This window comes from Panthera uncia, assembly GCF_023721935.1.
Source record: "Panthera uncia isolate 11264 chromosome A3 unlocalized genomic scaffold, Puncia_PCG_1.0 HiC_scaffold_11, whole genome shotgun sequence".
Lineage (NCBI taxonomy): Eukaryota > Metazoa > Chordata > Mammalia > Carnivora > Felidae > Panthera > Panthera uncia.
Window position 1 is genome coordinate 32729710 of NW_026057578.1, and position 72089 is coordinate 32801798.

Here is a 72089-nt window from a genome sequence, read left to right on the forward strand (position 1 = left end):
TACTCTAAAAATTGGGCAGCTTCCTATCAAACCCTCATTGCCAGCTTTTCTTAATAAGTTGGTAGATTTTGCAGAAGTGGACCAGCATCCCTGGGAGAAATTTAGGTTGCTGAACCTTATTTTTAATTTTTTAATGTTTATTTTTGAGACAGAGAGAGAGAAAGAGAGAGCACAAAGGGGGAAGGGCAGTGGGGTGGGGGGCGGGACACAGATTCTGAAGCAAGCTCCAGGCTCTGAGTTGTCAGCACAGAGCCCAATGTGGGGATCTCCATGAACCGTGAGATCATGACCTGAGCTGAAGCTGGATGCTTAATCGACTGAGCCACCCAGGCGCCCCTGCTGTACTTTTTAGGTGGTTCATGTTCTCTACTATAGTCTCAGCCCTTCAATATTAATGGCTTATTCTGTTCATGTTCAGTTCAATTTCCTGCCTGATACCTAATGACAGTTGATTTTGTTGACAGGGATTAGTTTGTTAAAATGTGTGGTGTGTAGTGTATCATAATCACATATTATATTATGGACACACTCATACTTTTAGGGAATCCATACAGGGTTCTGCATAGAGAATCTACACCAGAGTTCTATAAGATTCCAATTAAGACTTAAGTAAACAAATTGCAGTGTTGCCCAACAATTTCAATGACCTACACAGGAAAAGGCAGGCACAGTGGCCTCAGTTATTGTTATTTTTTAATTTTTATTTTTTACTAATACTTGTTTGGTTCAGTATACCACTGAAGTAATCTGAACATGGAGTTCCCTTTGAAACCAATGGATGATCCAAGGACAGATGAATTTATGTGTGAAATGGGCCAGTTTTTCTCTGTGTAAGTGGTATTACCAAATAATGTTTTCTGTTCCCAAATAATTGCTACCCAATTAAGCATCAAGCTGACAATAGCCATTTGGCTGTCATTTGCTTTCCAGAATCATCTGGCACTGTGTTTGTTCATTGTGTCTGGGTGTTCCTGTCACCCTGACATCAATGCCAGCCCTAAAGTTGCACAACACAAATTGAGGAAGTAAAAGAACCTCTACTTAAATTAGTCCATTCAGATTTCTCCTTAACCATTCTGGCTTTTTGTTAGGATTTTCCATGGCCTGGGATCTCTTTGCTTGGACTTGACCACTGACCAGGATTGTATGACTGCCCTGAAAAATAAATGTAGTTTCTCTATCAGTAGCCACATTATAGGCTATCAAGAGTTCTTAACCTTTTTTGGTGCCATGGCCCCATGCCATTGGTTAAAGCCTATGTAACTATCTTAGGATAATTTTTTAATGAGTGAAATGAAGTACAAAGAATTACAAAGGAAACAATTATACTGAAATGTAGTCATCAGGATAGTAAAATGTGATATATATGCTTATTTATGAGTTCATTGAATATAAGCATTTTAAATATATTATCATAACTATCATAATTTCAAGGTCTGGGTGTGCTGAAGTAATGCTGAGATAGCTGCAGCAACCTTTCTATGGTTTGACAGAATCAGGGGTCCTCTTAATATGCACTTTGCTACCTATGTTAAAATAATTGAAGGATGTGCTTAAGTTTCAGTTAGATTCTAGTGAAAATAAGGCTGTAATTTTTTTTCTATTCAGGTTCGTAGAAACCTTAAATTCCTTTCACAGACCCTTTTGAGGTCCATGAACCCCAGGTTAACAATAGTCCAGTCTAGGCTAATGCTGTAAAAATTAAACACATCTGCTGTACAAGTTCATTTTGGTGAGAACAGAAGACGGATGTGGGGTAATTTTGGAAAACAGCTCAATCCACTGAGCCATGTAGGGGATTAAAACATATGTTAAATATATTAAACTATATTATTAAACTATAATATTGAGCATCCTGTTATCTATATAGGCAAGACAAAGAACTACTTAAACCTGTCATTTCCCAGTTAGTTGACTGATCTTCCTTCCACTGAACTGGCCAATGTCTTGGTCTCAAAGAAATAGAAGCCTGGCTTCCTAAATAGGGCTCACCGACTGGCTTACAGAATAAGCGTTAACCTAGCAACAGGTTGAACAAGGCTCCATCTGTCCAGCAAGCAGTCTTCATGTGTTCACAAACAGCTGACACACTGTAGTGACATCGATGTACATTAGTGCTCTTCACCTGATTTGGGAGGCAATTATGAACAGGAACTGCAGTTGGTCATTCCCTCTAGCCTTGCTTGCCCTTCACAAATCTGCCATGTCTGAGCTTTCTCTTAGCTACTTCCAGACGAATCATGACAGACATGGGATAAGGTGAAGCGGCAGGGAGAACCCTGGTAGGAGAGCAGTATGTTTATGTTTTGTTTTGTTTTGTTTTGTTTTGTTTTGAGAGAGCACTCATGAGCGAGTGGGGACAGGCAGAGAGAAAGAGAATTCCACACTGTCAGCGTGGAGCCTGACATGGGGCTTGATCCCACAAACTGGGAGATCATGACCTGAGCTGAAACCAAGTCAGGCGTTCAACCAACTGAGCCACCCATGTGTCCCAGAGAGCAGTACTTTTTATTTTGCTTATGACCCATACAAATAAATTGTATACTATTTAATAGCCCATAAAAGAATTAGAAACCCTTATGGAAAAGAAGAAACCTAAATAGGTGTTTTTGAGTAAGATTCTTTCAAACAAAACATTTTTAGAACAGTTACTCACCATATCGCAGCATTCAATAAATGTTTATTTTTTTTTTTCAATAATAACAACAACTTGTTAAAATGCTGTCCAACCAATCTGAAAGCTGAGCCCAGGAGGAAGGGGATGCTTGTCATTGCCTTCTCTCCTTTCCAGCCACCACAAATATTATGCTCTTGCTATTTTGTTTAACTTGGGCCAAATTCACTTCATAGAGTAACAGGGAGAGAGAGTTGGGTCCATTAAGAATAAACTTCAAAACCCCTCTGGCTTTGGGGCTTTCTTGTGTTATTCCACCTCAAACCCAGAGGATATGAAAGATGGGAAGATTAGTGAGGGTTTTGCCCTGGCTGTTCTTTTACTGAATGGCTTCAGAAATGCCAATTGAAATAATTATCAAGCCATTATGATGATTTGCATTAAAAATGGTAACTTAAGCAAGCAGTCCCTGGGCTTGGAGGAGGGTAGCATTTAATGTTATAAAAGGCCCATTGAAGCCATACTAGCTTTCTGGCTTTAGGAGGATTACCGCACAGTAGTTCACAAAAAGGTTATTCTTCCAGCTCTATTTATACTCACAGTACTTACAGTGCATGCTCCCAGCGCACCCATTCCTGGTATTGATTTGTGCCTGTGCCCAAATTATCATCTGGCACAGACAAGGCAGCAGCTTCTGGAGATGATGATGCAATGCTTGGAGCGTGGAAGAACAAAGAAAGGGCCTCTTATCAACACTTCCCTTTGCTGTTTAAGTGAAAATACCAGAGTACTGGTACCATTTCCTACTCCCTACCCCCTCAACTGTCTCATCAAAGCCAACAGCTTACCCTGGATCCCCTTTCAGAGACTACTTAAAAGTACAAGGCAGGATATTATGAGGTCTAATTCTCATCACACTCACCACTTTTCTCAGTGAAGGAGGTAGTTACCTTATAAAAGATGCCATCTTTGTTTTGTAAACATCACAGACCCTAAAGGGTTTGGCAGAAGAGAGGAGGGTATAGTATCTGACAACTGCCAGTGCTAGAGGTGACAGTTTTGAAAGTGATAGGGGGAGGGACACAACCCATATGCAGGACCATGAAGCCCTGGAAGCCATCTCACAGGTGACAGTGTTCAAGACATGCTACTCCAAAATATTATACCTTGGAATATTGACTATTTCAAGCTGAAAGAATCTGAGAAATGGCATGTGCAGAAACGACTTTCTGACCTTCCCCTGAAGCAGGTCATAAAACCCTCATGTGAGTAGTACCCTCCCTATATCGAGAGGAGAAGGGCACCCTTATCTCTGAAGACAAAGGGACACAGAGAGAAATCAGAATTAACAGGCCTTGCCAAATTTCCCCATTTACTACACTCAGCTCAGACTCTTGGCCCTATCTTATCTTTTCATGACTTTCCACTCTTCTTAGAATCTACCATAAAAACAGGTTTAACTGTTTATTTGGGTCTTCATTTCCTTATGAAGCCTCCCATGTCATGTAAAACTTACATTAAATAAGTCTGTATGCTTTTCTCCTGTTAATCTGCCTTTGTCAGTTCAATTTTCAGACCTAGCCAGGGACCCTAAGAAGGCCGAGGAGAACTTTCTCCTCCCCTACACAGGCCATGCCTTAAAAATTTGTTGAAGGTAACCAAAGTTATACCATGGAGCAATTCAACCTAATTGGCACCACTGAGTTCTCAAACTTTAGTGTGCCCCAGTTTTCCCAAGGAGATGGATAATAATTTGGATTTATACACTCATCCCCAAATAATCTGATTTAACAAATCTGTTGTGGACCCAGAGATCTGTACTTTTAATAAAGCACAAGGGTAATTCTGATGTGTGTAGAAGAATGAAGATTACCCCAAGGGTTAGCTGGAATACAATATTTTTTGGACATTTCATAACAAACCAAAAGAAAATTCGCAAATTGGAAGTGTACAGCTCCATGAATTCTCACAAAACAAACCTTTCTGCTACCTAGCGACCATATAAAGAAGAATATTATGAGCACCTCAGAAGCCCTTTATGTTCATTTCTAGTAACTGCCCCCACCCAGGGGTACTGACTTCTTCTAATACCATATATACCTCTGACCTGTTTCTGAACCTCATTATAAATGAAAACATAAAGGACTTTTTACATCTTCTTTTGTTCAACATTATATTTGTGAAATTTATCCACAAGTTGGGTGTAGTTACAATTCATCACTTCTTGTCTTAAAATATATATTTTCTCAATATTTGCTTTTTTATAGGTAGGTCTTGCAGTGGTGAGCACTTGAGAGCTTTTTAAACTATTATTTTAAAAATTTTTGATATTGTTATCTTTTGGTATTAAGGCCTCGCAGAGCAGTCCACACAGGTTGGAAGAAAAGAAGATGGAAAATGACTAATGATCAAAATCATAATTCCAGGGTCACCTGTGTGGCTCAGTTGGTTAAGCATCCAACTCTTGATTTCAGCTCAGGTTGTGATCTCACAGTTCATGAGTTTAAGTGCCGCATTGGGCTCTATACTGACAGTGAGGAGCCTGCTTGGGATTTTCTCTCTCTCTTTCTCTCTGCCTCTCCCTGCTTACACTCATGCCTGCTCTCTCTCAAAAATAAATAAAACACTTAAAACAACTAATAATTCCATGATCACCCATACTAGAATACAATGGTAAATAAGTGAATCATTTTATATTATTCTGAGACTTATGTTGTTAGAAATACATTATGTACCAGATAGATTTTAAATTTCTTTGACATTTATCAGCCATTTTCTGCATAGTGATGTCTACTATTCTCAGTAATCGCACCAAAAAACTTAAGATGAACCAATATGCAATGTGAACATCTGTACCTGCTGGGTGACAGGGACAGATCCCCTTGCCAGACTCAACGTGACATTTTTCTTCAATGGTTTGGGCTTTCACAATGATCCTCTGTCAGATTCTCCCAGAAACAGTCCCTGAACCAAGTGATTTATTAATGAAGAGCTCCCAAGAGAAGCCAGAAAGAGATCGAGGTGAAAAGGACAGGGAAGGGGAAGAAGCCAAGTAACTGCTTGATATTTCAGACACAGCTTAAGACCCTGGAGAACTCTGGAGGGTAAATAACATCTCAAGTACTTCTGTTTTCCAAACCAGTGAGGCAATTCCTTTGCCCATGAGCAGTCATCTGAAGAGCAAGCAGCAAAAGCTGAGAGAACAGGTTTATAGAACTGGTCAAAGAAATGCAAGAGAATTTCAGCAGGACACCAAATTATCTCATTATTTAATCATGGTTATCATTTCAATAGTAATAGCTAAACAAAAGTATCTTTATAATTTCACCAGGACACCAGAGAGCAGAAATCCATTTTAGAATTCACACAAAATAAGGGCGCCTGGGTGGCTCAGTCAATTGAGCGTCTGACTTCAGTTCAGGTCATGATCTCACAGTTCATGAGTTCCAGCCATGCATTGGGCTCTGTGCTGACAGTGCTAAAACTGCTTGGCATTCCCTCTCTCTCTGTCTCTTTGCCCCTCCCCTACCTGCACTCACTCATTCTCTCTCTCCCTCCCTCTCCCTTCAAAATAAATAAATAAGCTTAAAAAATTCACACAAAATATGGATGAATCAGCCATGATGTAATCTAATACCCCAGAAGCAAAGCTAATGTTACAGGGAATCTGCCATGTACTATAACATTGCATGCCATGGCATTTCTTGGAATTAAATTACAAAGGATTCAAATATTAGAAAAAGAACAAATCTATCAAGAAAGAGGAAGCAAGAAAGATTTTAGCCAACTGGGGGTGGGGGGAGGGATGAGAACTCAGCGGTTTTATGTCCTATTTCAGTCCTTTAGTTGGATCTTCAATTTTTGGAGAAATGAGAAGCATGTGAAGTTCATAGGACTCAATGCACCCTGACGCCATTCCTGTTTCCACCCCACCCCAGATCCTCTTCTTGACTTGTCAGTTGGTCTCACCTGGTGATGAAGTTTAAGTTGCAAGTAGGAGCATTGGACAAGCTACTTCACTTCTCCTTAACCTTAATGTGTTCATCAGTGCTAAGGAGGTAGTAAAACTTAATTCCCAGGAATTATAGTTAGAAGAGTAAGGAAAGTACATAGCAAAATATTTGGCTCATGGTGAGTATTCAATAAGGTAGCAATTATTAATATTGGTAAAATTGTCAAAAACCTTAATTTATGGGGCCAATGCTCCAGTTACCATGCTAGATAATAAAGCACACCATCACTTAGTGATGTGAAATAATCATTTCATTATGCTCATGGATTCTGTGGGTTAGGAATTCAGACAGCACAGAGGAGATGGCTTTCTCTGCCCCATAATATCAGATACTTTAGCTAAGAACACGAGATTGCTTGAAATGATTCAAGAACTGGGGTAGGAATCTTCTGGAGGCAACTTCACTCACATATCTGGCAGTAGATGCTGCCTGTTATCTGGCATGTCAGTTGGATCAAATCACATAACCTCTCCCTGTGGTCTGGGTTCCCTCAGAGCACAGTAAGTTCAGGACAGTCAGACTTCCTACATGGCATTCAAGACTCCAAAGGAGAGCATCCCAGCTAAGCAGGCTCAAGGTGGATCACCTTTGTGATCAAGCCTCACAAGTCATATAGTCACTTATAGCTCCACTCAGTTACCAGTGAGTTACAGACTCACCCAGATTAAATCGAAGAGGACACAAACTCCACCTCACAAAAGAAGACATGTCAAATTATATGAAGCTAATATTTTTTTAACCACCAGAGCCATAATAAACTAAAAGATACTCTCTAGGTTCTCTATAGTGGTGCCTATATAAATAATGCTTATTGTATAATTTTAGGCTATACCTAAACATTTTCTAACAATCCAAGGCACTCAAAGGAATTCAATGGCATCCAGACTCAGTATTCTGGCAGATAACTCCACTTTTACCTAGTTCTCCCGACTTAAATATAAACTTGGCCACAGGGCAATTTGCTCATTGATAGGATCTTGCCTAATGTATAGAATTTTAGCTTTTTCCACTAATTTTCAGCAAGAAAAGGTCTATAGAACACAGAATTTCTAAGTGAAAAGTATGCTTCAAAAAGTCTGAATGTCTGTGAAAAAGAATAAAAACTAGATTTTTAGCATTTTCCACACTGCATTCCATGGGAAAAAAAAATACTTTCTGATAACATTGTAATAGTTGCTCCTTGAAAAACATATGCATGTCAAATAGATTTAAAAAGTTATGAAAGTAAATCATACAAGGCTAAATTGGATTTTCTATTGCAGGGCGTTTCAGAATCTCTGCTTTGGTAATGGCACCAGGAAACTCCACGTGCTACGTAGATATAGTTTGCAGCTTGTTTCAAATTTACTTAATGATATACAAAGTTATTATCTAACAGAATATGCTTTGTGAAGTGTAAGATGAGACAGTTGCTATGGATCATAAAAGAGTTGACCAAACAGAGAAGGGGGAAGGGTATTCCAAGTAGCAAAGCTGTATCATTAGCCCCACCCCCACCCCCACATGTCTAATGAGATCAAAGCTACTAATTGTGTAACAAGTTACTTGGTTGGTAAGGCTGATACAACGGGAAGCTTGCCGTGGTATCTTTTTTAAGGGCATTTGTAGGTATAGGAATGTGTATGCTTCCTCATTCTTTACTGGCAAAATCAGTAGGATTTATAAAATAAATAAAGCCCACTTTATATCATTCAGCTCCCCACAGGTTTTTACCCCATGTTGAGTCTGTTTTTCTGTTTTCTGAGCCTCATCCCCTTTTCATTCCTTCTCTTTCCGATATATTAATGAGTAAGAGGTAATTAAGGTAGTACAACACTTAGGAACTTCAACTACCAAATGGTACACATCATTTCATAGATTGCTGACAAGCACATTGATTATTGAACAACAACAATCAAAACCAAACAAAACAGTGGGCTTCCTAGGAGAAAAACAGGTTCACGCTCATAATTTGGTAAGAATGCTTCACAGTTGAAGTACAAAAACACAAGGGTTGAGAATAGTGCTGGGAAAAAAATGGAGGAATGTTTTGTTTTGTTTTGTTTTTCACTTTCATTTTACACAACTATGTCTTGGCCCAATTTCTTATGGTGTGTGTGTCTCACAGTGCAAATTAAAAATAGAAAACAAAATTATTCAGTTAAATATCAGTCCATAATATCCCAGTACTTGAAGGGATCTTAGTAGACTGCAAAAATGGCCAAGACTTCACCCCTCCTTATAATCATGTTTTTGTCATGTAAACTTTTAGGGCCCTCCCAACACAAATCTGGTGGCAGCCATGTAACTTGATTTGACCACTGAAATGTTCACAAATACGACACAAGAGGAGTCTGGAAAAGTACTTGTGAAGCTGGGATTGCTTTCTCTCTCTCTCTTTTGCCTCTGTCATCACCCAGGCAAATCTGCTTAAGGATGAGAGATATGAGGGGCAGACCTGAGTCATCTCAGTCCCCTCAGCCAAAACCAGCCTAGATTAGCTGACAGCCAGTGATCCCCAGACACGAGTGCCCCCAGCCAAGATCAGCAGTACTGTTGTTCTGTGTGTGAACAATACATACCACTGAGCTTTGTGTGGTAACTTATTCTTCGTTAATGAGGTAATAGATAACTGATGCAGGATATTTAAAGTAATTCTGACTAGCCCTCTTTTTAAACACAGATTTAGTCAATTAAGTAAATTTTCCTTGAAGATTGGAATTGACTTCCAGGTCTTTGTCTAAATAGCTGTGCAGCTATGGACAAGTCACAACCTCTTCCTGTTTTGTCATCCTCTGTAAAATCAGGTACCTTCCTTAATTACTTCTGATTGATCATCTAAAGCATCATCTAAAATATCTACTATTATGGTAAATTTTGGTTTATTTATTTTTGATTTCCAAAAATTTTTTTGAGACAAAGATAGAGAATAAGCGGGGGAGGGGCAGAAAGAGGGAGACAGAATCCCAAACAGGCTCTGCAATGTCAGTGCAGAGCCCAATGTGGGGCTTGAACTCATGAACCATGAGATCATGACCTGAGCCAAAATCAAGAGTCAGATGCTTAACAACTGAGCCACCCATGTGCCCCTGTTATGGTAAATTTTGACCAGCTGGAAAACTTTGATAAAAAGTCAGCTGTGAAAAGCCTTAGGCTGGGAATCTCTGAGGGCAAGAAATGTACTGTTTGGTATATAACATGTTCTCAGCAGCAAATAAATAAGTGAAAAACCACTTGTCAAATTTTCCAGATCCTAAGTGTTAGGACTTTAACGGAGGCTGTTATTAGCATATAGATAGCTAAAGCTTTACCATATAAAAATAAAAGGAGAAAATAGACAGCCAAGCCACCTGGAAGATCATTTTGTGGTAGAGAAATATGGAAGAATGTGGAAGGATTGGTAACACACATAAATACAACCTTCTTGAGAGAATTAACACTGATGGAAATACCTATAAAAGGGTTGGGTGGAATGCAAATTACAATAAACACTACATTGTTGTGATTTTAATACTAGATTTAAAGAAAATAATTCTTTTATGAGATGAAACAGTTACAATTTTAGCAGAACAGTAAAGGTGTCTGGCATGCACACTATATTCTTCTGGTACTTTATACCCAGTGACACCATATTGGTACAATCTTAATATTTACTCTTATGAAACTTGCTCTTTTATACTTAAAATATGGCACGGAAGCATTTTTTATAAGAGAACACATAAATCTACTTCATTCCTTTTAACTGTTGACGGGTATTTTGTAGTAAGAATCGACCACTCTTTCACTTGTTCATTACTTAGGGACAATTTATTAAACATCTGTTAGGTGCCAGGTATGATTCTGGATGCTAGGAATAAAAAAGCAGACATTCCATCTTCAAGAGTTTATTATTGGTCTCCCCCTTCTCCCCAAAGTAAACACTCAGTATAATTTCTGATAATGGCAATTGTTATGAAGCTATAAAAGATGGGCTAGGGACCCACAGGTAGGTGGAAAGATGCTCAGCATTATGAAGCATCAATGAATGTAAATCAAAACCACAGGGGCACCTGGGTGGCTCAGTCAGGTTGATTTCGGCTCAGGTCATGATCTCACGGTCCATGAGATTGAGCCCTGCGTCTGGCTCTTCCCTGACAGTTCAGAGCCTGCCTGCAATTCTCTCTCTCCTTCTCTCTCTACCCCAACCCCGCTTGTGCATGCTCTCTCTCTCTCTCTTGCTCTCAGTCTCTCTTTCTCTCTCTCACACACGCACACATACACACAAATATAAATAAATAAATACACATTTAAAAATAAAACCAAACCACGAGATATCACCTCACATCTTTTAGAATAGCTATTATCTAAAAGAAAGAAGTAACAAGTGCTGGCAAAGATGTGGAAAAAAGAGAACCCTCATGCTCAGTAGACAGGAATATAAATTGGTACAGCCAGTATGGAAAACAGTATGGAAATTCCATAAAAAATTAAAAATAAAAATACAATATGATTCAGCAGTTCCATTTCTGGGATTTATCCAAAGAAAATGAAAACACTAACTTGAAAAAAATATCTGAACCCCCATGTTCACTGCAGCATTATTTACAATACCCAAGAGATAGAAACAACCTAAGTGTCAACAGATGAATAGATAAATAAAATGTGATATATATGTATATTATTTATTATTCAGCCATAGAAAGATATATATAGCCATAAAGAAGAATGAAATCTTGCCATTTGTGACAACCTAGATAATGGACCTCAAAGGCATTATGCTAAGTGAAATAAGTCAGACGAGGAAGTATCATATGATCTCATTTATATGTGGGATCTAAAAAAAACAAAAAACAACAACAAAAACATGCTGGTGAATACAGAGAACAGATGGGTAGTTGCCAAAGATAGGGGGTGGGGAATGAGTGAAATAGGTGGAAAAAGACAAAAGGTACAATGTACCATATGGCAGCTATAGTTGATAATACCGTAATTGTATATTTGAAAGTTGCTGAGGGTAGATCTTAAAAGCTCTCATCACACGAAAAGAAATTCTGTCACTCTGTATGGTGATGGATGTTAACTAGATTTATTGTGGTGATCGTTTCACAATATTTACAAATATTGCATCATGTACACTTTAATAGAATGTCGTATGTAGGTTATATCTCAATAATAGCAATAAGAAAACTGGTCCAGCGAACAGGAGGTTTACAGGATTTGTTGGGCTATTTGGTAAAGGTGCTTAGGAGTGGCTGGATGAGGATGACATTTGAGCAAGACATGAATGATCTAATGGAGAGTGAGATACAACAGTCTCAAGGCAAGGCACTGCTGACTGTGGCAATGACTAATCTGAGCTCCCCACAACATGCCAGGCACTAAGTGCTGTGTATTAGCTCCTGTAATCCTCACCATGTCTCTGTGGACGAGGTACTGCCCCTACTATCAGCATCATCCCCTCTTTTCAAATGAGGAAACACAAGCTTAGCCAGGTAACCATCCTGGCCCCACAAGTGAGTGAGGGAGTGACACTGAAACCCCAGAAGCCTGGTTTCGACTCAGTACTCTTAACCCTTACTGTGTACTGCCTCCAGCTCTAAGTGAGGTCCAACCTAGCCTGGTCAGGGCCAGTGTGACTGGACCACAGTTAGCAACAGGGACTCCCTCTAAGAAGGAAAATTCTTTTAATTTATAAAAAAAAAATCACCCAAAACACTTAACCTCCACTTTATACTTCACTCCCCCGCTCTTGACTTGTAATGATTCCATGCTGACAGACTGGCAACCCTCCTTGACAGAAATCAAAAGAGCTATTTTATTTTAAAGAAACTGATCTTTCCTCAGCATCTCAGGATGCCTGCCAGTTTATCAAATGCAGTGGGTACGATTTAAACCACCAGGTGGGATGTTAGGTGGTAAGAAGCTTATTCTTATTCATCACCCAAGTTGCTGTTCCCAGAAAAGGATCTATAAATACATTGATTTTCAACCGTATTTAAATCTAGGTGGTAGGGAAATATTACCGAAACTTCAGTAGTCCTTGATCCAAAGCATTGCCACTACATTTGCAAGTGGCCTGAGGCTGAAAGTGCAAGCATCCCAATCCCCAGAAACTGTTAAGCAGTGCCTCTTCTAGAAGATACTACAATAATTTTCATTATTCATTCTTCTGGGATGAGTCTGCATGAGGTTCAGAGGAGGAAAAAAGACATTTTGCTAATGTGTGAGCCACTATCTAGGAAACAAGAACCACCCCATCACCAAGTCATTTAGGAGCCCCATTTGGAATCAGAAGACTGCAGTTTAGAATCATAATGTGCCAAATGACCTCCCCAGGCCCTCGGTAGGGAGTGGTATTCCTTCTTCTGATGTTGATGCAATTTCAAGCTTCTATATGGAGAGAATTATTTTCCCTCAAAACATGATAAATATCTCTGCTGATAGCATTTCCGTGACAAATTCCTTCCAGAATTTCTGCCTTCCTCATTTTTTAGACCTCTACTGGTTTGATCTCTTAAATAATTTTGCTTCCACTGTCTTTATGACAAGCATATTACAAAAATACATCATTTCACTGTGTTAAACAATGCTGCAGTGCATATTTTTGAAAACTCTTTTTTGTATTTTTGGAAATGTTTCTTATGAATGGGTCAAGGAGTGTGCACATTATTTTTTAATTTAATCATGCCAAATTCCCTTTCATAAAGACTTTACTGACTTCTAGTCATATCATTATTATAAAATACTTCATATTTATCCAGACAGTGATCAAAAATATGCACACAATTATTACCAAGTATTCGTGCAGTTGCATAGTTTTTCATATCCATATTAGCCATTTATAGTTCTTTTGTAAATTACTTGTACATGTTTTGCTCAGTTATTAGAGAACTCTTCTACAAAACCAATAAGGCATTATGCTTTAATTAGGAAATAATTGACTATATTTTAATTCCTTGTGTGGTTATTAATGTATCAATATTTTCTATGTTTTCTAAAGACAGCCTCTTTTTTTTTTTTTATATTTTCCTAGAAGAATCATTGATCATTGAAAACACTTATTTGGTGTTAGTGAGCTAATAAGAATCCTGGGTACTAGCAACCTAGGCTATGCTAAAAGTATTGGTTTTAAGAATATGCTGTTCTATGTGTACAGGATCTGTTTAAGCCCAACTGTTAAAAATTTTGAAGTTGGTCTCAGTCTTTCTGTGTTCCTAGGTTGTTTACTCTTACAAAAGAAACAAAACAAAAAACAAAACAAAGAACAATTTCCTGTTTCTAAATAAAAAAAAAAATTGGGCTTTAAAAGACATTTGGACATCAAATAGCCCTTACAAAACATTTTGATGAGTTAAGTGTAAACGATTCTGAAACATATGGATTAAATTTCCCTAGGAATCACTTGGGTTTAAAAATTGAGAGAAAAACACTCAACCAAACTAGGTTTGGGGTTTGCCAACTCCAAGGCATTTGGTAAATAGTTCAAGACAAATGACAAATCCCAAACTGGCCCTCCCTTAATAAGAGGATGTGTGCAAGCCCCTTGAGAAGATTCACTCTGCCTTATCTCCTCCTGTAATAGACACAAGTTATCACAGACTTCTCTAATTCTAGCTATTACATCTGGAATTATGTCTGGCTCTAAAAGATATTGTTAATGACAATAAAGATTAGTTAAATAAAATTTATAATAATTATTATTACTTTTTATAAACAGTATTCAGGATCATCTTCTTTTACCACTAAGCCTATCACTATTTTTTTTAAGTATAATTAAATGTTCTGGGCTGAAATTTACTAATTTCAGTGAAATACAAACTGTACACCATCTGGTCTCTTGGGACAGTCCTAAATCTGATTGAAAAGTCTTTCTTGGGGCACCTGAGTGGCTCAGTCAGTTAAGCATCTGACTTCGGCTTAAGTCATGATCTCACAGTTCGTGAGTTCGAGCCCCACATCGGGCTCTGTGCTGACAGCTCGGAGCCTGGAACCTGCTTCAGATTCTGTGTCTCCCTCTCTCTGACCCTCCCTCCTTCTTGCTCTTTCTCTTTCTCTGTCTCAAAAATAAATAAACATTATATTTGTTTAAAAAAAAAGACTTTTCTTTTAAAAAAAATAGATCAGATCTAAATCTCATTAATTTGAACATCTCTCCAGCTTCAACCCTGGATCACTTATTTGGACACTTGTTATTATACTTTGTAGAAAAGTGAAAGATGAACTAGATCTTCTAGTGTTGACTCTCGAGGAGTAAACAAATTCTTTTCCATCTGCATAGACTCTTCCAGACCAATATATCAGTATCAGAACTCAAGACATAAGATGTACACAAGGCTTAGTATGTTCAGGATATTCTTGGAAACTGATTTAGTATACAAGATGGGACTCTGTGAAATAAGACAGGAAGGCACTTATTAATTTTTATTTTAAGGGGTTTAAGAGTAGGACTGTAACATAACCCAAAGGCAGATGTCTTCAGGGTTAGTCACTAGGGATGGCCAAGCAGATAGATTGGAGGGTCATTATTTGTAATAAAATAGTTTTTCTTTAGTATTGAATCAACCCACATGAGCCTTTCCTCCAAATATATTTTATAAATGACACATTTCATAAATATTTTAGAGAACCTGCTTGAAGCTTTTATATTAAGGTTTTCTTGCTTCAAACTCATCATGTCTAAAACAAAATCCCTTATATTTTTGTCCAAATCAATACCACTTCTTTCCCTCTGAACCACCTTCTTCCTCCAAGGTACATGGGGCAGTGGAAAGGACACAGAATGTAGGATCAGAGCACTGAGTCTGTATGCTGGCTCTGACCATTTATGTTCTACACCCTTGGACAAATTATGACTTCTCTGATTCTCATTTTCTACTTCTGAAAAATAAAAAACAGAAGCAACAAGTACAGCCTAAAAAGTGAAACACAGATGTTATCCTCATGCTTATGTTTATTCTCCAATTCTGGTAATAACATTCCTATTCTCCAGCGGCCTAAACTTCAATCATTGCCTTTTTTTTTTTTTAAATTTGCATCCTTCCCCTCCTTCAGGCCATAGTAGATTGCCTTGGTTACCTCTTCTTAATTCATCCTGCATACCACCTCAAGATATATCTTATGTAATATTAATAGATTTATTGATTATATTACTAATTTCCAAAGCATAATCTTGGAGGAGGATGACGTCTACTTTTAAACCTTTCTTGACTCCTTGTGATTTCAAATCCTGTAGACTGATCATCTTGACCAGAGATGAGAGTAACAGGCGTATTTCTGGGAGGCCTAAAAACGCTAAATTCTAAACTGCTGAAATTTGAACAATAGACTTACTATAACATATGCTTATTTTACTTATATATTATTTATAAAATATATTATTTTTAAAATATATATACATACATATATAATATTATTTATAAAATAAGAATAAGGGGTCCTTAATGCTTTCCAAAGGAACTTGGAGCAATGACAATTGATTGAACTGCTTAAACATCTTTACCAATTATCAAAACAGCCAATACTCATGATATGTACCAGGTATTATTTTAAATTCTGGGTATAAGTTAGTGAGCATTGCTTCCATGGAGCTAACAGTATAGAAGACTGAAAAACATTAATCCAACAACCATGTGAGTAAATGCAAATTACAAATGAGATATGTAACATCAATATGTTAAAGATATTCACAGGGGAATGTGATGTAGTCAGGGAGATCAGACAAGTTTTAGAACAAGTAATGACTGAGGTGAGTAATATAACAATAGCAGAAATAAAACGATACATTGGGTTTGGGAGAGGGAGGTGAGAATAAAGCATCCCAGACAGAGGGAAAAACAAGCGCAAAGGGCCTGTGGTAGTCAGAATGGGAAGCTGGAGGAACCATAAAAAGTTGACTATAGTTGGAGCACAAAGAGTGACATAAACTGTGGTATTAAAAAGGCTGGAGAAGAAATCTGGGGCTTATCTCTATGAAGATTCAGTTCTAGGTAATAGAAACCACTTTAGTAGGTTAAAAAGAAGGCACTTATTAGATGGGCTTAATCAGTTGCCAGAATTTCTGGAAGGCAGGGAGCCAAAACTGAATGCCACAGTTGAGAGAGACCCAGCAAGGGGAAATTTCACAGAAAAACCCCCGTGTTCCCCACCGCCGCCCCCCCCCCGATTGTTTAATATCCAGACAGCCAGAAGCTGGACATCAGAACCTCTAGTATAGCTGGTTAATCACCTGGTGTAGCAGAAGAATTGCACAACCTTACAACATTCCTGTGCACCTTCAAATACCATGAGGAAGGATGTATCTATAAACCAGTAACATGACGACCCGGGAAACGCTGGTTGGGAATTCTACCTACGTTGGGAAGGCAGGATTGACAAAAGGAAAAATAATTCTAATGGAAAAAGAGAAGGTGTTCAAAAGGCTTAGGCCATTAAAAAATGACCAATGTCAGGGGCGCCTAGATGGCTCAGTCAGTTAAGCATTTGACTTTGGCTAGCTTATAATGTCACTGCTCATGAGTTTGAGCCCTGCGTTGGGCTCTGTGCTGACAGCTCAGAGCCTGGAGCCTGCTTTGGATTCTGTGTCTGTCTCTCTACCCCACCCCTACTCATGCTCTGTCTGTCTGTCTGTCTCTCTGTCTCTTCTCTAATATAAAACAAAAAACATTTAAAATTTTTAAAAATAATACAAAATAATTTAAAAAATGACAGGTGTCAGAGAGATGAGGTCTGGTGTGAGATACATATTTGTGAATCACTGATGCTACTGTAATTAGAGCTGAGGACATGGATGCAGATACACAGTGAGATGACAGATGGAAGAGGGAGATGGGAGAATATGCTTTCTGTGGACATTTGACAAGCACTGCATAAGGTGCCGTGAGTAATTAGCTCATAGTCAACTTTGAGCTTCCAAATAGATAGCTTCCAAATAGATAATTATGACATAGTATAACAAAGTCACAAAAACATCTTGTATAGAATACTATAGAGTAATGGACAGCATTGCTCAGGCAGAGTACTCACAGAAGAAAGGAAACAAGTCTGTCTCTCCTCTTCCTCATTTTTCCAGCTGCCAACTCAAGATCAGCCTTGAGGTCTTGCATCAGCGCTTCACTCTCAACATGTTCAAAATTGTGCTTATTATCCATTTTCCTCCTTGCCTCTCATCTATTCCTTTTTCTGCATTTACCGTCACTATCAACTATCCAAGTCATTGTGCAAGTTGAAATCTGTAAGTCACACTTGGCGTCTCTTCCTCACATCTAGTCAGTCAACAGGGATTTAAAATTCCATCACAGAAGTATCTCCCAAATTGGGCATCTCCCCTAAGCACCAAATCTCTCCTTCCTCTAATCTCCTTCCTCTGATCTCTCCTTCCTCCTTAACTCTCCTTTAGACTTCCTCTAAAGTCCACAAACTTTTTTTTTTTTCTGTAAAGGGCAAAACAGTAAATATTTTCAGCTTTGTGAGCCATAGGTTCTTGTCATAAGTATTCAACTCTGAGGCTGTTTTGTGAAAGCAGGCACAGCAACCTATAAACAGATGGGTGTGGTTGTGTTCAATAAAGCTATTTTTCAAGTTTGCTGACCCCTGCTGACTCTAGAAAAAACATCAGAGTCATTGTCCAAAAAACAAATCAACTTACACGCCTTTATTGTTCCGTTTCCTTCAGAAGAAAATCTTGTATGCTTTTGCCTCTTGAAAAGAGCATTATGATTTTTTCCTAAGCTTATGCTGCTTTCATCGCCTGCTTCCCCCTCATTGTATGCAGTCTTTTCTATCATTTGTATGTTTCTGAGCCTTTGTACATACATTTTCTGCCTTTTTATTGCTTTCCTGGCAAGTCCTACTCATATTTCTAGACCCCACTCAAATGTGAGTGCCCTCTGCTTAGCAGTGCTCCCCATTATACTTGTCCAGGATTCCCTACCAAGCTCTGTTGTAGCTTTGTTATATTATGTTCTGATTATCTGCTTGGAAGCTGTTTCTCACACTTGAATGAGCCATTTACTCACTTAATGCAGCACTTGTCAAATGTCTACTAGAAGAAGAGATGATAAATACAAAATGTTAAATGAAGGAATAAGTGAGAGTGGCCTGAGAGGGGAGAAAAAGAGTACAATGGTTTTTGTTTTTAATTTGGGTAGTATAAAATAAGTGGGGGGAGAGAGATTTTATTCTCACAATCACTATATAAAACTAGCTGTAATAAGCTCAGTTTTTAAAATATAATTATCTCAGTTTCCAAGCTTAAATAATAAACATGTAGAGAAATATGGAAGTTGAGACTAGTGCCCCAACTCTGGTTCCTACAGTGTTTATTTCACTCTGCCCACTTTGGTGCACAGCTACAATTCTGCCTAGCACATTTCTATTTTAAAATAGTGCTGTTGTGGCAAGAAAACCTTAAATCATAGAAAGAAATCTGGAGTGTTGGAAATTCTAGCAGTATGGATGAGACAGTTTGCAAAGAAGGGTCCATCTCACACTTCCCTTGAAATCATTTCAAGCAGGTAATTCAGAGTGAGCTGCACTTGGTGCCATCTTTGTGAGGGTTATGTGAGGCTATTATTCACACCCTCCTTCTCTGGTACACAGCAAACCCTAACCTGGCTTTAGACAAGGGAGCGTGGACAGTTTAAGAGAACACATGCTACAAGCCAGAACAGTTTAATGCTCAAGAGCAGTGAGCAGTTGTTGGGGGCGGGGGGGGGGGGGGGCGTCAGACTCATCTTCTTGAGCCTTGGGCACTTCTGTGTTTCCTGGGTCTGACACCTGGCTAGGTCACCTCAGAGTTGTCAGCACTGCAGAAATACTTGGAAAGAAGACAGGAGGAGAACCTGGGAATTTAACACGATATTATCAAATGGTTACATATCTGGACATTGAGGGCAAAGTTTCTTTCAGTGGATTGTTTTTAGACTGTCTTTTCTCTCATACAAAACACATTGTGTCATTGGACACAATGGGTGGCCGATCCCCTTCAGAGGTCCTGTGCTGTTCCTCTAATGGCTGTCCAGATCAGCTGCTAAAGGCTCATGGCTCCCCTCTTCTCTAGAGGATTGTCCTCAGCTGAGCAGGAGCTCAGCTCCCCTTTGCAGGGGAGATTATATGCATGACTTCCCTGCTCCCTTGCCCCAAGTGGGGCCAGCGCTGAGGTACAATTGATACTCCAGAGCTCCCTGTGGGATCAGACTGAAGCCAGATTCCACGTTAGGGTCTTTGCTCAGTTCCCTTCCCTGACCTGCTTCCTTCACTCCTTTTTCCCTGAGGATGCTTCTTTAATGAATCACATGCACCTGAATCTCAGTCTCAGGCTTCTTCACTTCTAGAACACCTGGAAGAACAGGGATAATAAGGAGAACCTAGTCAATAGGGAAAATTTATGAGGAACTGCAGGTAGCATGTTAAGAAATGAAATATCATTTATGTCTTTAAACACATCTATCAATATCAAATGCTATTAAATGCTCAATATTTGGACTTTAAAATGAAACAATGGATTTCTAAAATTAAAAATATTATATCAAGGGGCTCCTGGGTGCCTCACTTGGTTAAGTATCCAACACTTGATTTCGGCTCAGGTCATGATCTCACCATTGGTGGGATTGAGCCCCATGTCGTGCTCTGTGCTGACAGTGCAGAGCCTGCCTGGTAATTTCTATCTCCCTCTCTCTCTCTGCCCTTTCCTGCTAGTGCTTGCTCGCTCTCTCCCCCTCAAAATAAAATTAAAAAAATAAAAAAAGTATATAAAAATGCAGCACACACACACGAAATCATGAAGATTTAGAATATTCTGGAACTCTTTCTTCTTTCCTTCTTTTCCTCTTATTTTAAAACTTGCAATAGCTAGAGCACTGGCTACTCCCAAAAGAGGCAAAATCTCAACTCAATTTCATCCTCCCAGGAACTTTAAAGGACTCAGTTATCCGGCTTCTTATTAATTACAAAATGTTGTAGCATGAAATAATTTTTAAAGGACCTGGTCTATCTTTTTGCATTGAAAGAGTCCCTGTAAGTAAAGAGAGAAACCATTTCTATCCAAACTTTTGGTCTACTCAGAACTAATGGAGTTTCTTTGTTTCTCCACAAAACCTTTCGCCCTCAGACCAGCTGCTAAAGTTGAACGCCACAAATGACTCTTTCAAAGTGATTCTGAAGAGCGATTCTGATTCCATATGCTGGAATCCAAATTTCTTCAACTTTACACACAAGATCAGAGCTCCACATCTTAATAGCCATATAACTCCATAAAGAATTATCCTTGATTTCTCTGATAGATCATCCCTGCAGAAGGAACTAAAAAAGGCTCCATGAAAGCATTCCACCTGTATTGCTGGCAGATGACTTATAAATGTCGCACAGACACGGGCCTACTACTGGCTCAGAGAAGAAGCATTAAATAAACGGCTGAACATCTGCTGGTAAATACACAGCAAACAAAAAATGCAATCCAGTGCCAAACATGTGCACAGTGTGGGCCTCATCTCTGCTCATAAACCAAGCAATGTGTTCTGCTAATCATTAGCAGAGTTATTGATTTTAGATGTGTATCACACAGCTATAATTTTGTCAGAGAGTAGACCACATAAGTTGTTCTTTTTCTGGTTGTTTCATTTTGTCTTATTCCAAGAGTCCGTAAATTGACGACCGGGACAAAAATTATAATTGACATCATCTGTGGGAAATATTTCATAAAACAACAGGCCCAGATGTAGGATTAAAGCCATGTGGTAGTAAAATACCCCACTGAAAAAGGGCCAGGTTCCATGATTTCTTACGAAAACAGATGTGCTCCTACTCCCCTCTGCTTGTTTTTCAATGCCTTTTTTTTTTTTTTTACTCCAAATAATTCCTCCCCCCAAACTTTTTTTTTTCCCTCTCTCTTTGCGATTGCACTGGAGAGAGTTCATAAATGGATTACAGATGCAGGCTTGTACTTCAAAATCCTAACTGTCACAGTCTCTGAAATAAAAGAAATGAAACATTTGGGGAAATTATATTGAACTATGGGAAAGGTAATGCAGATTATGCAAACATGTCTGCTTGTCGTGTATCTAGCATCTTTGGGCATGAACATATGATTTCCTGGACAATGAAGACTGAAGCCTAGGGAGTAGGAAGTATGTCCAAGATGCAGCTAGAAGGGTGATTCCTTCTGAAAGCCTCCTGTTCCGATGGGGAAGTTTTTACCTTTGGGGTTGAGATGAGCTGGTGGAAGGCCTCACATGTTCTTCCTATCTTCCCTGAGGTGAGATTTCTGGAAAAAGAGACGGTGCAGAAAAAGCAAGAACCCATCATATCTGAACCCACCATATGTACTGGTTCAAGTGCCTTTTAGCTACATTATTGCTCTACAGTTTCCCCTTTGGAAATGTTGGGAACCACAGGAGTGGGGTCCTGTGGCACAAACACAGGCTATGTTGTTTGAAGACTAATCTATAAGTGCTGTGAAGAACTACACACAACTTTCTACCAAAGACTTTAGTGTCATATGGAATCCACTGTAGTATCACTGATTATAATTAATTAACTAAGCATTTATACTGGCATCTCAGCCTCGACCTCCAGTAATGTGCCAAGATGGTGTAGTGTTAGGAGGCTATAATACAGTGTAGAGGAAACTAAATTACCATCATCACTGCTGAGATTTCAACAGAATATCTACACTTAACATCCCTTTCAACTCCTCAAATACTGAAGCAAACAAAAAGTACATAAATTTGCTTAGAACCAAGAGAGACCGTGTCCAATTTTCCTGTATTATTTCTTTAATCCATCTTTTTAGGGTTGAATGAACACTAGAACTCAAAATACCAGCTGGACTCCAGAAGACCAGGGCTAAATAATAACCCAAGATCATTTTTAGAATCTTCTCTTCTGCCAGTTCCTCATATACCCAGCTTACTACTACACTAGTGTTTGGGTTCTAACTATATTGAGTGAAATGCTGCTGGACACCTCTGAGTTTGTGTTGAGAGTAAATGTTTTTACTTCTTGATTTTATTGTGATATAATAATGTATAATATTAAAAAGCCAGTTTTATGCCATTCTAAGCATTTGAAAGTAGGCCATTCGGTGGCATTAATTATATATATTCACAATGTTGTATAAGCACATTGCCACTATCTGAAGCTTTTCTACCATCCCAAACAGAAACTCTCTCCCATTAAAGCCATGACTCCCCATTTTCCCCTCTTTCCATCTTCTAGTAACCTTTAATCTACTTTATGGCTCCATGAATTTGCCTATTCTAGATAGTTCATGCAAATGAATTTTTTTCCGGCTTATTTAACTTTGCATGGTTCATCCAAGTTGTAGCCTGTGTCAGAGATTTCAGTTCTTCTTATGTCTGAATAATATTCCCTGTATAGATATACCACTTTTGTTTACTCATTCATCTGTTGATGAACACAGGAGCCACCTTCTGGCTATCTTGAATAATGCTGCAACATTGGCACACAGGTACCTGTTTCAGTCCCTGTTTTCAATTCTTGTAGATATATACTTAGGAGTGGAATTGTTGGGTTATATGGTAATTCTATATTTAACTTTTTTTTAAAAAGTAATGTTCATTTATTTTTGAGAGAGAGAGAGAGAGAGAGAGAGAGAGAGAATGTGAGTGGGGGAGGAGAAGGAAGAGAGGGAGACATAGAATCCGAAGGAGGCTCCAGGCTCTGAGCTGTTAGCACAGAGCCCAACACAGGGCTCAAACTCACGTACTGTGAGATCATGACCTAAACCGAATTCGTACACTTAGCTGACTGATCCACCCAGACACCCCTATTTAACTTTTTGAAGAACTGTCAAATATGTTTTCCACAGAAGCTGGACCATTTTCCACAGAAGCCCACCATCAGTGTACAAGGTTCCCAATTTCTCTACACCTTTGCCAACACTTGTTATTTCCCCCAAATTTGTATAACCTTCCTACTGGGTGTGAAGTGGTATCTCATTGTGGATTTCATTTGTATTTCCCTGATGAGTAATGAGGTTGAGCATCTTCTCATATGCTTGTTGGGTATTTGTAAATCTTCTTTGGAAACATGTTTATTCAAGCCCTTGCTTCATTTTTTGAGTTGTTTTTTTGTTGAGTTGTAGGAGTTATTGATTTTATTCTAGATATGAAGTGTTTTTCAAGTATATAACTTGCAAATATTTTCTCTCATCCTGTTTTCACTTTCTTGACAATATCCTTTGATGCACAGAACTTTTAAATTTTGATGAAGTCCAATTTATTTATTTTTCTTTTTGGAATCATAGGTAAGAATTCATTGCCAAATCCAAGGTCATGAATACTTACCCTTTTTTACCTCTAAGACTTTTATGACTTTGGTCTTATTTATAGGTTGCTAATGTATTTTGGATTAATTTTTGTATATGGTGTAAGGTAAGAGTCCAAGTTCATTTTTTTTGTAAGTGAATATCCAGGTGTCTGCTGATAGTGCATTTTGATTCAGGTCTCAAATCAGGACCTTAGGATCAAATTTATGGTATCAGGATTAAAGCTGCTATGTCTTTAAGGAGTTCTTTATTAACCAGCTGGGCTGTATTGACAGACCCTATTTGATGCAAAATTATTTAATTCAATACCTACTCCATTCAAACATGCAGTTTTACTTATTTTCTCTCAAAAGATTACTAGAGAACATTGTAGTTATTGAACCACATCCACAAAGTGTTTCTGTAGTCACAAATGGTTGATTATTGGGGAGTTAGAAAATGAGAAAAGTATTTGTAAGGAAGAGAGAAAATAACCTGTTAGTGACTATATAGGGAAATGGTCACCTCTGTGGGGCCACTGGTTGGGACCTCAGTAGCAGAGCAGGAGAGATTCAGGAGAAGTTCTAGGGGGGAAAGCACTTCCATGTGTCAGCCACCTCCAATTCTTATTTCATAAGAAGAATATATAAAATTAGACCTGACATGAACTGCTGAAAAGCTGGCCTGTTCAGTAAGGAAGGACAGCCGAAGTGGGGAGATAGCTAAGCACATAAGCCACTGAATCCCTACTAATCAACAATTTAGGAGGAAAATTACAGCCTTGGGTGGGAGGATGGAGAGAGGAATCTCACCTGACCTGAGAGGAAGATGAAGAGAAAGGCCACACCTCAGTGACACTGTTCATATCATGTCTATATTTCTGATGTAGCACTGAAGCATCAAAGCAAAGAAACCAAGGTGGGAACCACATGGACTAGAAAAATGCTTTCCAAGGATCATTCCAGGAATATGGGTTAGCAAATCTTGAATGGCAAGACTGACCCAAACCATATCTGATGTTAGGATTGGGCCTTCCCTGCAATTGGCTCAGAATCACAAGTGCTTGAGCCTGAACATAAAGGGAGGCAGGTCTGGTGGCCCTGTTGGGCTGGCATAGCAGAAGCACACAAAGGAGGGTTCAGCCCTGATAGAAAGAAGAAACACCTTGATCCCTGCAGCCATAGTGACTCTTTACCCCATTTCTCTGTGGAAAGGGAAGTCAGGTAAGAGCTTTTATTTATGAAGTAGCCTGACATTACATTTATAACTTCTGTTTTCCTAGAGTTAGGGATTTCAAAAATGAAGTAACAAGAGTGTAAAAACAAAACTAAGAATTAAAACCAGCATAGAATTTGGTGGCAGTTTATTTCATGAAAATATCCGTAGAAGGAAGTTTCAAATTCTATCTGTAGTCTCATGGTCATCCCACATGGAGATCTATTATGTCAGTCTTATAGAAAAAAAAAATTGAGCAACAAAGAATCAAGGAATCCCATGATGTGACTCTCTTAGACATAGGATTCTGATATCCTAGGATGTATTCTTCCAGTCCATTCTGTATCTGAATCAGGCAGTTAACTATTCTGGGAAAAATTAAAAGTGTTAGAAATAAAAGAAAAATTGATGGAGTTGTCAGAAAGAGAAAGATTTTCCAGGACAAGAAGTGGCTAAACTACTATCTTTGCATCAAACCTTAATGTTCCATTTACTTAGATTGGACCCTCCTTGAAGCTTCCTTGTCAGCTTCAGATTTTCACTAAGGGATTAGTGGATATAGAGATATAGGAGAAAAAGTTATCACTTCTGAAAGCTTAGAGTATTATGTTTGTCATCAGCTTTTAAATGTAAATAAAAGTATGTTTTTATTTTCAGTGCTTGAGGGCTGCATTTGATGAGGCATTCTGATGAAATACATTCATATTTCATTTGCCATCTATAGGAACAAACTGTGTCAAATACATTTGTGTGTTAGTAGGGCTTCAATATAGGCCCTCATTTAAAAACCAAATGGCAAATTAAAAAAAAAAAGTGAAAGAAGCAGGGTTACTTTTGTGTTTGCTCCTTCAAAATGTTATGGGAAGTGACCTCAGAGGAAACATTTTTATTTTCTCTTCATCATTGGCTAAGATGATAAATATGGTTGTAAGAATTGTTGAGCCCTGAAACATAGCTCCTCTGTCCCCTGCTCTCCATGTTCACACGTGCAGCAGAATAAGACAAGATTTACTTGCTTGGAATGCTGTTTTCATCTTACTACTTCCCAATTCAAAACTCTTAATTGCCTCCCTATTGGTCACTGGAGAATGGCATTGAATAATACATTTCCAGACCTCAAAGAGATTTTAAAATCTACCTAACTCAGTGTCCCTTCCCTTCAAAAAAAAAAAAAAAAAGGAGAAACCAATGTCCAGAGTGACTAAGTGAAGTAATATAATCACAGGGTTAGTTGCTGAAGGATCCATGTCCACAACTGGCTCTGGCTTCCATTCCCATGCTCTTTGTGGAACTGTATCACTGCCAGCTCTGCACGGCCCCCCAGTGTTTCTTTTCAGCTTCAGTGAAGGTGCTTATGGCCTCTAAATTGCCCTCCTTAAATTCTTCAGATGTCCCACAGGCCGGAGATACCCTCATTTTCTTTCTCTACTTGAGATTAGGCTGCATTTCCTAGGAATTCTTCCTGAGCAACAGCAGGCTCAAACCGTTAATAGTTCTACTCATTTGTCATATTTCCTTATGTACTTACTTGTTTGTCTATCACTTTAATTTATATTTAAAAGCTTATGATGAACAGAACACTCTAAGCTTTCAGAAGTGATGACTTTTTTCTTATATATCTCTTTATCCACTAAGCACTCCATCATGTTATTTGAAAATTTATTATTGCACTGATGTTTGCCAAAGGACACAAATGGATGGATAATATTGTGGATTTCTCATATTGCATAGATATAAGAAATCTCAAAAGTCTGTAAAATGCAAAGTTATGATACAGACAATGTCACTCTATCTTCTGGACTGAAGTTAAGATGATTCTGGACTAAAAATTAAGGAATTTTTAAACAAAAAGTTGCAATGGGTATAAGTAAAGAGCACTTTTAAGGGGAAGGATCTGAGATTGAAAGGTTAAGAGACTCAGCCAGGATCTAATTTGTCAGGTAGCATAACTGAAAAAGAAATCCAAGGCTTTTTGGTCTTTCTGTTTTTTCTCCCAACATTCAAACTTTTTTTTCTTAAATCATGTCTGCATTTTTTTTTTACCGAAGTGTAGCTGACACACAATGTTACATTAGTTTCAAGTGTACAACACAGTGAACTCTATATGGGGTTTTTTTGTGTGTTTTTTTTTAAATGTTTTATTAATGTTTGAGAGAGAGAGAATATGAGCCAGGGAGGGGCAATGAGAAAGGGAGACAGAATCTGAAGCAGGCTCCACGTTGTCAGTGCAAAGCCCAGTGTGGGGCTTGAACCCACAAACCGTGAGATCGTGACCTGAGCTGAAGTCAGACGCTCAACTGACTGGGCCACCCAGGTGCCCCTAGTGAAGCCTATATGTTATGCTGTCCTCACCACAAGTGTAGCTACTACCATCTGTTACTGTACGACACTACTACAATATCATTGATTATATTCCCTATGCTGTACCTTTTCTTCCTGTGACTTATTCATTGTGTAACTGGAAGCTGGTATCTCCCACTCTCCTTCACCCATTTTGCCCAAATCCCACCCCCCTCTTCTCTGGCAACCATCAGTTTGTTCTCTGTATTTGCAGGTCTGTTTCTGCTTTTTTTTTTTTTTATTCATTTGTTTTGTTATTTAGATTCCACATATAAGTGAAATCATATGGTACCAAACTTACTTTTATATGTTCTTCTTTGACAGAATTAGGATCAGAGTATCCTTTTGAAACCCAGTGTTTGTGTGGCAATGGTTCACTCTCACTATACGTTCCGTTGATACCTCTCCAGTGTCCTCTATTTGAACTGAGGTTGTACACACAGATTCCAAATGAATGGCGATTTCACTAGTTTCACTGGTTTGGCCAAAGTTCTTAGCACCAGTCTTGCTCTTTTATCTGGCACTATGGTTCAGTTCCTATCGTTACCTAAGAGGAAAATCCCATCGTTACCTAAGATGAAAATCAGCTGCACACATATTGCATATTTTCAGCAGACTATTTATATGAACTAGAGCCAACGTACACATTAAAATCTCTTTATAAATTGTCCACTGCCTTATTCAACAAAGTGGCTCCATCTCTGGGGAAAAAAAGAGAATAAATTTTACAGGAGAATAGGAAATGTTGGTGACCAAATGAATTCCACAGCAGAGAGAACTGGGAGAGTGACAAGTCTGTAAAATGGCTTTTAAAGTAAGTTTTATCAAGGGAAGGAACAGTAGCACATTCTTATCAGGAAAAGGGAAGAATGTATAGAGGAATTCATTGGAGTATCCGTAGAGTTTTGACAAAAGGAAAGAATTTAGCTCTTTAATGGAATATATACATTCCAGTAAGATAATCTGAGCATGGCTTCCTCAAGGTTTAGCTGGGATTGGTTTACTAATATTTCTCCCATGATCCACGTGATTTTCACATCACTACATTATTCAGTGATCACATGGGAACGAGCTGAACCCTGAGGAAAGAGGCCGAGACATGTTATACAGTGAAGATCTGTTGGGAGATATTAACTACTCTGCTTTTCTTCACTTCCTGTTTGCATGCAACCAACAACAACTTGAGCTGCTGGACATTACCTTCAATTGCCCCAAAGAGAAGCAAAGGGAAAAAAATATCAGTCTCTCAGTAGATCAACCAGGTTCCCAGCAGAAAACATACTATTTGAACAGAGTCTTGTGATGAACCTAACTCAGAGGTCTGGGTAGGACTCAGGAGACCAACAAGGAATGTGAAAGCACCAGGAACTGTGAGGAGGCTGAATGAGCTCCAGACTTATTACTCTGTTATGCAGGAGTAAGTGGGGCTACTGGTACCCAGAAAGTGTGGTGACCACGAGTAGTGAATGGAGTCACTGCTAGAATTGTAGCCTGGCAGGGAGTAAGTAAGCAAGGAAGATATGTACCCTAATATCTTTCTCTTATGAACTTCTAGTCTTGTAAAGATGCATTCCATAGCTAAACCCAGTGAGAAGTCAGAGGGCTTGGAAGCACAGGTGTTGTAATTTGTAGAGGACAATTTTCTGTGCTGAAGACCAGCAGAGATAATTTGTCAGGAGTGGCAAATGGAGAATAAATAGCACACCTGGCTTTTAGGTTCTACAGCTTCTAAAAATTCAGGCTTCAGCTTCTGGGAAAATGGAATAAATATATTTTCCCTATTCCTCCCACTAAGTACAATTTTAAAGCCTGGATATCTCTCTCTCTCTCTCTCTCTCTCTCTCTCTCTCTCTCTAAACTAGAGAACTCAGGACACAAGAAATTGCAAATTTTCTTAGCCAAGCTCTTTTATAATAGTCTTTACATATCAAGTAAAAATACTTAACCAAGGAAGAAAGGCAACATCACATAGAAGCTTGTATAACTGACATATTGGTAATTCTGAATTTATTGAGACATAAATTTAAAATGATTTTTTTCTCCCAATCTCTGCATGCTAATAATCAACCCCTTGAACATATCCTATACCTTTCTGGTCAAGATAAATAATTGAAAAGTCAGCTTAATTTAATTTAAAACTTTGGTCTAATGTTTTATTTACATCCGTTCTACCCTTCCAGGATGATAGAGCTTGTGGAGATAGAGTGAACAGATACTGTGATCTGTGTTACCACTTCTCTTTCCAATACAGAACTTTGGAGTAAAGGAGAGAGTAGTCTAACTTTTCATTCTTCTTCCCTCTCTTCCATCTTGGAACAATCCCTCTGGTGTGGGAGGGGAAATAGAAGACAACATATACCTAGAAAGGGGTAGCCACACCTTACTTTCCACCTCTGCAGGCGATCAATGCCAGTATCTACCTCTACAGATTAGATTGGGTATCTCTTAGCTGCATTGGTAGCTTCCTTGGTAATCTTATGGTTTATACCTTGCCCCTCACCTTTTATTTTTCACACAGAGTCATAAGAACTATAGAAATCCTTTTCTATGCCATCCGGGGTCTGGTGTGTGAGTTGGCTTGGGAGGGAGTCTTCTTCTCAAGCACAACACACATGATCATTCCTCATCTGTCTGCTTATGGATAACTACACAATACTTTAGGTTTTTAGAGATCTAAAAATGAGACACAGGCACACATCTTTGTGTTATATACCCCCTGAAAACTGCCAGGTTACTTATGCCAAACTCTCCCTAGAATTTTTTCACTATAAATCATTCTAATGGCAATACCAGAATATACCAGTATAGGAAATCAATCTGAAGAGAGGGAGGCCAGTTAATGAAGATGTGCTCTACTTCTAGAGTGATCCTTCTAAAGCCCTCTCTTATTTGTTTTTGACGGAATTTGGCGAGAAAATGCTATTCTTGCATAAACATTGACCTCCTTGCAACTCTAACACCTTTACCTCCCTTCTTCAGTAAGTGGATTTCAGTGAAGAAGAAGGAGATTGGAGAAGGAACAAAAAGGTAGGGTACTGGAGTAAAAGCTGGGATAGCAGGGCAGATACAGCTGCTTCTTAGTAAGATCTAACGAACATGCCTAATACCAATTATTCATGGATCTTTTTAGAAAGTGAAATATTTAATGGCTCTCTTATTTCAGCTTTGGAACCTAGGTACCAATTCATTCTACAGTGAAAGTTCCAGTTAATTTATTTTCATACTAGATGTATCCAAGTTTTAGAAGCAGAAAACATGATTGTATACTCCTATTCCATTATCCCTCCCTCCAATTCGTTACCTCTTCCCAACCCAAGAAAACCTCTATTCTTCTATAATCTCACCCTATGTTCTGAATTGCCTTTGTGTATTCATTTTGGAGCTAATCCATCATATATTCCTTAAAGGTCAAAGTTTTTGTGACACTTGTGGATGATGTCAGATGACTTCACAGGACCTTGATTCAAAAAGTATGCTTCTTTGGGACACTTGAGTGGCTCAGTGGGTTAAGTATCTGACTCTTGGTTTTGTCTCAGGTCATGACCTCATGGTTTCATGGGTTCAAACCCCGTGTTTGGCTCTGTGCTGGCAGAGTGGATCCTGCTTGGTATTCTCTCTCTCCCTCTCTCTCTGCCCCTCCCTGATTCATGCTGTCTCTCTCTCAAAATAAATAAATAAACTTAAAAATTAAAAAAAAATGTTTAAAAGTATACTTCTTTGAGTGAATGGATAGGAATCAACTCAATCTTAAATAAAGGTCTTACCAAAAAATGGTAAGGGAATAATCTGCAAACTGCTATCTTTGGTTGTAATTTTTCTTCTCTTTTCTTTTTCTTGGTGGGGGGAGGCATTTTCTCTTCAAATAGTTCTCTGTCATATTTTCTCCTCTCCTTCTAGGACTCTAATTATATTGTCATGATTGGAATAGAAAAGAGGGAAGGAACTATTCATTATAACTCACAAGTCGTTTATGCTCTTTTTCTGTATTTTCTATTTTATGCTTTCTTGAATTATTAATTTTACTTACTTTAAAATCCTTGTCAGTTAATGGTTAATTTCTGAATCTTCCTTAGATTTGTTTCTAGTTTTTCCTTTGATTTTTGGTCATAAGTTATTATTAATTTGTTCAAAAATATAGAGGAAAAGGTGAATAATATGAAAATAAGGAGGGAGTATTTTACATGAGTATCAGAATCCAGTGGAATTGAAATTCTAGTTGATGTGTCAAAATGTAAGATGTAGCTAAGATGTAGCAAAGCTTGAAATGCATATATTAGAAAATTCATATTTCAAAAGCTTGAAGACAAAAACAACAAACAACTCAACAAATTAAAATAGAAGGTGATGATTAAGGGAATAGTAGAAATCTGTTATATGTATATGTGTATATACACACATCCATAAAACCAAATACTAAACAAAACTAATGAATCCAAAAGTTGTTTGTCTGGAAAGATGAAGAATACTAATAAACCTCTAAAAAGACTGATGATGAGAGAGAGTGAGAAAGGTAACAGAAACTATTAATGTCAGAACTGAAAAGAGGGACATCATTACAGGTCTTTTAGGCAACAAAAACATAATTAAAGTATATAAATAATTTTATGACAATCAAGATGAAGTAGGAAAATTCCTTGAAGAACACAAATTACTAAAACTTACACAATAAAAAAGGGAAAACAACCCTGAATGTGCCTATAATTAAATATTTAAGAAGTAGACTCTGTTATCCCAAACCTCATAAAAAGAAACTCCAGGTCCAGATGGATTGACTGGTAAACTTTTCCAAACATTTAAGGAAGAAATAATATCACTCTTTTACAAATACTTTGAGAGAAAAGAAAAAACACTTCCCAAGTCATTTTAAGATGTCAGCGTAATCTTGATACTAAAACCTGGCAAAGACATTACAAGAAAAAAAGTTACAGATCAATCTTTCCTAAACATTGCTAGACAAGATTACCATAGATACAAATATCAGTATCTCAAATCCAGTTGTAGATATGCAGGACCTGATGTCCAGCATTCACCTATCAAACTGTAGTTAACATTCAAAAATCATGCTATTTTGTTGCCAAATTAACAAAAAAAAAATAGGGAAATCACTTAATATTTTTAGGAATATGGCAAAAGCATTTGTAAAATTCAACTACTCATTCACAAATTTAAATAGCTTCCTGAAATCTAAGAGTGGAACACAATTTCCTTAATGTGATAAAAGATACAGATGAAATATTTAAAGCATTTTCTGTAAGTTAGGGGACAAAGATTACTACTGTCACCACTATATGTTACTAACTTTATACTACTTGGAGTATCCAATGAAATAAGGTAGATAGACAGATAGATAGATAGGAAAGGAAATACACAAATATTATTTATAAAAGAGATATTTATGCATATACAAATATTAAATTATTTATAAATTATTAGATTAACAAATTTATCAAGGTCACTGGATATAAGACCAATATGTGAGAAATAATTATATTTATATACCAACAACAGAAATAGAAAACGAATTTTTAAAGGACACCATTTACAACAGCACCAAAAAAATATCAGTTTCTAGGAATAAGTCTAATGAAAGGTGAATATAAAATCTGCACTAAAAGCTATAAAATATTATTGAGAAAAACTGAAGAAACTCTAAATAAGTGAAGGAATTTACAGATAAATTTTGTCATTTGGTATCATAAAAATGTCAGTTCTCTCCAGATTATCTAGAAATTTAGTACAATCTGATAAAAATCTGGATTTTTGGTGGAAATTAAAAAGCGGACTCAAAAATTCATGTGGAAATGTACAAAATGAACTAGAATATGTAAGACTAATACTGAAGAACAGTGAAGCCGAAGGATTTACTGCACCAGATATTTACACTTGTTTTACTATGGTAATTAAGGCAGTGTGATAATTCCAACCAAGACAGTAAAATAGAATAGTGATGGAAAAAACAGAATCCAGAAATGGACCCACATGTATATAATCACTCAATTACGTCAAAGATGGTGTTACAGTGCACTTGGGAAAGAAGCTCTTTTCAACGAAGGGTGCTGGATCAACAGTCTATCCAGATGAGAAAAAAAAAATCAATCTTGACTTCTACCTCATGTCCTACACACAAAACAATTCTAGATTGATTATAAAAGTAAATATAAAAGGTAAAAAATAGTAACACTCTTAGAAGAAAACAGGAGAAAGAGTCCATGATTTTGGTGTAGGCAAATTTTCTTCAGTGGGACAAAAAAGCACTTAACCATAAAAGAAATCACTGATAAAGTTTAGTCTATTGAAAAGAAAAATCTTCTATTTATTAAATCAGAACTGAGAGATTCAAAAAGCAGGCTACAGATATGTAGATGATACTTCAATGCATATATATTTTTTATTTATTTTGAGAGAGAGAGAAAGAGCGCACACAAATGGGAGGGGGGCAGAGGGAGAGGGAGGGAGAGAGAGTCCCATGGTGACAGCAGGCAGCCCAGCACAGGACTCATCCTACGGACCAGGAGATGGTGACCAGAGCCGAAATCAAGAGTCAGACACTCAACCGACTGAGCCACCCAGGTGCCCCATAAATGCATATATTTTATAAAAGGTTTAGATGTAGGGGCACATGGGTGGCTCAGTCAGTTAAGTGTCCGACTTCAGCTCAGATCATGATCTCAATGGCTTGTGGGTTCAAGCCCCGTGTCAGGTTCTGTGATGACAGCTCAGAGCCTGGAGCCTGCTTTGGATTCCGTGTCTTCCTCTCTCTCTCTCCCCTTCCCTACTCATGCGCGCTCTCTCTCTCTCTCTCTCAAAAATAAACAAACATTAAAAAATTTAAAAAGGTTTAGATCTAGAATATATGAAATACTCCTATAAATCAGTAAGAAAAAGACAGGCAGTACGTTGCACAAAATGGGCAAAATCCTTGAAATAAAATAAATTTTCTAAATGGTCAATAAACATGTGAAAAGTTATTCAACACCATTAGTCATAATATAAATGGGAATGAAATCTAACATGTACCAACCAGCATGGTAAAATGAAAAAGAAAATATAAAAATGTAGATATGAAGTAACTGGACTTTGATCCACTGAACATGGGTATAAAATTGCACAGCCATCTTGCAAAACTATTTTTCAGTGCTTAATTAAATATGAACATATGTATACCCTACAACCTGGCAATATCACTTCTAGCCAGATACAAAAAACAGGAATGTATATATAATCACTAAAAGACAGATATTGACATGTTCATACCTACATTATTGATAATAGCTACAAAATGTCAACAACCAAGTGTTAAATACCAAAACTGTGGTATATTTCTACAATAAAATAGAAATGAAGTGAATAAATCTCAAAACATAATGTTGAGTTAAAAAATCTAAGTACAAAAGAACTTGTACTTTGGTTTCCATTTATAAAAGTTAAAAAAACAAAAACAAAAACAAAAACACCTAAGCTCTGCTCTTAAATAAGGGTGGTTGTTAACTTTGGGAAGAAGAAGGGGTATAGAGCCTGGAAGGGAGAGCCAGGTGGGGTCATGTGGTTCCGGTTTCTTGTTCTACATGATGGATATACAAGGGAGTCTGTAATAGTTCATTAGTCTACACATTGGAGTATAGGTAGGAGGGATACGTAGGAATCAGATTGTCTGAAGTTTTCTTAAGGATTTGGATTTTAACCCTGAGAGCAAGGGGTAGCAAATAAAGACACTATAGAAGATAGTGTGGTATAATCTGATTTGCAGGTCAGATAACTTCTTCTACTCCTCTGAATGGGATGAAGCTGAAAGCAGATGGGTTAAAGTGGGGTGTAGGTGGTAGAAATGGAAAGAAATTGAAAGATTTGGGATCTATTTGGAAGGTAACCTTGCTGATATATTAGATATAGGGGTAAGCTTGATGGAGTTGCCGAAGATAAGTCCCAGACTGCTGACTAGTAGAAAGAGGAGTCTGGGGATTTCATTCACAGAGAGGGAACACTGAAATTTGACCTACGTTTGAAGAGACAACATGAATTTCCTTGGGCATGTGTTCAGTTCAAGATGCCTGTCAGACATAAAAGCAGAAGTATCCCCAGGTCAGTTGTGTTTAAAAATGTGGAGCTCAGATAAATCTGACAATAAGAATGAAATCTAACATAATTTGGTGCTTTTTTATTTGCCAAGGACTATTTTCTGTGCTTTACATATCTGAATGTATTTATTCTGCACCAGAACTCCATGTCATTGATGTTATTATTAGCCTAATTTTCCAGATGAGGGAACAGAGGTACAGAGAAGTTACCTAACCTGCACATAGTACCTGATGGTATTCAGACACATGTTGTCTGGCTCAAGAGGCTGTGCCCTGAATCACTAATTTTTTTTTAATGTTTATTTATTTTTGAGACAGAGAGAGAGACAGAGCATGAATGGGGGAGGGTCAGAAAGAGAGGGAGACACAGAATCGGAAGCAGGCTCCAGGCTCTGAGCTGTCAGCACAGAGCCCGACGCGGGGCTTGAACTCACGGACCGTGAGATCATGACCCGAGCCGAAGTCGGACGCTTAACCAACTGAGCCACCCAGGCGCCCCCTGAATCACTAATTTAATGAATATTTCAATCACTCAAAAGTACAGAAAATTCATTTTTGCCTAATAGCAAATCCTGACCCAATATGACATCATAATTTTTTTTCCTTAAATTCAATACATGGGAACACTGTCCCTTAAAGCATTCCATTCTCTGCACCTCAAAGTGTGCATATCTCTTCTCTCAGAAGAGAATGGGCCTCTGCCATGGGCTGTGCTTTTTTTGTTTCTTTCCTTTCCTTTCCTTTTCCTTCCCTTTTCCTTCCCTTCCCTCCCCTCCCCTCCTCTCCTTTCCTTTTCTTTTCTACAACTCTTGTTCTGGTCCTGTCTGAATATCATCAAAACAGATTCCATCAATATGAGATTCATTTCTAGTCCCTCCTCCTGTTTTTTGTTTTTTGTTTTGCAATGCTATGCATTTGTTCCATTTTGAACACTTCCAATCTGTAATTTCAATAGGATTTGGAGACGTTAACAAGCTTTCTGAACAAGCTTTAAACCACCTTAATGCTTTAAGATTTCATGACGAAGAATTAGAAGTTGTGCTCCAATGCCATTATTCTGAATGACTCTAATGTCTGGACACTAAATCCAAAGTTTTTGTAATAGCAGAAAAAAAAGCCCCACAAAAACTAATACTTATGTCCTTACTGGGTGGGGAAAGATTGATTTCTAAAAATCAGACCTAAGTACTGCAAGTTATTTTTTTTTTTTATGATTCCTGTTTTACATCCTGTTTTAGATTGGTGCTCATCATCCTTCCCCCATGCTCATTTCCACTTGGAGCCATGGCAAAATGAGAGGGCAAAAAAGTACATCAGGTCATGGAAGTGGCAGATTCCTCATAATTGTTAGAGTAAATATCCATGTAGTTTCACAAAATTACAATTCCACATGATATCTAAGATGAAGATTGTTGTTCTTATGTTTGTTTTAATGCTTTTTCTGTGAAGCAGTAAGCTGGAATTCATCAAAATCCTCATTTGATGAAAGAAGAGACTTAATGTATTTATATTACGAAGAGACCCAAACAACGATTCCAAATAGCAGAGAAGGTAGAAGTGGAATCCAAAGCTTCATGAGTTTTCAGTGGTCACTGCATTTCCCATTCATAATCTGGCTGTGAATCTCCTAAACTAGCCTGGGAGAGAAAACTTGACCAAGGGCTTCCCAATTTGTTGCTGCATTAATTTGGGTTTCCAAAGGAGATCTTCAGACAAACATCTGAGTGAAAATCATTTAATTTGAAGGTCCAGTAACACATGAATAGGAGAGTTGGGAAGTGATACAAAAAAGAGAAGGCAGTGAATAAAAGATGTGTTATGAAGCTACCTATCAGAGTAGTAACAACAGCATACTCTGCAGGGAAACTCTCCCCTTTCATCAAGAGGTGAGGTAAATAGAGTGTTTACATATTCACTTTTAGTCATTGATTTATGACTGCATGGGATCTTGACAACAAGAATGGATGTTAATATCCTGGCACTTCTGGTCTGCCACTTCCATAGACAGAGCAACCTTTACGGTTACAGAAGAGAAAAACGATTACACACACAGAGATACAGATACTGTTAGCTGGAAACTAGCTGAAGCACACTGAAAGATCTAAGCGATACAAGCTGGTCACCTACAATAATGTCTCTAGAGTTACCAAGACTTCTCTTATAAACTTAAGCCCTGTTTGGAAAATTGAAGAAATAGCCCAAATCCAGAATCCAAATACTGTTATAAACCATTTGACTTTTCCCCAGACTCTTACAGACTCCTAGAACCAAAATTCTTGCTTAGGTACTACCTTGAAAATACAAGTATGTTTTGAAAAATACTCTAAAATACTCAAAATACAAGAGCTGTCTACATTCATAAAGCACAGCCTCGAAGTCTAGTGTGGGTTGCTCTTATTCTTTCAACAAATTGACTAAGGGCTTGTTAAATGTCAGACACTAGAAAATGCTGGGGTACAGCAATTAATAAGACAAATGAACAGGGCACAAGTATTAACACCTTATAAAAGGGAAGTATAGGGGATGATATAAAATGAACAACCTTTCTGGTTTTATTTTTAGAATGTAGAGTTGAGGTACTAACTTGAATGTAGAACTGTAGTAAGTTATGTAGTTTTAATAATTAGCTTTCTTTGCTGCCTTTCAGTCTCTAGTTAGTTAGTCCCCTCTCTGCTGGAGGATTTTTCACAGACCACACTTGTAGGTCTTGGTTTGAGATATGATGGAAGAAGACTCTACTTCAGTCGTATTTGCATGTCATGTTAATACAAATACATAGGCTGAGCAAAATTAGCAATACTAATTACTGGAATTTTCAAACTGAAAAATTGTAAGTGTAAAACTATTGAAGTAGTCACTTTTATCATGCTGAAATTGTAAAGTTGTCACAAAATTTTCTATGGTCTTCAAAAGTCTTAACTTCAGAGTGCATCTCCCAAACTCTTTAGCAATGTGATCTCAATTGACCTTGAGGATGCATCTCTCACCATTTCCTAAATAAGTTACTGTTCTTATCAAACTGGTGCAACATGGCTACCAAACATTGATTTTACAGCTGTTCCCACCACGCACCTCCCAGGTTAAGTCAAAAAAATGCCCTTTCTTCTTCAGTGTTCAGCTTGTCACCTCTCTCAAATAGAACTTACTCTCGTTCAAATGTTTCTAAAATCATTATTGTATCTTTCATTTGTTACAGTAAGTATAGTGTTATAGTAAGTGTATCTTTCATTTGTTATATATATTATTACACATGACATTTATTTACATACACAGGCACACACAGCAGCAGTTAAATCCTACATTTCTTTATAATCCTATTGCATTTGGCAATACCTGACAGACCCTAAAGATAATTATTGTTGTTATTACTATTGTTATTACCTGAGTGATTAGAATAAAAATACTGAATAACAATTGCAGTAGATGTTAAGGCTATGCTTTGTGGATGTGGATAGCTAATAAGCAGTTCTTAGGCTACATGTCTTTTCAAGTGGGTCCTTTGGAATATTTGCCCAAACTTAGTGCTTATTACTGATGAATGTGACAAAATTCCATTAAATTTGATTCAGGTGATTGGCAGAAGGAGAGCTCTTGAGTGCTCTTTTAAATCCAGCTTGCAGTTTAAGAAATTAGAATCTTTTGCCATCTGAAGACACAAGGTTTTGCTTATCCCATTATCCAAGTTTAAATTTTTTCTGTTCAGATGTGCTACCTCATATTACAACCTCTGCTCAATTTCCTGCAATATTCAGTCTGCCTGTAGATCTCTCAGAAATCCCAAACCTATAAAATTATTCAAAACAAGGTTTTCTAAGAAAAAAAAAGTCCCCTCACTTTACATGGAAAAATAAGTTGTTTTCATTTGCATCTACCCTCTGATTGGAATCTCTGGACCGTATTGAGATCTTGGAGACAATTTTTTCAAAGGCAGAAGCTGCTCCTCGTTTTCTTAGGAATTTCTGTTCCCCTTAGATTTGCTACTTAATGGCTGCCATTTTGGATTAGATCCCACAGGCACTGTTTCTGTTATCAAAAGATAGGCTAAATTAGGAAAAAAGAAAGGCTACAATTTAACTTTGTATCTTGCACTGATAATAGCTGAAGCAGATCCTCTTTCTGCATTCAAAATAAAGACCACTAGTCATTCATTTCAACTTGACTTGAGGCTTTTCAAACTTCTATTTTAATCTGAAACACATTTCTAAACGTTACTGATATTCCATTCGTGTTTTGAATTCTATAAACGGTTTCAAAACCTTAAAACTGCTGTGAAGCATTGCTTCTTCTGTGGTGCACATCTGAAATGCTGGCAGGGGTCAGAGGAATGATTTCATGGGTTTGTTTTTTTTTTTTTTTTTTTTTGCAAGAGTTCAAGGGAGATTTCGCTCTTAAATATCTAAAATATTGGGAGATTTTAGTTAGCCTGAATCAAGTCAGTGAACATGACCTAAAATGATAGTCAAGGTTTCTGTAATATCCTGATGAGGAAAATATAATACAGTATATTTTAAATTCTTTATTGAAATCACATCACAGAATATTTTATTATATATTATGAATAATGGAATTTTAAATAGAATCTGTAAAGGCCTGTGCAGTATTTCACGTGAATATGCCACTGACATCACAACCTCAAATTTGAAATAGTTAACAATCCTCACCTAAATTATTTCTTACTTCTAAAATAAAACAATACATACGTCTGACTTCGGCTCAGGTCATGATCTCGCAGTCTGTGAGTTTGAGCCCCACATCGGGCTCTGTGCTGACAGCTCAGAGCCTGAAGCCTGCTTCGGATTCTGTGTCTCCCTCTCTCTCTGCCCCTCCCCCACTCACCTCTGTCTCTCTCTCCTTCAAAAATAAATAAACATTAAAAAAAATTTTAAATAAAACAATACATGTGTGTGTGTGTCTGTGTGTATTTATGATGCCAGTATCCTTTCAATTACTCAGGCTGAGAATGTTTAAGTTACATTTTATTTCCTTTATCATCCTTGGGCCCCATTCCAATCGGCCTCAAGATTCTAGCCTCTCTCTATATATATATTTTAAATGTTTATTTATTTATTTTGTGGGGCAGATAGAGAGAGAGAGAGAGAGAGAGAGAACCCCAAGCAGGCTCTGTGGTGTCAGTGCAGAGCCTAACACAGGGCTTGATCCTACCAACTATGAGATCACGACCTAAGCCAAGACCAAGAGTTAGATGCTTAACTGACTGAGCCACCCAGATGCCCCTCAAAATTCTAGTCTATATTAATGTGCACATTATTTTTCTCTAATTTATTCTCTCTTCCACTGAAATAGTTTAAGCATTCATTTATCTCCTAAAAATTAAAATATTTGTTTTTATGATTAGACTGGAAAAATAATCCATATGCCTCCTTGAATATTTGGAAAACACAGAAAAGAAGCAAACAGAACTATGTGTCCTCCACAACAAGAAACAAAACACAGGCATTTTAAGTTTTTATTTAGATTCCAGTTAGTTAACATACAACATTATATTAGTTTCAGGTGTACAATATGGTGATTCAACATTTCCATGCAACACCCGGTGCTCATTACAAGAAGTGTACTCCCTTAATCCCCATCACCTATTTAACCCACTCCCCTGCCCATCTCCCCTCTGGTAATCATCAGTCTGTTCTCTGTAGTTAAGTCTGTTTCTTAGTTTGCATCTCTCTCTTTTTCCCCCCTTTGCTTGTTAGTTTTGTTTCTTAAATTCCACAGACTAGTGCAATCATAGTGCAATCTGTCTTTCTCTGACTTATTTCACTTAGTTTAATACTCTGTAAGCTCCATCGACATTGTCGTGAATGGCAAGAATTCATTCTTTTCTATGGCTGAGTAATACTCCATTTGTGTGTGTGTGTGTGTGTGTGTGTGTGCGCACGTGCACTCACGTACACATCTTCTTTATCCATTCATCAGTCGATGAACCCTTGGGCTGTTTTCATAATTTGGCTATTATTGATAATGCTGCTGTAAACACTGGGGTGCATGTATCCCTTTGAGTTAGTAGTGTTTTTTGTTTTAATGTTTGAGAGAGAGTATGAACACGTATGTGCAGAAGCAGGGGGAGGGGCAGAGAGAGAAGAGGAAAGACAGAATCGCAAGCCAGCTCCACACTGTTGCCATCAGCTCAGAGCCCAATGTGGGGCTCAGCTCAAGCTCAAAAACCTGTAAGATCATGACTGAGCCAAAATCAAGAGTCAGACACGAACTGAGCCACCCAGGCAACCCTGAATTAGTATTTTTGTATTCTTTGGGTTCATACCTAGTAGTGCAATTGCTGGATTGTAGGGTCATTCTATTTTTAACTTTCTGAGAACCTCCATACTGTTTTCCAAAGTGGCTGCACCAGTTTGCATTCCCATCAACAGTGCAAGAGGATTCCTTTTTCTCCACATCCTCGCCAACACTTGCTGTTTCTTGTGTTGTTGATTTTTGCCATTCTTACAGCTGTGAGGTGATCTCTCGCTGTAGTTTTGATTTGTATTTCCCTGATGATCAGTGATGTTGAGCATCTTTTCATGTGCCTGTTGGCCATCTGTATGTCTTGTTTGGATAAATGTCTGTTCATGTCTTCTGCCCATTTTTAAATTGTGTTTTATTATCCTCTTGTCTCGGTTATGCATATTTATATTTGTAATGATTGCATAGTATTACATACTGTGGGTGTGTCAACATTTAACCATTCTCCTATTATAAGACATGTAGACTGTTTCCAATTATCCCCTATTGCCCATGTTACCAAAATGCACAATATTATATGTACAAATTTTTCCACATCTTTATGTCTTCTATCTAGACTACTTAAAGTAGGTTACTTTGGTAAGAGAATATTCTATTCTCGTACTTTAAACTTCTCTTTTTGTTCCTTTCAAAGAAAATATTCAGACATCTAAAAATTATTTTGGTGTATAATTTGAGGGTTACTTTTAGGAGTTTTTTTTTTTCTTCCATTATTTATTGTATAATACATTACCTTGTGACTTGTTCTTTGTGATTTTTTTTTGTATTATGCATGTATATGTTGCAGGTCTTTTTTATGAGTATGTATTTGACTTTGTTGATCTGCTTACGATTGCACAAAAACAATTCTTCCTTGACTTACAATGGGATTACATCACGATAAACCCATTGTAAATTGAAAAGATCATTAGTCAAAAATGCATTTGATGCACCTAACCTAGTGAACATCATAGCTTAGTTAAGGCAAACTTCAGAGTGTTGAGAACACTTACATTAGTCTGCAGTTGTGTACAATCATCTAGTACAAAGCCTATCGTATAATAAAGCCTATCATGTAATGTACTGAATACTATACTGTAAGTGAAAGACAGAATGGCTGTATGGGTACGGAATGGTTGTAAGTGTGACGGTTGTTTACTCTTGTGATCACATGGCTGACTGAAAGCTGCAGCTCACTGACACTGCCCAGCATTATGAAAGAGTATCATACTATATATCACTGGCCCAAGAAAAGATCAAAATGCAAAGGACAAAGGTACAAAGTGAATGTGTATCACTTTTGTACCACCGCAAAATCCAAAAATTGTTAAGTTGAATCATCATAAGTTGAGAACTGTCTGTACAGCACCATTTTGTTGATATTTACTAGGAATATGTTTTAGTGTTTGCTGGGGAAAGTACTCATTAATATTCTTTATTTTTCTTATTCACTCTTATTTACTCTTTGAGATTTTTTTTTTTTTAATTTGAGAAAAAGAGAAAAAATGCGTGAGTCGGGGAGAGGGGTAGGGGGAGACAGAGAGAAACCCAAGCAGGCTCCACACTCAGTGCAGAGCCTGAAACAGAGCTCATTCCCACAACCCTGGGATCATGACCTGAGCTGAAATCAAGAGTTGGATGCTTAACTGATTGAGCCACCCAGGCACCACTCTCCTTGAGATTATTTTGGCTTCATTCTGTCAAGTTCATATGTAAGAGGAAAAACTCTTATTAGGAACTGATTTTTTTTTTTTTTTTTGGAAAATAGACTTTATATTTTAGAGCAAGTTTTAGATTTACAACAAAATTGAGCAGAAAATACAGAGTTCCCATGTACTCCCTGCCCTCACACATTGATAGCCTCCTCCATTATCAATATCCCCCACCAGAGTGATACATTTGTTATAGTTGATAAACTCACATTCACACATTATTATCACCCAAACTCTGTAGTTTACATTAGGGTTAACTCTTAGTGTTGTACACTCTATGGATGTTGAAAAATGTATAATGACATGTATCCATCATTATAGTTTTATACAGAGTATTTTCACTGCTCTAAAAATCCTCTGTGTTCTGCCTGTTCATCCCTCCCTTTCTCCAACCCCTAGAAACCGCTCTTTTTACTGTCTCCATAGTTTGCCTTTTCCACAATGCCATACAGTTAGAATCGTACAGTATTTTAGCCTTTTAAGATCAGTTTCTTTCTTAGTAATGTGCACTTAAATTTCCTCCATGTCTTTTAATGGCTTGATAGCTCATTTCTTTCTAGTGCTTTGTAATATTCAATTGTTTGAATATACCAGAATTTATCCATTCACCCACTGAAAGACATCTTTGTTGCTTCTAAGTTTTGGCAATTATGAAGCTTCTGTGAACATCAATGTGCAGGGTTTTGTGTTTACAGAACTTTTCAAATAATTTGGGTTAGATACCTAGGAATACAATTGCTTGATTGTATGGGCAGACTATGGTTAGCTTGTAAAACTAGTGCTATATTGTTTTAAGTGGCGGTATCATTTTGCATTTCCAGAAGAAATGATGAGAGTTCCTGAAAGTCCATGTCCTTGCCAGCAATTTGGTGCTACTACAGTTTGGGGATTTTAGCTATTCTAATAGATAAATAATAATATCTCATTGCTGTTTCGATTTGTAATGTCCTAATGGCATAGGACACTGAGAATCTTTTCATATATTATTTGCTTTCTGTATGTATTTTTAAGTGAGTTGTTCATTCAGATCTTTTGCTTATTTTTACACTGAGTTGTCTGTTTTATTATTACTGAATTTTAAGAGTTATTTGTATCTTTTGATATTTCTTTTATGGGATATGTGTTTTGCAACTACTGTCTCCCAATCTGTAGCTTCTCTCTTCATTCTCATAATGGTGTCTTTCACAAGGCAAGTCCCCCCCCCCAGGTTTTTTGACTTTAATGATGTTCACCTTATCATATTTTCTTTAATGGATCAGGCTTTTAGTGTTGTATCTAAGAACTCATCACCAAAACCCAAGGTCACACTAATATTATTTTATTTTCTAGAGGTTTTATGGTTTTGCATTTTACACTTAGGTCTAGGATCCATTTTGAGTTAATTTTATGTCTATATTCATTTATTTCTGAATATGAATGCCCAGGTGTTCCAGTACCATTTGTTGAAAAGACTGTCCTTTCTTTAAAGAATCACCCTTGATCCTTTGTCAAAGGGCACTTAACTGTATTTGTGGGGTCTATTTCTGAGGTCTCCATTCTGTTCCATTTACTACTTTTATATTCTTTGGCCAATGCCATACTGTATTGATTATTGTATGTTTACAGTAAGTTATAAAGTTGGGTAGCAATGGTCCTTTCACATTGATCTTGATTTTTTTTTTGTTTGCTATTCAGACTCTCATTGGATTGGATGATGCCCACCTGCTTTACTGAGCAGATTAATACATTCTAATCTCACACAGAAACACCCTCACAGATATACCCAGAAATAATTTTTAATCTGGGATCCTTGTAGTTAGTCAAGTTGACACCTAAAATTAACCATCATAGAGATAAAGCAACTAGTTTCTCATCTGTACGTATGATGTTAACTATGGGTTTTATGGTTTTATGAAGTTGCTTTTATCAAGATCCAGATGTTCTTCCCTATTCTTAGTTTGTTAAGAGTTTTATCATGAATGTGTGCTGGACTATTTAAAACACTTTTCTGCATCTACTGATAGAATCATAGATTTTTCTTTATTCTCTTTATGTGATAAATTATATTACTTGATTTTCTAATATTGAATCAGTCTTGTATCACTTACATAAATCCCACTTAGTCATGGCAAATAATTCTATTAATACATTGTTGGGTTCAGTTCATCAATATTTGCTAAGAATTTTTGCATCCATGTTCATGACAGATACTGGTGTTTTGCTTTCCTCTAGTGCTTTGTCTGGTTTAACCTCACAAATGAGTTAGGAAATATATTCTCTTTCCTTTTATTTTCTGGAAAATATTGCAGAATTTTTGGTGTATTTCTTTTTTTAAAAAAATTTTTATGTTTATTTATTTTTGAGAGAGAGAAAGAGAGAGCATGAGTGAGGGAAGGACAGAGAGAGAGAGGGGGAGAGAGGATCCAAAGCAGGCTCTGCACTGACAGCAGAAAGCCTGACGCAGGGCTTCAGCTCATGGACTGTGGAATCATCACCTGAGCTAGAGTCAGACAAGTAACTGACTGAGCCAGATAGGTGGTGTAATTTCTTAAATGTCTTGTAGAATTCACCAGTGAACTTATCTAAGCCTAGTGATTTCTGTTTTAGAAAGTCATTACCTATTCAAAAATTTTAATGTATATGAGACAATTCATATTGTTTCCCCTTTTTTGAGTTTTGTCAGATAGTGTTTTTCAAGGAATTGGTTCATTTTATCTAGGTTTTCAAATTTGTGGACATATAGGCATTCATAATCTTTTATTAACTTTTTTATATTCATGGATTCAGTGGTTATGGCCCCTTTTTCATTTCTGATATTAGTAATTTCTGTCTTCTTTATTTTTTTCATAGTTAGCCTGGATAGAGGTTCATCAATTACTGAACTGTGAAAGGAACAAATCTTTGCTTTTGTTGATTTCTCTATTGTTTTCCTGGTTTCAATTTAATTGAATGCCACTCTAATGTTTCTTCTCTGTTTTCTTCTGCTTGCTTTAAGTTTATATTGCTTTTTGTTCTTTTTTTTTTTTTTTTTTTTAGTTTCCTAAATTGGAAACTTACTGATTTTAGATCTTTCTTCTTTTCTAATATATTTTCAGTACTATGCATTTCCCTCTTAGAACTGCTTTGACTGTATCCTCCAAATTTTGATAAACTGTATCCTCATTTAATTTTATTATAATTATTTCTTCAGACAACTTAATTGACCCATGTGTTATTTAGAAGTATTTTATTTTCAGGTATTTTAGGACTTTTCAGTATTTTTATGTTATTTATTTCTAGTTTAATTCCACTCTGGTCTGAGAACATAATTTATTTGATTTCTATCCTTTTAAATTAATTGAGGTGTGTTTTATGGCTCAGAACGTGGTATATCTTATAAAATGTTTCATGTGAGCTTGAGAAGAATTTGATGTGTATTATGCTGCTAGTGATGAAGTATTCTATAAATGTCCATTAGATACATTTGTGGACATATATAGTAAAAGACAATGGAAGCTATAATATTCCAATAAATAGTATATAGTTTGTTATAATATACAGTAACAGTGAAGGATATTTTAAAGGAACTTAGGGCAAGAAGGAAAATTTATGGGTCTCACAGTGTTTTTTGAAGAAAGTACTAAGAAACTAGGCTATTAGACTTCTGTGTGAAATATACTTTGCTAAGGATATTATGAAAACACAAAGAAGGTATACTTTACAGGCCTAATGACATTCAAAATAAGATCTACTTTATAAGCAATAAATGACAAGGAAAAGAAGGTAGGGAGAGTGTTTCAGTCTAAGAGAAGAGCGTCTGGGCAAATTCTTAAGCAACAACAAGCATGGTAAAGTTAAGAAGCTGGAAGGAGATTCCTGGTGTGGAGAGGGCAGTAGATAGAAGCAAGGCTAGAGAAGAGATCTGGAACTGAGTCAGTCTAAATATAATAAAAAGATATTTACAGGTTTAAATGTAGGAGTGACATGTTAGGACAAGAATAATGGCAGCAGTGAATGTGGACCTCTTATCCTATTGCTTTGAAACATTTCTCTGTGGCCTTTGTGGTAGTTTAATCTTTTCCACAAGTCACTGCAGCACTGTGTCCCATGCTTCATGTTCTGCAGTGTGGCCTTGTCCCTCCCTTATCAAAGGTAGAGTCTTCTTCCCTCCAGTTGAATTTGGGTTGGCCTTAGTGACTTGCTTGACCAACAGAATATGACAGAGTAATTTCTTGGCCTTCAAGGTTAGGTCATAAGAAGCTTCGTGGCCTCCCCCTGGGTCTCTTAGAATGCTTGCTATTGATACATTTCCTCTCAGAGCCCATGTCTTGCTGACAGAATCCCAAACTACATGGAGAGGTGTCTGACACCCCTAGTGACAGGTTAGTTTTAGCTGAAATCCTGATTGACCTACAACTGCCAGACATTCTTAGTACCTAGTCCAGTTGAACCTTCAGATGAATGCAGTCCGTGCTGACTGCACTGCATAAGAGACTCTATGAAAGAACTGTCCAACTGAACCCAGTTAGCCCTCGGAAATCTGAAGGATATTAATCAAGTATTATTTTAAGCCACTAAGGCTTGAGATGCTTTGTTCCATAGTAATAACAACAAAAAAAATGTCTTCAACATTTGCTATAGGCAGGTCTTAACCCCTCCTATCCAAATATACTTCCTATACCTCTTTTCTGTTGCTGATCAACTGTAACTGACTTCATTTGGCCACATGATTCTTCTCCTTAAACTTTCAACCTTAAACTTTCTCTCAAGATAGTTTGTTCTTTTCCCCTACTAGACAGTAAAAAGAAAAATTCACTTCTGAGAAAACAGTATTGAAAAGAGTGAATTTATTAATCATGTGTTCTTGCTGGGTATCTTTTGTTCTCAGAATAATGTATTTGATTATTTTTTTAAATTACTTTTAATGCTCATTATGAGACAGGAGTAAGCTTAATTAGAGACACAAAGATAAGTACAGGAACTCAAACTAGGAATGAACTAAATTACAATAAAAACAACATCTTTGAAGCTTAATATTCCACAAGTTTAGGCCAATTTCTTTATTTACTTGATTTTCCATTTAACATTCCAATTTGAGAGAAATGCTGAACTGTATCCAATATGGATTACATATTCTTCATCTAATTATAACTTGGTATCTAACATTACTGTCAAAATTTAATGCTAGGGGATTTTTTTTGTGGTTAAATTAAAAACACAGAAATTGTGAAGTTCTGAGGAAAAGAGGAGCTTATAAAATGAAAGCCAAAATTTGCATAACAATTGCATATACATGTACACAGTAATTACACCATGTTTATTCCTATGCATTTTTCACTGTCTAGGCAAAGCTTAAGACTTTATTGATTTCTAAGAAACTGGAATTAATTGATAATATAATATTAAATACTGAAAAATGAATTTGTTCATGAATATTTAGTACTCTAGAGACTGGGAGGATAAAATAATTACTAAGATATCATCTGTACACTTGAAAAACATCTGGTCCTGGGTGGGAGACAGACATATTAAGCAATAATGTGCTATGGCAAAACCAAGTACTAAGCCAAGCTCAAAGGTTAAGGGGCACATAGAAAAGAAAATAACCAGCTCTACCTTGGGAATAAATGGGGATGGGTGGAGCATGAGCTACATTCAATTAAGTATAAAAAAGGGGGAAAAGGCATTCCAGGAAAGGGAACTAACCAGGCAAAGACAAAGAGTTACAAATGTGTCTATGGTGTTAGGACAAAGCTGAGAAATTAGGTTCACCTGAAACTTACACTGTGTGGAATCATGGGAGTGGTCAGAGATGAGTCTGTGAAGGTAAGCTTGAGGCCAATCAGGGGACACTGTTCAACATGTGAAGGAGTCTGAGTTTTACCCTGTAGTTAACTGCAGTTAATTAGGATCCAAAAGAACATTTCCTTAGCATAAAAGTGGTAGAAACTGATTGCTGTTTTAAAATCATAATTCTAGGACTATTAAGGAGGAAGAGACCAGTCCCAGAAGTATATGTGAGTGAATGGTACACTGAAATCTTTTCCAATTCCAATTTCACTCTCAATTCCCTAGAAGACTATTTCATGCCATCTTTTTTTTCTCCTCTAATTTTTAATACTGATCAACTTTCCTAGATGACAATTTTACCTGTTACTGAACAGAGAAAAACAGAGCATTCTGAATAGAGAAGTTCCACAATATCTGTCCTCCACCTACACTTGCACCCATGCCTTCTCCCATCTCTTCCATCTCAGGACAAACTATCCATACTCCTAACAAAGGCCAAAACTTCTACTTGTGCACTAGATTCTATCTTATGTGCCCTACTCAAATGCTTTTCTCTTATTTAAGCATGATCAAATTATCCTGTTACCAGCTCTTTTCTACCAACACAAAATGCTCATTTCTCCCATTTTAAGATACAAACATCCTTTGAGTGCACTTCTTTATTTTCCTATTTCCCCTAACAACAAAGTTCCTCAAAAAAATTGTCTATACTCAAAAGTCTCCAATTTCTCTCTTCTCTTTCATCAAACCACCCAAGCAGGTTTTCTGCCGTTCCACTGAAATGAAACTCTCTTAGCTCTGTCATATTTTACCCTCTATCCTCATTTTACTTTTCAGCATCACATCAGTTGATCATTCATTGATACTGGAGTCACTTTCTTAACTTGTGTTCTGAGACTCCAGTCTCTCATTGGCAGATCCTTTTTAGGTTTTCTTTATCTAACCTGGCCTTTGACATTTGGAATCTTTTGTGATTCGGTCCTTGAACATTTTCTCTTTCCTATTTATGACCACTGTCTTGGTGTTAGATTTACTGCCATTAGACTAAATGATATCTATATACTAAAGACATCTAAATTCCTATCTGTCCAGGACAAAAGAACCACAAATCCAACAACCTACTCAATAGCTCCACCTAGAAATCTAAGAGTAATCTCAAACTTAGGTACAAGATTAGGACTCTTGATCTCCCCTACTGAAACCTATCTAGTCACATCTTCCCTCATCTCACTTATTGACAACTCCATCTCGTTTCTCAGACCCCAAACTAAACTAAAATTGTTAATAATCTAAACTTCTCACTTACTTCAATAGTCCATAATACAGCTCATCTGCAAATAGTAGTGACTTTACCTTCAAAATATACACATAATCTGACCACTATCACCACCTTCATTGTGAACACACTGGTGTTACAACAAATTAGTCCAATCCACCCTCATCTCTGGCGAAAATTATTGCAGTTTTCTAACCAGCCTCGTTGCTTTGGATGTTAGCCCCCCAAAAGCTCTTCTCAAAAAAGCAATTGGGGTTTTACAGTTAAAACATAGATCATATCTCATCTCTACTCAAAAATCTTATCTCATTCCAGGTAGACACTAAAGTTCGTAGAATAGCCAGCAAAGCCCTGTATGCTGAGATTTTCCCTCCAACCCGTTGCCACTTAGACCTCATATTCTCTTACATTGTTTCTTTAAAATCTTTTTCATCTCTATTGGCCCTTTACCTGTTCCTTAAACTTTCCATATGTGCTCTTGCCTTTAGACCTTTGCCTTGATGTTCCTTTTACCTTGAATCTGTTTCTACAGGTATCCACAAGGTTCCCATACCTTCTTTAGGACTTTAATCAGAGCTCATTTTCTCAAAGAAATTTTGAGTAATCCTCTCTAAAATTGTGACTCCTACCTGTTGACCCTTTTAAAATCTTTTCCTGGTTTACTTATGTTAATAATACTTATAACCACCCAATGTTCTACTTATATTACTTATTTTATATCACTAAATGTTTATTTACCCACCCATCCTCATAAATGCAATGTAAACTCCAGGAAGGCAGTAATTTTCATCTGTTTTGATTATTGCTTTGTTCCCATAACTTGATTGGTTTCCAGACAAATGGTCATTCAATAAATACCTGCTTAATGAATTAAAAAATATGCAACTGCAAAAGAATAATAAACACAGATGACAGGTTGAGAAAAATAAAACATATATGTTGTGGAGAAGAGATTAATTTTACTACTTTTGAAGAGATCTTATAAATTGCTAAGGCAAAGACCATATACCAGTAGAAAAATAAACACATGTAGCCTTAAAACAGAAAAAAAAAAACAAAATCATGAGTAATTAAAATATACGAAGTAAAACAATTACACACAATATTTACACTTGCAAATATTTAAAAGAAATACAAGTCTATGGTAGATGAAAGTAAGAACTGAGAATTCTGTTTAACTGAAAAGAGAAAATATAAATGAGTTCAAATAGGGGAAATTGAAAACATGCATAACAATCTTAATAAGGGTATACCTTTCTTTTTTTTCAAAACTTTTTAATGATTATTTATTTTAGAGAGAGACAGTGCAAACAGTGGAGGGGCAGACAGAGAAGGAGACATGCAATCTGAAGCAGGCTCCAGGCACCAACCTGTCTGCCCAGAGCCTGATGCGGGGCTCAAAATCATGAACCATGAGATCATGACCTGAGCCAAAGTTGGAGCCTCAACCAACTGAGCCACCCAAATGCCCCAAGGGTATACCTTTCAATGTAGAAAACCACTTCTTGGAAGTTCTTTAGTTCTCCTTCATTCACTAATATGCAAAGTATGTGGGCAGAATGGAGAGCAAAAACAAAAGTTCTCTTCCCCTATCAAATTTAATGTTGTTACAGAAAATAATATAAATTATAACTGGAACACTTTAGAAAAGAAACACATTTATACATGGTGCTGTAAGCATTTATGAATAGGTATCTGATCTACTTTAGAGGTCAGGAAGAACTTTCAAAAATAAATTATTTTTAACCTCATATCATTTGATAAGTAGCATTAGAAGTCCAAGCAAGAGACGAGGGTGATTAGATACACGTTGTGGACTATTTATTGTCAGGCACTGTGCCAAGCACTGGGGCAAAATTATGAATAAAGCAGTTAAGGCTTCAGCCCTCATGGTACCTACATTTATTGGGGGTAATTGTGGTTTGGGTAGGAGACAGCTGTTGAGATTACAAGAAGAATGTAGATTTGAGATATATTTTTGGATCATTATACAAAGGGCTTGATAAGAAATTTGACTCTGTCAGTAAAGGAAAGGCAGCAATCCTAGATCACCTTAATGATTTTAAATTACCCCTAGGTGACGGTATGCCATTTACTGGGATAGGAAGACAGGTGTTAGTGGAGGGGGATAGCAATGGTTCTATTTCAGATGTATCAATTTTGTACTGTTTCTGAGACATCAATACCAGTTGACAAGAGCCATTTTTCTAAGAGTCTAAAGCTAAGAAAAGAAGACTAGTTTGGTTGTGTGAATCTGGAAGATGCTTAAAGAGGTAACACTTAGAAAACCTAAGGAAAACATGGGAACAGAAAAGTGAAGGAAACCTTAGAGAAGTGAAGAGAAGAGAGCATGAGAGACAGGGAGGGAAAAGAGTAGAGAAGCAAAGGAGAAGAAAAAGGAAAATTCAAGATGAAGGGAATTAATAAGGCTCCGGATACATTAATACACTTGGAGTCTGGCCAGCAGACACAGTAAAGGAGAGGGAGAAGAGGAGTGGCCAAAAAAGAGATGGGGTAATGAGATTCAAAGTTTGGCTGCTAGAACTGACCTTCAATAGAGAAGTGGAACAGTGTGGGAGAGCACCTTCTTTATTTTCAGAGAAGCAAAGACAGGCCAGGAGAGAGAGAGAGAGAGAGAGAGAGAGAGAGAGAGAGAGAGTGTGTGTGTGTGTGTGTGTGTGTGTGTAAGTTTCTCGCTGGCAGTGGAGGTTGGAGGGATTACCTTCTGATGGCTATTGTATTCTCTATGAACTGTGAGGTTCAGTCATCTGCTGAGAGTCTGGAGGGAAGTGGGGAAAGATTTGATGGTTCAAGGAGGCTGAAGATTTAAAATAATCAGTGTGTAGAGGGGATAAAGTATTGCCAAATAGAAGAGTTTGAGAGCCTATGTGATATAACTCTGAATATTTTGTGAAATCAACTTTTCTGTCATGATTTTCACTAGCAGACCTCATCTGCAACCAAGAAGGAACAGAAATAAAATAAGCTATGCTGGATTTGGGGCACTTGAATGTGATGAAGAATACAGAGTACCAAACAAGGGATTTAATTTGTTGACAAGAATTATATTGAATTATGAGCTATGCATACAAAGAATTACATAATCAACTTTGTTCATAAGATGAAAAATGAAAATTCTGTAGAAAGATTCATCAATAAGGGATTACACATATTTAGATATACAGTATGAAAGATGATCAAACAGCAATTTCAAATGATGATGATCTCTTTGTTTACTGACATGGAAATACATCCAACATATATGGTTAGATATGAAATTCAGGCTACCAAGGTACATATAAAGAATTATTTCATTTCTGTTTAAAAACAATTCTTTGATACCAAGTGTTGGCAAGGAAGTAGAGAAACTGGGACTCTCATGTCCTGCCAGGGAAAGTGTAAATTATTATAGTAATTTTGGAAACTCATTGTCAGTGTTTATTAAAAAAAAATATATATATATATACACACTCCTAGAATCCAGCTAGCAATTCTCCTCAGTATATAACAAACAGATACAGGTTCCTAAGCTCTGCATAAAGCATGCACTAAACTTTCATGGCCCTAAACACGAAACAGTCCAATGACAAAATGGTTAAAAAAACTGTGGCACATTATATAATGCAAATATATATCAATGAGAAGAAACAAATTACAATGAGAAGTAACACTATGAGTATATCTTATGAGCATAATCTTCTACATTAGCCAACATGAAAGAATACATAATGTGTGATTCCATCCATATAATATTCAGAAACAGGAAAAACTTCTCAGTGGTGTTAGGAATTGGAAAATTTACCTTTGGTAGAGAAAGGTAGTTATGGGAGAAATGCTGGAGTTCAAAACTGTTCTGTCTCTAGTTTCAAAAATGCTTATGTGTTCACTTTCTGTATCATGCTATGCTTTAATAACGATTACATAAAGATAGTCCTCACATAAAAAAATCTGCAAAGAAATATATCCATAGGTTAATAGCTGTGTAATCTGTATGATAAGTTTATTGGTGATTTCTATATTTTCTTTATACATTTTGTTCCACGTGGATTTTTATATTACAAGTGTATTACTTTTATATGCAGAAAAACAATGAAGCCCTTTGCTTTTTTTCTAAATGTGCTAAATGTGGTTTGAAGAATAGCCACTCTAAAAGTATGTAGTTCATTTTTCATATTCAGAAAAAAAAACACTTTACCTCTTCAAATACTTCTAGGATACTGAAAAAGAAAATTAATATCAATTCTTATTATTTCAGTCTGTTGTCAACATTAGACCTTAATAATTTAATTTCTAACACATTTAAAGTTTAGTCTAATACTAAAACAAATTGTTTGCCTATTTCTGGCATTAATTTTTTAAATAGGGCAGGTCCATCTATTAAAACTGAGTTAATCTCCTTAAATTCTTTACTATGAACTCATTTTTAAGACACCTACTTATATTTCACCTCTAATGGAATGGGAGAGGATACTGCAGAAAATACTCAATTATTGTTAATCCCCTTCTTTCCCATGCAAGTCATATCAATCTTAACTTTTTTTTCCTCCATAGTGCAAGGGTCTATTTAACGAAATGCATGTGGTTAAGTTTGTTGCTCTAATAAAGTTCAAGAGGATGGAGTTAAATTAGTACAGGGTAATTACTTATAATTAGATATTCTTAATGGAAACTGAATAAGTCCTAAGTTATTCTAAAAACTTGCTTGCTTAAATGTGCTGTTCCATTGGCAACTCCTCTATGCCCTCCCCACATGGAAAGAAGAAAACTGCTTTCCAGTTTTCAAGGCAGAATTCCATTTGCCATAGAAAATACTCCAAGGCACACTCTGAGAAAGTTTCTAAACAGTTATTGTTCGTTAAACTAAAGAACAGCTAACTAAAACCTTGAAATTTAGACTATGCAGATACCTATCCCTTACAAAAAAAGGGTGGAAAACAGGAGTCCACACTACAGAAATATGACTATACTTTAAAGGGCAGTGAGGATGGAGGGCGAGGTAGAGGACATACAATCTCTGAGGATCAAGTGTGATTATCTGTTGTCTACTGAGTTAGACACCTGGTTGTGAAGCTGTCTTGAAAACTCATCAGGTGTCTATCCATATTTGCTGCTGGGCAAAAAAACTGCCTCTGGGTAATGGCCAGCTACATGAGGGTACCTTGTGAACCCCAGAGCTCTACAAGCAATGTGGTGTTCAGCAGGCCATGCTAAGGGGACCACATCTGTTTTCAGTTGGAGATGTCTTCACACCAAAGAAGTGGAAGAGATAGCCAAAGACACAAGCAGCCAGCACTCCTATAAAATCACCAGGACTTCGATTTTTATCTTTCTCTCATCAAAACAGCAGAGAGGTTAACTTCTCCAATTGACAGATGTGTAAAAGCCTAGTGCAAAAAGAAGCCTGACATGCTTTATGAAACTCCATGGCAGAAGAATGTTTTCTTCCCTGCCATGTGAAAAATGTAAGTTTAAATGACTTCCACATGGGGAATTTTGGTTACTCCACGTGAGACCCTGACTTTTGTCTTCTACATGCTTTTGCTCTCCAAATTAGATTTGTTCATTTGCTTAAACCTGTGTGTGTGTGTGTGTGTGTGTGTGTGTGTGAGAGAGAGAGAGAGAGAGAGAGAGAGAGAGAGAGAGAGAATTCTAAATAATAGGCTCCTCCTGGTCCCAATGCAATGAAACTTTTGATCAGTAACTCAAACTCAGGCAAAAGTAAGTTTCGTCAGAATAGAACATCTAGGGATCTTATCTAACCTGAAAAGTTGAGACTGCATTTTAGTTAAATATCTTGTAAGTGTTTTCCTGACATTATGGAGCAGGGACATGAGAGAAAGAAAAGAGATATTAAATAATACTACCATGACTTAGCCATGCCTATTCACTGGGCCACAGTGAATTTTCTTTTTGGCTTACTACATAGATTGAGTTTGTGGTACTTGCACTGTTTCTTAAGGAAAAATCAAATTGCCAATCAAATCCTAATGTATCTTTAAATTATGCATAAATAAATTACAGAAACCAGTGAGTGAAGTGAAGGAGGTGTGAAAACACTATTGTAACATTAATTGAATACAAGGCATATGTACTATCTTCAGTTCCGAAATAGGTATCAATCTTCTCCTTTTGCAGAGGAGGTCACTGACCAGAGACTTTAAATAATTTTTCCAAGTTAATACAGATAATAAGTGATGGAAGAAGTTCAAATTATGACCTTATTTCAAAGCCCACTTTCTTTCCTTACATCATCTCTAGAGATACCTAGATCCTAGGATAATAAAGCCTTATGTTTTAAAAACATGGCTACAAATTCTTTGACACTTCTGTCAAAAGGAGGGGTCTTTATTTCCTCTCCTTGAGTATGGCTCTACCTCAGTGATGCATTTGTAACCAATAGGCTACAGTGGAAGTAACTCTATATAGTTTGTAAGTAGGCCAAAGAAGACCCTCTGGCTCCACCCAGTTCTTACTGGGTGCCTGCTCACTACTCTGATATTACCATGTTGGAAATGACAGAGGCAGGTGTCCTGGTTGATAGTCTGTCTAGCCAAGCACAAAGCCAGTAGCCAAAGTCAATTGCCAGTCATATTACTGAGCCATCTTAAATGTTCAATCCAGTTGAGCTTTGAGATGACTGCATCCCTAGGAGACAACTAAATTCAATTACACGAGATCCTATGAAAGAGTAGCCTAGTCAAGACGTTTCTAAATCCATGAACCATAAAATTGTTAGCAAAATAAAGCAATTGCCATTTTATGCTGCTGAAATTTGGGATAATTGTTACACAGCAACAGTAATTAAAACACAATTCAGAAACAGGCAATGAAGCATCAGCAAGAGATATGGGAGGTGGTTCTTTTGGTTTTTGATTCATCTTCACTGGTTCATAAGCAGAATTCAAGTACAGCACAGGGGATAGGAACATGGACATTAGAGGCAGACAAACCTGGCTATATTTCATCATGGCCAATTACTAGTTCTAGTATGGCTTAAGGTACTTAAATTTTCTAAGACTCATCTGTGTAATGAAGGTGATAATAGCATATTAGAGAAATAGTCTGCTTCTCTGTTCTAGAGAAACAGAACCAATAGGAAAGATGTGTGTGTGTACACACACATATATAACTAATATATTACTATAGTTATGTATGATTTTATTTTAAGGAAAGATTTATTATAAGAAATTGGCTCATGCAGTTATGGAGACTGAGAAGTCCTAAGATCTGCAGCTGGCAAGGTGGAAACACAAGAGAGCCAAAGATATAGATTTAGTTCCAGCCCAAGTCTGAAGGTCTTAGAATAAGAGAGCCAATGGTATAAGTTCCAGTCCGAAAGCTGACAGGCTCCACACTCAAGAGTTTTTGTTTCAGTTTGGGTCTGAAGGCAGGAAAAGACCAATACTAATGTTCCAGCTCAAGTAATCAGGCAGGAAAAATCTCATCTTCTTATGCCCTCCTTTTTATTCTTGTAGGGTCTCCAATTGATTGGATGAGAGCACCCACATTAGGGAGGACAATATACAGGTCCAAATATCAATTCCAAAAGAACCTTCACAGTCATACCCAGAGTAATGTTTGACAAAAATCTTAGCACATCACAGCCTGGTAAAGTTGACAAATAAAATTAACCATCACAAGTCCACACTTTATAACTGGATACCCATATGCATCTCCTTAAATGATACTTAATCTCCAAATAGATAATAACAAAGTCATAATTCCACTTAACATGATACAACTATCCTGAATACAACTGAAAACATTCTAACTCTTTCTCTACAAAAGGAGATAAAATTTTTGAGTGATGTTTACTCTTCTTCTTGATACCCCCAAGACTTAAATACAATAATTTAAAATTAACAATATTTGAATATTATGATATCAAGTCAGTACATTTTGAGATGCCTGGGTGGCTCAGTTGGTTAAGCATCTGACTCTTGGTTTCAGCTCAGGTCATGAACTCACAGTTCATGGTTCAAGCCCTGCTTCAGGCTCTGTGCTGACAGTGTGGACCCTGCTTGGGAATCTCTGCCTCTCCCCCCACTCACATGTGTGCTCTCCCTCTCTCAAAATAAATAAACTTTACAAAATAAAGTCAATGCATCTTATGTTACATGATAAGGAATAAGAGAGGGAAGAAAACAAAGACATAAAACTATGTATTCATATTCACACAAATATTCATAATAAAGTAAGTAGGAAATACTCATGACAATTGCAGTCCTGATTTCTGTAATTAGTTATTTGGTCACTTAAAAAAACTTTTTTAATGTTTATTTTTGAGAGAGACAAAACACAAGCAGGGGAGGGGCAGATAGAGAGAGGGAGACACAGAATCTGAAACAGGCTTCAGGCTCCCAGCTGTCAGCACAGAGCCCAATATGGGGCTTGAACTCAGGAATGGTTAAGATCATGACTTGAGCCTAAGTGGAAACTTAGCCGACTGAACCACCCAGGTGACCCTGGCCACTTTTTTTTTATGACTATCTTCTTCTATTACCAACTCTGGATTCCTCTGTCTTCTGAAAACATATAAAATGGTACTGAGCCTAGTCAGGTGACCCAGACTTTCATTTCAGAAGGGTCTGGCACTATTAGTGGTCCTGCCAGGATTAGGTGTCATACTCTTCCACTGACTGTAATCACGTGGCATCTTAATACTAATAGATACATTAAAATATTTCTTGTATTTCAGACATAATCTTTATCTTTGTTGTGAAGTAGTAGTCCAATCGGCCCTTGGCGATCAGAGTCCATTAACCCAACCAGCACAGTAATTCCCTTCCTTGCTTTTTGGTTCAGAAACAGGAGATACCCAAAATGACCTGGAGGCAATCTTAACCTTGACTTTGATGGAATGACTGTTGTGTCTCCTTGTGGAAGCATTCCTTCCTTTGGATCTAAGACCTAAAGGCCAGCAGAGCATATGGTCATTGCAACAGGAAGCAAAAATTTTACTAGTGAGTCACTAGAGGGATATGGTGGGTAGTTCCACTCCCATCTCCACCTCTGATGCCTGGACCTATGAATCCTGGCTTTCAGAGAAATAGCACCGCATAATGGATCTGATACAGAGCATATACAGCCTTCTGAAGAACCCTGCTGTGGTCCAGCAAAGTACTGCCACCACTTGCATTGTACCTGAGTCTTCAAAGGGCCATTTCACCATTTTATTAAGCCACCTGCTTCAGAATGGTGGACACATGGAAAGGCCTGTAAATTCTATGAGCAGGGGCCCATTGCTACATGTTACTTTCTGTGAAGTTCCTTAATCAGAAGCAATGCTCTATGGAATAGCATGATGGTGGGTAAGGCATCTTAAGTCCACATATGGCAGAAACTTTGCTTGCAGGGAAGGCAAATTCATATCCAGAGCATCTATTCCAATAAGAGCAAAATGCTGCCCTTCCATGATGGATGTGGTCCAATGTAATCAACGTGCCACCAGGTTACTGGTTGAGCACCCTGGGAAATAATGCCATATTGTCATATCCCAGACTCAATATTGGTCTTTGCTGCTGGCAATCTGAGCACTCAGCAATGGCTTTAATCAGGTTGGCTTTAGTGAGTAGAAGTTCATACTACTGATTCCAAGCATTCTCTTCATCTCTGCCACCATCACCCTTTGTTCATTAACTCTTTGGGCAGTAACAGGAGTATCTGGGGAAAGAAGCTGACTGGTATCCACACAAGACATTTTATTCACTTAATTAAAATAGTCCTGTGTTGAGGTCACCCCTTGATGAGCATTCTCATGCAAAACATTTTTTCCCATTCTTTATCCAAGCAAAGTGAACATTAAGGTTCATTGGGATGATCTCCCTTCATATCTGTCTGTCAGGGATGTCCCAGGAAGGGACTGTGTACAGATATCCATTTTCTGGCATAAACATCTATAAACCAGGCTCAAGTCTTCTCTTCCTCTGTCAAATGATCTTAGGGAACTTCTCATGAAGCCAAAAGCACAGTCTGGGAGAGAGGAGTTAGTGTAACAAGAGTGAGGACTGTGGGCATTTGGGCCACTTATTCAAATAACTTACTTGTACCTTAAAGGCCTACTCTGGCACCATTTCCTATATATCCCCTCTGCTTGATGGTGTGGCGCAACTGTGCTGCGAGGTCAGATAACACCCAGTTCGTGACAGGCAGGACAGGTTATGTGGAAACTTGGTGACCCATAAAGTCTCTGTTAAGGCCCTGCAGCAGGCCAAGAGCTAGTCTCAAAAGGAGAGTAGGTTTTTTTGCAGAGGATGGTAGTGCTTTGCTCCAACAACCTAAGGGGCCATTGCTGTGATTCATCTGTAGGGGCCTGCCAAAGGCTCCAAACAACCCCCCTATTACAAGTGACATGTCAAATGCCATTGGAACTGCTGGATCTTATGGCCCAAGTGGCAGAAAGTTTGCCTGGAAGCCTGGACCTATTACAGAGTATTCTCCTATTCTGAGCCCCACTCAAAACTATGCTTTTTGGGTCACTTAGCAAATGGGTTGGAGTAAAACACTCAAGTGAGGAATAAGTGGCGTCCAAAAACCAAAGCAGCCCACTAGGCATTGTGCCTCCTTCTTGGTTGTAGGAGGGGCCAGATGTGGCAACTATCTTGTCTTTCCCCTTAGAAGGCCTATCTTGACATGCCCCACAGCACTGGAACCCTAGAAATTTCACTGATGTACAAGGCCTCTGAATTTCTGTCGTATTTATTTCCCACCCTCTGACATGCAGATGTATTACTAATAAATCTAGAACAGTTGTTACTTCTTGCTCACTAGGTCTTGTAAGGTCATCAATATAATGGATTGGTGTGGTATCTTGTGGAAGGAAAAGGCAATCAATATTCCTTTGAGCTAAATTATGACATAGATCTCAAGAATTGATATACTTCTGAGATAGGAAAATGATGATGTATTGCTGGCCTTGGCAGCTGAGAGCAAAATGGCCTCTAGTGACCCTTATAGACAGGGATGGAGAAAAGGGCATTCTCCAGATCAGTAGCTGCATACCAGGTAGCAGAGGATGTGTTAATTTGTTCAAATGATGTAACCACATCTGGAACAGCTGAAATTGTAGTCACTACCTGGTTAAGCTTTATGACAACTCATTGTCATTCTCCAAAATCCAGCTGCCTTCTGCATAGACCAAATAGGCAAGTTGAAGAGGGAGGCAGTGAGAATCACTACACCTACATCGTTCAAGTCCTTGATGGTGGCAGTAATCTCTGCAGTCCCTCCAAGAACACAGTATTGTTTCTGTATTGCTATTTTCCTAGGTAGAGGTGGTTCTAGTAGTTTTCACTTGGCCTTTCCCATAATAGCCCTCATTTCACTGGCCAGGGAACCACTCTGGTGATTCTGGCAGCTGCTGAGTATGGCTATTCCAGTTGTGCATTCCAGAACTGGGGACATAACCACAGGATGTGTTCCCACTGGGCCCATTGTGAGACAAGCTTCACCTAAATCTCCATTGATCATCTGATTTCCAGAAACCCCTACTCTGACTAGTGGGCCACAGTGATATTTTGGGTGTTCTGGAATTAGTTCAGAGGCAGTGGCCAGCAGTCCCTGAAAATTCTGATTATTTGTGTTTCACCCATGGACAGCTGCCCTGGTAAAAGGCCATAGGTCCCTTTGGGGAAGTCTGGGAGAAAGATTAACAGTATAAATTTTGGCAGTGTACTGGGATCCTTCCTCAAGGGGACCCAGCTTCCTCTTCATTCAAGAGGTTCTGGTTCTATAAACTGGCTCAAATATGGGAACTGATGGAGAGGCTGTGACTTTCTGTTTTTATGATTCAAGTTAGACTTTTGTTCATTGACCTAAAACATTCTTGTTTATACAGATCAAATAAGAATTTAATAGACTTCCTACCTATTTCACTTTTAGGAACACAATGATTAGCCAGAGCCATAGGTCTGCATGGGTCAGAGTATTCTGATTGCTGCTTTGACTCTGTTGTTCATTATGGTAACCATGTCCATCTTGCCCTTGATGGTTACATGCTGCCACCTGGCCCCTGCTACTATGGGATCTAATTACTTTCACTGCATTTAGGTTCCCTAATTCAGTAACTGCAATTCCCACTGTAAGATGTGACCTACAGATAAGAGTGAGCACAGAGCTCTTCAAGGATAAGGATGACTAGGTCTAAAGTGAGAATTCACACAAATTTTAAAACCTGAATCACATAACTAGTTTCTCAGCATAGTGAGTGTAAACTTACTTGTGCCTTCTCCTAGCAAGAATGACATCATGGATCTGATAGTGACACATATGTACTAATGGGTAGATTTCCAAGTGCGTCTAGTATCAACAGTGATAGCATTGATTAGGAACATGCACACAGACATCCTTATTATAGCTTTTAAAGCCTTTGTGTTAAAGCTATGCCCCAGCATTTATGCACATATGTTGTTCTGTGTTGTCATAACATAACCATGCTCATGTGATTATTTTTCAGCTTTAAATTGTGTACTATTTTAGTCATTTCGGGGCACTATAATAGTACTATAGATAGACTGGGTGGCTTATTAACAACAGACATTTTTTTCCTCACATCTCTGGAGACTGGAAATCCAGGATCAGGGTGCCTGCATGGTTAGATTTTGCTGAGGATCCATTTTTGTAGGTTGCAGACTGCTAACGTCTCCTTGTATCTTCACATGATGATGGAAGAAGAGAGGGCTATTTGGGGTCCCTTTTAAGAGGGCACTAACCCTACTCATAAGGGCTTCATCCTCTTGACTTAATTACTTCTCCAAATTCCCACCTCTTAATACCATCACACTGGTGGTTAGGATGTCAATGTGTGAATTCAGGGGAGACACATTCAGTCCATAACATGCACTGAAGCCTTAAGTGCACATATCATGAATGTACAGCTCATTTAATCTTACAGGCAGATAAAAAATGTTCATGTAATTTTAATAATTATTTTCTTACTGCTTCACAAATATAGTTCTTAATCCCTAGAATTAGAGCAGCCATTCTACAGTAAAGAGTGCCAGGATCGAGGTTAGATTATCAGGGTTAACTTGTCAACTCTACCATTGCCCAACCTCTCTGTGAATGACTTTTCTCATCTATAAAATTGTTATAATAATATACCTACCTCATAGATATATTAAATGAGTTAATACATGCAAAGAGCTTAGAATGTGGCCCATAAGAAGCTCTCAATAAATATAAGCCTTTTTTAATGCTTATTTCATTTCCCCTTATAGTACCTATTACCCACCAGATGGTGCCTGAAGTGAAGTGCTTGCTGAATGAATAGGAAGGAAAAATTAGAGAGCTTTACCTAACAGAATATAATGTTTCAATGAAGTTACACCATTCAGAGAAAGCAATTTGTCCTTGTTTATATGGAAGACAAACAAGGAGCTGGACTTTGACTTCAAGCTGTGTGAATAGAAGATGGCATTGCTTCCGTGACCCACATTCACAGCGAGTAAGACCAGAGAAAAACAGCTTTTAGGAGCCCAACAGGAATTGTCACCTAAGACTCGCTGTTTGACCAAACAGCCACTCCATTCTTTTCTTCTACACAGCCTTTCCTTACACATTTCAGCTGTTTGGCAATACGACTCTCCTGAGATTGAGAAACAGTGTGTCAGGTTCCATTGATCCTTAACATAACACAGGAGTGGTGGCCACAGTATACCAGAAAGGGTGGTTTCATTGATCTGGAGCACTCTGTTTCCATCACAGGGAAGAATCTTCTCAGAACCAAAGTTCTAGAGGACAGATGGCCAAGTAAAATCTTGGGCACGATGGGGTCACCACATAACCAGAGAGTCTTAATTTACTATAAGAGTAAAGCTCACAAAACAAGACCATCACTAAAAATTTACCAGAAAAAAGGCCAACTTTTCTGCTTCATTTGTTAAGTGTTTACAAAACACTCAAAGCTAATTCTCTCATTGATTTAAACAAATCATAACAACTTCTTCCATGCCAAATAGAGAAATCTGCAATTTACTGAGCTATTTTTAACTAGAAATGTTCCCTTCTGAAATCTCTGGAGTTAAGAATCCAGTAGACAAAAGTATATTAAACAAGGATCATGTGAATTATGAAGTGTATGAAAAGGATAATTTGCTGATGTGTTGACATTATGTGAGTACTATACCCAGCCACAAGTTCTTCTGTGTACTTTGTTATTAAAGATTATTCTAGAATTAGTCTTTTCATATATAAATGATGAATGAGCACTTAATTCTGTAATTTTTTTTCATTTTCATACTACATTAAGTCACTATGCTATTTCAGAAAAAAAAAACAGGCAAACAAAATATTTAATAGGCTAATTTTTTAGTTCCCCTCACTAAACAGGTGTTCATTCTGTGAGATCATAAAATTGAAATCATGATATAAATTACATCATTATTTAGCACTGAATACCGGCCAGAGGGCACTACAGAGATTCATACAGTCACTGGTGGACATGTGATACAAATTACCTGTCATGACTCTCCAGAACTGAAATGTAATGAAAGAGAACAAGAAAAATCTTAGAATTAAGTGCAAATGCTCCTGAATTTTAATACTGTTAGTTGCTTTTTCTAGGATGTGGGTTTTCAACTTCTCTCTGAAGCTTAGATTAGATACAGTCATGTTCTTGTTTATTGAACCTAGTGCATTTGCCACAGTTAGACAGTCCCCAAGCCTCTCAATGGCAAACTACCTCATTTTCTGGCAGAAAGCAAAGCATAAGGATTGAAGCAATAGACTTTACATAAAGTACACTCTGTACTTCCTCCCTAGGGTAAGAATAGTTTCCATCCCAGACTCATTCCAAAACCTTTCATGATTTTGATGACAGTAGCAGTTAAAAATTATTTCACATGTACCAAAATGCGCAACCATAAATCTCAAGTTTCTTTTCACAGCTTTGAAAATCTTAATTTACCAATTGAGAAATTTACTTAGTGGGAGTATTTGGGAACTAAGAAGGTACATTTGGATGTGCCTTTTCTGCCAGACTGAATTCATTTCTAGAAGTACCACTGCATTATGTGGGATAATAGTGAAAAAAAACATTGGCAATAGAACTCCCTTGAATTTGTAAAACAAAGTGTGTGTGTGTGTGTGTGTGTGTGTGTGAGAGAGAGAGAGAGAGAGACAGACAGACAGACAGACAGAAAGACAGAGAAATAAGCTTATGAGAAATAAAGTAGGTTTAGAGTTACACACTTTTTCACTTGCATATACGAAAACATAATTGTCTGAAAAGAAAAAAGAAAGATTAAACATGCAACTGATAGGGACATTTTCACAATAAGGGGGGTAATAATATAGAAGTGTAAAAAGGAGCCAGTTGTGTGCTAGACTCCTTCATTTATATTTCTTTTATTTAATTCTTAGAACAAACTGCAATTTAAAAATGAGGAAACCAGGGTTGTCATCAGTTCAGTAATTAAGACTCACAGTCTCACAGTGAGTAGTTAAGTGAAAGCACAGGTTTGAAATATATATATTTGTAGACTCTGGTGGCAGAGTATGAACTAGGAAAAGAATAGTTACACACTGCTAAGGAGGCTATGGTGGAGTGGTGCCAGGTTAACAACACCCTGACAGAGAGGTGCACTCACAGGGTCTGCTGCTCACCTACAGAGAACTCAGCTGGCTTTGTCCTTGCATGAGGGGAGCTATGCTGGTATTTCAACCTGAGGGAGTCGAGGATGGTGGTGGGGGGAGTCATTTGATGATATATCTATCAACACAGAAAAACCACAGGTGGGGAAGAGGTGAAGGTGATCCTTTATAATATCTTCCAGTTTCACACATTTATAACTTTCAGATTTCTCCTCATACTTAAATTACCTGTCTTTATCATCCACATCAGTCATGATGAAAAACCAGAGCAGATTCCCAGGATTCTCTGTACTTGGACTTCTCTTGGTTTTGAAGTGAAGGCTAGACTAGAGTGGGAGTGGGTCCAAGCTTACATCCCTCTCTGGCTTTGGTGTCTCTAGTACAGGAGGACTTTAAACAGCTCAGCTTGAAAACAGTATAGGATCCAAAAAAGCTTAAGGACCTCTATTATAGGTAGTTTTAACTGTAGGGCAAATCAGCTAGATATTAATGCATTTCTACTTGTTCTTTTTAGAATATTTTATTTTATTTTTTGATTTATTTTATTTAACTCATCTGTTAGGTTGAAGATAATCTTGAATTTAGAATTTTCCCTTGAACTCAAAATCCCTCTGTAATTGAGGTGAGTATCTTAAGGTCTCTTTTTGACCATTGTGTTGCCATTAAGCAGGTGTTTATTTTGTTCCCAGTTACTTGCAAAAGAAAAATGAATCTCCTAGCCTCACTCAGGTCATCCCACTGGTCACATCTTTAGAAACAGACAGTTATCAAAATATCCTCTGGCACATCTGACTCATCACAACCAAATCAGGGCTGTTGAAAATTCAAGCTTTATCAAACACACATAATGCATAAAATGATTATGTTGTCTTACCTGTTGTATGAAATACATAAAATGTATAAAAAAAGAATACATGTAATTTCCAGTAAGCATTTATTCCATACATTTTACACACCAGAAACTATGTTAGATTCTAGTAGTGCTAATAGAATCTAAAGTGCTTCTGAAGAGGAGTGCCCAGGTGGCTCAGTCGAGTAAGCGCCCAACTTCAGCTCAGGTCATGATCTCATGGTTTGTGGGTTTGAGCCCCGCATCAGGCTCTGTGCTGACATCTCAGAACCTGGAGCATGCTTTGGATTCTGTGTCTCCCTTTCTGACTCTCCCCTGCTCACATTGTCTCTCTCTCTGTCCCTTCCCCAAAAATAAACATTAAAAAATAAAGTGCTTATGAAGAAAAAATACATATAAACAGAAAAACCATAAGGAACTAAAGATATTTACCTATTAATTTAATGTTTATTGAGCCTGTACTGTATATTCTAGGCACTATTCTTGGGGGATAGCAGAAAAGAATGGGTAAAGTCCTCCCCACATGCAGTTTACAATATAAGGGGAAGAAATAGACTGTAAGCAAATGAATAAAGCACAATTCAATATTAGGCAGAGCTCTGAGCTATAATAAAATATTTATAAATGAGAGCAATGGATGCAGGAGGACCTGTGTTAGAACTTACACAGAAGTCCTTGCTATAATTCTGATTTCAATTAAAATTTCAATTTTAAATTAAATTTTAATAGAGATCTTGAATTGTAATGGAGATATGAATGAAGTACTATAAACAAACAAACAAGGAAGTTTCTGTTTTGGCCTGGGAGAAATATCAGAAGCTTTGTTGAAGAAATAATACATAATCATAATAAGAAGTGAAGAATGAAAATCAAAGCAACAGAGAATGAGTAGGCCAACACTTAATATGGTGAGAAGGACTACTCTCCTTAAATCTAAAGGTGCATCAGGGGTGCCTGGGTGGCTCAGTCGGTTAAGTGTCCGACTTCGGCTCAGGTCATGATCTCAGGGTTTGCGAGTTCGAGCCCTGCATTGGGTTCTGTGCTGACAGCTCAGAGCCTGGAGCCTGCTTTGGATTCTGTATCTCCCTTTCTCTCTGCCCCTCCCCTGCTTGCACTCTGTCTCTCTCTCTCAAAAATAAACAAACATTAGAAGATTTTAAGAAAGTTAAAAAAAATAAAGGCGCATCAAATATAGTTTGAGAAAACTTCACAGATGAAAACAGATTTGGTAGTAAGAGATGAGAGACTGGTCAACACAAAAACTTAGGCATCTTTCATTGAAGATGCAGATGTCACAAAGATGCAGTATGAAATGCTGATTAGGTGGGATTTTCTGGTAGGTCTGTTATTTCTTTCAAGCTAAAGCTGAGTCCTCAGGGACAATGTCTTCCCCAGAACTTATTCCCATGGATGTGGAGGAAGTCTCCTCCGCACTTGTAAGAACTGCAATTGCACCATTTAAGAATTTGAAATTAGGGCTCTTCATTGTGTGTACATGTACTGTCTACATCAGTACTATCCCAAGTTCTTATTAAAATGAAAATTTTTGTGTCTCACTTCAGACTAATGAATCAGAATTTCTGAGGGAAACCAGAAAGTCTAAACTTTCAACAGAACTGAAGATGAGGAAGAACCAATCTTAATAAGAAGAGAGATCTTTCCAGGTAGAATGAACAGCAGATCTACAAAGCTTCTGAGTTGGCAGGTTCTGAGGACTAAAAAGTTCATTTTGGTTAAAATATAGTAATCAAAAGGGAGAGTGATGCAAGATAAGAGCAAGAAATAGGTTGAACAAATCAACAGTGTCTTCTTAGCCATGGCATAGAATTTTACGTGTGTGTGTGTGTGTGTGTGTGTGTGTGTGTGTGAAGTGTGATGGGAAGTCATTGGCAGATTCAAAATATAAAAGGGTCATTTTCAAAGGCAATGACACCATTAGAGTTTCTAAAGGTTTTCAGATGGTTTCTAAAGGGTTTTCAGAGACCCTTAAGATGCATATATCCCTTTGCATTAATGTTTTTATATTTTCTAGGTTAATACTCAGCAGTGTAATTGCTGGATATTATGGTAGTCCTATTTTTAAATATTTGAGGAAACTCCATACTATTTTCCAGAGTGGCTGTACCAGTTTGCACTCCCATCAACAGTGCATGTGGGTGCCTTTTTCTCCACATCCTCACCAACACTTGTTGCTCTTCGTGTTGTTGATTTTAGCCATCCTGACAGGTGTGAAGTGATATCTCATTGTAGTTTTGATTTGAATTTCCCTGATGGTAAGTGATAATGAACATCTTTTCAACTGTCTGTTGGTCAACTAGATGTCTCCTTTGGAGAAATGTCTTTTCATGTCTTCAGCCCTTATTTATTTTTTTGCCTAGTTTTAAATTACATTGATTTTTGGGTGTTCAGTTTTATAAGTTTTTATATGTTTTGGATACTAACCTTTCAGTAGTATGTCATTTGCAAATATCTTCTTCCACTCCAAAGGTTTCCTTTTAGTTTTGTTGACTGTATCCTTTGCTGTACAGAAGCTTTTTATTTTGATGCAGTACCAGTAGTTTATTTTTCTTTTTGTTTCCCTTGCCTCAGGACACATATGTAGAAAAAGGTTGATAGGGCCTTACTGCCTACGTTCTCCTCCAAGATTTTTATGGGTTAAGGTCTCATATTTAGATCTTTAATCCATTTTGGATTTATTTTTGTGTATGGTGTAAGAAAGTGGTCCAGTTTCTTTCTTTTGCATGTAGCTGTCCAGTTTTCCCAACACTATTTGTAGAAGATACTGCCCTTTTCTTATTGGATATTCCTTATTGTTTTGTTGAAAATTAATTGACCACATAGCTGTGGGTTTATTTCTGAGTTTTTTATTCTCTTCCGTTGATCAATGTGTCTGTTTTTGTGCCAGTACCATACTGTTTTGATCACTACAGGTTTGTAATACAACTTGAAGTCCGGAACTGTGAATCCTCCAGCTTTGCTTTTCTTTTCAACAATTGCTTTGTCTATTTGGAATCTTTTGTGGTTCCATACAAATTGCTTGTTCTAGTTCTGTGAAAAATGCTGTTGGTATTTTTATAGGGATTGCTCTGGGTAGTATAAACATTTTAATAATATTTGTTCTTCCAATCCATGAGCATGGAATGTCTTTCCATTTCTCTGTGTCATCTTCAACTTCTTTCATCACCATTTTATAGTTTTCAGAATACAGGTCTTTCATCACTTTGGTTAGGTTTATTCCTAAGTATCTTATTATTTTCTTGCAATTTTTAAATGGGATTATTTTCTTAATTCTTTTTCTGCTGCTTAATTATTGGTGTATAGAAATGCAACAAATTTCTACACATTGCTTTTGTACCCTGTGGCTTTACTGAATTCATTTATCAGTACTAGCAGTTTTTTGGTGGAGTCTTTCAGGTTTTCTATATACAGTATCATGTCATCTGCAGATAGTCTTACTTCTTCCTTGCCAATTCGGATGCCTTTTGTTTCTTTTTGTTGTCTATTTGCTGTGGCTAGGACCTTCAATACTAGTACTACTACTGTTTCATGGAAGTGATGAGAGTGAACATCTTTGTTTTCTTCCTGACCTTAGGGGAAAGGCTCTCAGTTTTTCACCATTGAGTATGATGTTCCCTGTGGGCTTTTAATATATGGCCTTTATTATGTTGAGGTGTATTCTCTTGAAATCTATTTTGTTTAGGGTTTTTATAATGAATAGATGTTGTACTTTCTCAAATGCTTTTTCTGCATCTACTGAAATGATCACATGGTTCTTATCCTTTCTCTTATTAATGTGATATATCACATCGATTGATTTGTGAATATTGAACAATGCTTGCAACCCAGGAATAAATCTCACATGATTGTGGTGAATGATTTTTTCTGCAATTGTCTTCAGGATTTTTGTATCTCTGTTCATCAGGGATACTGGCCTGTAGGTCTCTTTCTTAGTGGTGTCTTTATCATGTTTTAGTATTAGGATAATCCTGGCCTCATAGAATTAATTTGGATTTTGTCCCTATTTTTTGGACTAGTTTGAGAAGAATAAGTATTAACTCTTCTTTAAATGTTTGGTAGAATTCATCTGTGAAACCATCTGATCTTGGTCTTTTGTTTGTTGATAGTTTTTTGATAACTGATTCAATTCCTTTGCTGGTTATTAGTCTGTTCAAATTTTCTATTTCTTCCTATTTCAGTTTTGGTAGATTATACGTTTCTAGGAATTTATCCATATCTTCTAGGTTGTCCAATTTGTTGGCATATAGTTTTTCATAATATTCTCTTATAATTGTTTGTATTTCTTTGGTGTTGGCTTATATTTCTCCTCTCTGATTTGTGATTTTATTTGAGTCTTTTCTCTTTTTATTTCTTGAAGTCTGTTTAGAGGTGTATAAATTTTATTGTTTTTTTTTTTTTTTTTTCAAAGAACCAGAGAAAACGGATGTCAATACAAGTTCCGGTAATCTTAGAGGACTCCATGAAGGAAGTATAATTTGTACTGGGATATAGGATGAGAAGCATTTAGATGGGTATAAAGGAGAAGGAATAACATTTTAGAAGTCATGGATAATTTAATTGAGTGGAATTTATAATATGGGAAGGAAGCCAACTTTTGGTAAGGAATTATCTGATGGGGTCACATTTCAGAGGGTTTTGAAAGCCAGCCTAAGGTATTTATATTTTTATTGCTAGGAGTTAGGAAGAGTTAGAACTTTTGAATCATTAAGTGTTGTAAAAAATATTAAATATTTTCCCCAGCATCACTCTGGTAGGAAACGGTAGAGTCAGGGTTCAAACCCAGGAGCTCTGGCTCTAAAGCCTATCATTTTAGCCTCTAACATTGAATTTCCAGCAGGTCCACTGAATGGTAAGTCCATTTGAGCAAAAGTGGTTTAATAGACAATCTGAAAATATGGATGATAGGTTTCCTTGCAATGGCTTACACCTGGGAGAACGTGAAAGCTTAGACATGGATATTTTGGAAACTATGCACCAAGCAAGTTACATATCTATATCCTGGTCATATTTGAGGAAGCTCCATGAGCTCACAGTGTTCACAGACCTGACATTGAAGGAATTCATCCAGTTGAAATAAAAAAAAAAAAAACAGAAGCTACAGAATTAGCACCAAAAGACAGAAATGTAACCAAGCCCAGAGCTTTCCTGCCAAGAATAAAGGGTTATGGAAAACTCATCTCCT